This window comes from Atractosteus spatula, chromosome 12, assembly GCF_055471065.1.
Source record: "Atractosteus spatula isolate fAtrSpa1 chromosome 12, fAtrSpa1.hap1, whole genome shotgun sequence".
Lineage (NCBI taxonomy): Eukaryota > Metazoa > Chordata > Actinopteri > Semionotiformes > Lepisosteidae > Atractosteus > Atractosteus spatula.
The window spans coordinates 4,907,058-4,975,570 of NC_142717.1; the positions used below are offsets into that span (position 1 = coordinate 4,907,058).

At 36.4% G+C, this 68,513-nt stretch overlaps 1 protein-coding gene across 1 annotated transcript; it reads right to left on the minus strand.

Moving 5' to 3' along the window:
- Positions 1-16,010: 16,010 nt before the first annotated feature.
- On the minus strand, positions 16,011-59,064 carry emc2 (ER membrane protein complex subunit 2). Its single transcript, XM_088929211.1, has 11 exons — positions 59,000-59,064; positions 56,647-56,760; positions 50,265-50,329; positions 45,880-45,965; positions 44,616-44,673; positions 32,386-32,471; positions 32,174-32,233; positions 29,426-29,507; positions 29,031-29,141; positions 25,647-25,751; positions 16,011-16,427 (listed from the first exon to the last, which is right to left on the minus strand). Exons 1-11 carry the CDS (start codon positions 59,037-59,039, stop codon positions 16,341-16,343), a joined length of 894 nt encoding a protein of 297 aa, XP_088785337.1. The 5' UTR covers positions 59,040-59,064; the 3' UTR covers positions 16,011-16,340.
- Positions 59,065-68,513: the final 9,449 nt, after the last annotated feature.

Consider the following 68,513-nt stretch of genomic DNA (forward strand, 5'->3'; position numbering starts at 1 on the left):
TCCTCATATATGAAGCTTATGTTATTTCATTCTTTTGGATATTCTGTTCTGTTGTGTGGCTGCCATCTTGTCCAAAGGTCTTGACTTAGTATGAGTGGAATTTTGACAGGAGTGTAAATTCAACAGTGCTGCTGATCTTGTGGGATTCCTCATTTCTAATGCGTGTGATCTCTGCAAAAGGGTATCTCTGACTTTACTTTAACAATCTGACAAGGGTTGTGGGATCAGAATATTAGCTGGTTTTAGCAATAAAAAGAAGTTTACAAAAATCTGACATTAACACAACTGGGCTTTGAATTAAAAAAACAATTAGCCTGATGGAAGTGCCTGGGAATTGCCTCATTTTTAAAATGATTTAATTATATCACCAGTTGTTTGCACTGCACTCAGTCAATGTCTAAAAAATAAAGATCCAAAGCTTCTCTCTAGTTGGTGTTGCAGCATGCCAAAAAGTGACATAGTAGCGTACATTCTGTATGTTAATTGAACTAATGGGATTCCAGTTCCCAGACCTCAAGAACACATATACCTACATTAAATTAATGTAATGCCCAAAGCAGACTGGTGGAATAGTTAGTCACACTGGTTTTCTTCTGATTTAAACGTCCGGTTATGAAAGTGTGCCAATGCACGCCGAAGGGAAACTATTGTTATGTTATTGGATACTGTTCTGAGGTTCAGGGACTGCAATAAAAGAGGGTAGTCAGTGTTGTGGTTGTGGAGGAAACAGGAACTTAGTACAAGTCATGAGAGTAAAACATGGGCTGGGTGAGGCAGCGTACAAGCAAATAAACAGCCTCTATGGTCAGAAAACACAGTGGTTAGCATTGATGTCTCTCAGCGATGAGGCATTGAGTACAATTCTGGACCTGGGGTGTTACTGTGTAGAGTTTGTTTGTTCTCTCTTTGTACACAAGGGGTTTCTCTAAGTGCTCCGGCTTCCTCCATTCTTTTTCTAACGGCTTTATCCAATACATAGTCTGCAGGGGAGCCAGAGCCTATCCCACGAGCCACAGGCACAAGGCAGGATACACCCTGGATGGGACGCCTGTTCATCACGGGGCACACACACACAGACTGACACACACAGTACACACATTCTCACCAGGGCCAGATTTCCCCGAAGCCAATTAACCAACCAGCATGTCGTTGTTGATTTTAAAAAGTATTTTGCTGAAGTATGTCGATTTAATATGTTGGTTTTCCTAGATTCTCAAATGCTGCTCATTTAATCTTTTATTGGACTGTTTTAGTTTTACTGGGAACTTTCCAACACATCAACGTGACCGTGTAATAGACTTAATCAGTTCTTGAGGTGCTGACATTACCTCCTCCAGTCATGACAACTATTGAATTTTGCTGTTTTATTCAATGTACTGCTGTTCATCCTGCCTGTGCAAAGTAGCAGAGTTAGTTCCAAAATTGAAACCTACTACCTATTACTATATTAGGAGCATTCGGAGCCCTATTCCTATGCCCCTAGTAAAAGCTAGCTTCCAGCTAAATCCCTAACACTAAATCCCTAGATCTCTAAAGCCCTCTGTACCTCACTAACACTCACAATGGATTGCTAAAGATGTCCATTTTCCAGAACCAAATCAACATGCAACAGGGAGATGTACTGTGGGAATGGATATCCTTAAGACTCAGTGTTTCCAAGAGGATTCTTAAAATAATGCTTATAAAAACAGATTTGCAGACAACAGTTCATAAAGTTACTGTAAATGATAATCACTGGGAGTTCCTTTTTTTCTACTGTTCCCCACGGTTGGTTCACTTTAGGTAAAAGTACAACAAAGCAGATGTTGTAATTAAACTAGACTAGACATAATTATATTTTTTTTCTTTCCTGTTTTAAAAATAAACCCATTTCGTTTTAGCCACTGATGAGTATGGACAATTCCATGGAAAAAAAGTTCATTGATGTTATTTTTCATTTGAGGCTGTGGAACTGTGCTATTTATGCATTTCTCGGTTTGATCACTGTCAATCTTAATGGAAATATTCAAGTTTAGTGAAAGAAAGTGGGGTAGAGGCAGTACCAATATCCAACCAATATTGAACAACACTGGCATTGCAGCGATGACTGTTATCTTTAGGTTTATCACATTCTTTTGTCTTTAATTCTTTAAGGCTTTTATACATTTTAATTAAAACTGAACTATAGAAGCGTCAAAAAAAGCGTCAAAACAAAGCAAACTGGGAAAGCTTTCTGTGATTCTGTTTAGCGACGGGCATTTAAGTCCAGGTTCTTAACCGTCTTACATATTGAATTTTTCACTTTCTGGCGCCAAGCAGAATTGCACGTAACAAATGTGAACGCATTGCCTCAACAAGCAGTACCAATTACTGCTCGCATTGCAAGAACAATACTTCACTGTCACATGAAACATAGACATCTTCACATTCTCCTTCAAAGTGTGTCCTCTGATAACAGTTGCCCCTTTTTTCCTCTACACATTGTTTCTTTGTTACCTTGTTAGTGGGGGGTTTCCAACAGGCCCAATTAACTTTGTCGCACACAGACTTTACCTTACTTATTTACCTTTTGTATTCATTTTCAAATACATAAAATATGTGTGATTCTTTGTCTTCCAGTATAATGTTGCTTTGTGCTGAAAGCTGTCCTTGATCTGGAAGGCTTCCATGTGTTATGTCTTGCAGACATGAAAAAAACAAGAATCTGAATGTTACAGAAAGGTGGTTCAAATGCGCATAAGTTAAAAGAAGTTTATAATTGAATGTACAGTATATTGGTGCTTTGATTGGGTTCAGCATCTCTTCTTGTTTTTTGTTTTTCAGAATGAAAATTACAGAGATCCAAGAAACTCTAATGACATTTCCTTGCTTCTTAACTCACAAAAGAAATACCATTTATTTCCATGAAAAAGTAGTACTATCATATATTGTACCCTTTGCCCATAACATTAATAAGTTTGGATATTCTAGAGTTTCCTCACATACATGCAGTATATGGTAAAAATACATATATTTGATCAAATACATAAAAATATACAGTACAATCACACCAGCCTGTAAAATCTAAGAATAAAATAGTGTGATTTTGTTGCTCGTAAGATGAGTGACAATAGGAGGCATAGAATTCAGTCATTAAAAAGGAAACTTGTTGAAAATTAGACCTGTTGTACTGTACATAGCTGCAATATATACGGACCAATTACAGATTTGAAAAAATGTATGTGTGGGTCCTGAGCACAGATAATGACATTATCAGCTAAACCCCAAGTTAGAAAAAAAAGGATTAAACACAAAGAAATGCCACTGAAACAGAGGATGTTGTTGCTGGCTGAATAACTGACATTTCTTTGTCTTTTTAACAGAATGACAACATTGTTACTATAAGAAAAAAAAAAGGGTCTCCAGAGTGGAATGCGATCACTATCGCGGGGTTTGAAAAAGTAAACACACGGGGAAAAACAAACAAAACGGCAGAAAAGATGGCTCTTGGCATGTAAAAGCTTGAATGCCATTCATAAAGTTTCAGAGTCGAGTGGGAGGTTACCAAAGTCCTTGTCCAAAATCCTGACGGAACCAGCCTGGGTATAAAATATCCTTTGTGGTTGCCAATAATGCTCACCCAGGAAGCTCAATCAGTAGCCATTCCCTGCTTTTTGTAATTAGCTTTCAGGCCTTGTGTGGGGTAAGCCACATGCCTCCTGGCTGCGAAGATGATCTGCAAAGGGATTTGTGGTTTCTGAAAGTAGGGTAGAAAAACAACCATCTATTGAAGTTGGTAACTTGCTTTTCATCCCAGCTTGCTCCCCCCCTATAATTTGACACACGCCATATTACAAGTGAAGAGGCAGACAGGATGCTGCTTCACTGAGAGACTTGTTGCCACAGTCAAACGCCAAAGCACAGCAATCCTCACTCAGTCTTGCACTTGGACCCGAAAGCTGCTTGATTCAAGGGCTGATGAAGCCAAACACATTTTGCCTAATTGCCCGGACTAAGGCCCCGTTCGAAGTAATTGACCATTTCCTGGTTGGTACGCTTGGAGCTGTCAGTGTTTGCTCACGTCCTGGGTCAGCACTTCTGTGCAGGAAGCCGCGTCGTGTGACCTTCCAAAACGGCTTTGTTCACTATTACGTGTGTTTGGTAACCTTGCTGTGCCACATTTTAATCTACCAGCCCTTCCACAAAAACGGAATTCACAACTAAACCTCACAAATGACTTGGGAACGATGTAAGTGCTGCGGTGTTTTAAAGCTCCATTATATTTTTACAGCTCTCCCTTGAGTGAAAAAGCATAAACAAAACAAATATTTTGCTTCCCGATACCTCTCTAGGTTTCATGTTGTTTTTTCCCAGTAAAAATATAGTTCTTAACTACGCTTTACACTGCTTTGTCACGATTTGATCATGGTTTTGTGAGGTATAAAAAGGGGAAAATAAGAATGCAGTTAAGTTTATACAGTACAGGTTTGAAAGCAAGATTGTAAACGATGAAAAATGCCAGAGAACCAGTGACCCAGAGCTTGCTTCTATACTACAGACAGGACTAAGAGAAGCTGGGTATCCTTCACGCCCAACAAGCTCCCCTTGGATGAACTTAAAAAGTAAGGGAATGAAAAACAGCTGTTGGAATACCTTAACAGTTTGTGGAACTCCTTTATAGTACCTTGAGAATAGTAGTTCTGGACTTTAAAATATGGACCACAATTGTTGAAGCCGAAGGGAGTTTTACCATGAAAGCGTTAGACTGACCTTTTGAAAGTATAATAAAGTTAGATGGCTTTTCTATGTTATTAGTCATTTAAAATTCATGTTGAACGAGCCACATCCACCTGCTGTACTGCTATTGAAAACACATAATTTACTGTAATTGATGATTTACAGTTTTTCAGACTTTCACACTTGAACCATGTTTTATATTGAGGTTGAGAATTCAAACAGAATTATTTTTACATAAAGAAGCTGAAATATTATCATTATTCATATTCCAAGTAGCCTCCCTTCTTTAGGTGATACAGTATATAAGGTTCTTCTTAGTTTTTTACGCAGATTTTAATTCAGGAAAGTCCAAGCAAAATCTGAATCCTACATACTTTTTTTTCCTTTTCAAGTGATGTTCAGTGCAAGAGATACATGTCTAGACCATTTGTGCCTTCGTGATAGTACTACATTCCCATTCAAACTTCTCCTTCAAGTTCAAAATTCTCTAGCTTCAGCGGAGAGGCACCAAAAGAACTGACTCAGATATTTCAGTACCGAATGTCCTCAGCAATAGGTATAATTCATTCCTCCATCACTATGACCTGAGGGTCTAGATTCAGTTTGCTCTTCAACACACCGTCACAACTATGGAATCAGTGCTAACCAATAAGCAGCAAGGGATTTTGCAGTCTCAGATGATTTCCAGGTCATTTTTACTTCCTTTCTCAGGGATCACCACCATTCAGGTCTGCTAGACATTAATGAGTTACTTTAAGGGCAAATTGAAGCAGTGCAATAATGTAGGGAAAGTATATAAGGGCAGAATATGTTTCAACACCGTATTAATTTCTCATTTCACTACTTTGTTTTTTTTTTAATCAAATGAGTACTCTGTGCTAAGGTATTTTTCGGCCTGTGGTGTCTGTTTTTCTCCGATTCCAATGTTTTGTTAATTTTGCTTTGAACCTAATCATGCCCAGACCCAGACTAAAATAATCCTTCATCAAGGAGCTTTACAATTTACAATTTATCTTTACTTTCCAATAACAGCAGTAACTGAGGTGTCCGTTTTTCGCCACTTCCATTCAAAACAACATACAGTATAGCGATTAATTCATTGGGATCAATCACAGTCCAGCAGCTTATACAGGTTTCTTCAAATTACCAATAGCTTACGACTGAGGTCATGATAAATTATGATTGATCTATACCTTCTCCAAAGTGTAGAAGTGTTCATAAGACAACAGTGCCTTATAGTAGAAAAAACAGATTATTGCTGGACCAGACATTTCAGAAAGAAGAAGAGATGTTACACTGAGGTCCTGACTACTTTTTTTTTTTTTTGAAAATCAAAATAATTTACTCTGATTTGTCCGGTTTAAAGGTAGAAGCAGGGGAAGAGGCATTAGGTCATAATATTAGCTCATACCAGACTTTCTTCATCTTGTTTTTGTGTTGAACATAAATCTTTTAACATGTATTTTCTTCATATGCTAAATTTGCACAAAGTCATGTTTTCTATGAGTAACAGGAGTCTGAGGACAACCATCTGCTGTGGAACTTTTAATTGTTTTATTTTAATATGGTGTATTTTTAGAGCTTGTAAAAGGTGCTGGACAAATATCACAGGAGTAACAAACATCATCTGCCTTTTTTCTAGCTAATTCGCTTTATGTTCCATGTTCTAATGTGTTTTAGAGGTTCTCTGGTTTTATTTTTTTTTACTTTTCATGTGAAGCTTCTCAGACTATCACTTTCTCTTCTAGAAAATCCTTCTGAACAATTCTTGCTTTTCAAGAGTTTTATTGTTATGAAAACTAATAAATTGTCCAGGGATTCACAGATTTATTTTGTTAAAAAGGGAAACATAATCTTTTAAAACTGTGATGGCAGAGTGTGCAGATAATGTGATTCATAACAACATTTTTCATTTTTATGTAACTGCTGAGTATTACAAGATATATAAAAAATCATGCATCTTTCTCTCACCTTTAGTTCATCTGTGTATGTATGGGTTCATATTTCTTGAACCACTGAGCCATATTAGAACTGCGAACTACATTAGGTCAGCTTGTATGATTAGTTGTATTTGTGACTATCTATCTTTTCTTGGATGAAAGAACTGAACCATTTTAGTCTTGAAAAGAAACGTCTAGAAAGGGATGTGATCAAAATATTCAAAATTTGGAAAGGCATTGACAAAGTCAACCCACTGTATTTCTTCAGAATGATCAGCAAAGCACAAACTTGAGGCATTTAATCATAATCCCACAGACAGTAGCTTCACACCATTGGCTCCTCAGCTGAGCACAAACACCAAATGTATGAACTTGAGGTTCCTCTCGTACTGATCGCGATGGCGATACTACTTTCAAGAAACAGCCAGATTAGATTGAATATTGTATTAATTAACGTCTAGCTTCCAAAGAGGCTTATTAGGCTGAATCGCCTCTTCTGCTTCATATCCTTTTTTTGTTGGAATACTTAAGGGAAATTCTGATTTTTTAAATCACATTTCTCACAAATATGCAAAATGACCATATCAGAGAATGGATACTTTTGCATTCACTGTGTACAGCCAGCATCATTATTTTGTTTAACCATTTACTACTTGAAGGTTAAAATTCTGAAATTTAACTGACCGGTATCCTAGATTTCCCTCAACCTCTTACCTTTGGTGCACAATTTGAACTGTTGCCTAAAACCGTCCTAAAAACTTTTTTTTTCTGTGAAAAGACCAGCATTCCACTGCTAGGTGTCAGGTGTGGTTTGAGTAATCCGTTATCATTCTCAGTGTCCCATTCCAAGAAAAGAGTGAGGTTGCTTTGGTCATAATACAAACACTGCCCAATCACTTCATCATGTAATGAAGTCTTGACTCAGCGGATACATTCGAACACTTCAGACGTATTTATCATTCAGGTTTGCCTTACACTACTGGGTGTGTATCATTTTTTAAACAAGCATGGAGAGATTTCACTTCATCTGGGCACTCTCTCTGCCTAAGAATTGAAAATATATTTGCACAGGAGGCATCAAGAGTTGACCCATGAGCCCCTTTCGTCCAGAGAATCACATAGTTTCTTCATTCTTTCATTTAGTATATTTTTCAGGACTAAACTAGAGTTAGAATAGTGCTATTTTCATGAACCATTCATTTTTGCTTAATCATTTTCTGCTTACCCCCTTAATCTGCAGTATTTTACTAAATGTATTTTACTATCATTTAGTATTTTCGGTGTTATGCTGGTGAGAATTAAAAGGTGCAGGAATGTACTGTCATCGAGGAAATCAAATGTTAGTGCTCCAGTAATTCCTCCTAGAACAAGAGCAGAAATTAAAACTTCCAGTAAAACTCAAAGAGACTTGCTACAATGGCCTGTTCCTTTTCAGAAGCTTTCTTTGATCTTTTCCAGAAGCATTCTGGTGATCATGTGGTAGTTACTATATTTACAATGGTAAATTTATAGCAAAGCCAATGAGAATGCAATTATGAATAGCTGTGATATTTAAAGCGTTCAGGATATTAATATGTCACATTATTAGGAAATAGATAAATTTGATATTAGTGGTGAATCAGACATGAGCAATGGCTTAGACTGTTAAACAATGAACATATACTAGGTTCATTTCTGCAAGCATTTCTTTTTCCATGTTTTTATTCATAAATATGGGTGGGTGAAATGTTTATGATGTGGATAGGATGTTACAAAACACAAATATTTTTTTTTTATTTTGCACATTTCTTTCTCATGTTTCATTGGTTTGGTGTTTTCTGTCACAGTTAACTTACTCCCCCAAACCCAAATGCTGTTTCAACTGCATTTTCCCTGAGAACACTGCATACCAAGGTTTGTCTAATTTTTAGTTTGTTTTTATCCGTGTAAAACCCAGCTGTGTGAAACAGTTTTTAGCATATTAGGTTCTTTCACGCTTCCTGTTTTTATGCTGCCACTCTTTTCCTGACTCTTCTAAGTCTGTATTCCAAAGGAGCTGTATTCCAAAGTTAGGGCAGCACGCTGGTCAGGTTTTTAGTGGTTGTTGCCTCACAACACTGGGGCCCTGGGTTCAATTCCAAACCTGGGGTGCTATCAGCTTGGGTGTGTGTGTTGTCCCTGTGTTTGTGTGGGTTTCCTCTGGGTTCTCTTGTTTCCTCCCACAGGCCAAAGACATAGTGGTAGTATAATTGGCTTCTGGAAAAAATTGTCCCTAGGGTGTGAGTGTTTGTGTGTGTGTTCACTGCAATGGACTAGTGCGTTGTCCAGAGTGTACCCTGTCTCGGGCTCCAGCTCCCCCATGACCCTGAATTGGAAGACGTAGTTAGAAAATGGATGGGTGCAGTCCAAAGTTCCTCTACAGAATATTGTATGTATTTAGACAAGAAAAGTAGTTTGTTGGACACGACGGCTAGAGAGTTTCACTTCACAGGAGGCCTGCTGAATCACATGGACAATTTTAAGTTTTCCACAGAATTACTCACATTAGCAAACATGACCTCTTTTTGGTCTAGTGGATCATTTCCTGATGTAAAGACCTTTGTATGGTTCTCTTTGAAACAAATGTTTTTTTTTTAACAAAAGGGAAAAAAACTTATAACCTTTTCAGTTCGGGAACAATTTCACAATTATCACTATTTCCTGAAATAAATCTGCTTTGAAAGATCCTTATGTGCATTTCCTTGTAGAAGTGGTTGGGCAGATTTTTAAGATGCTTAATTGGTTTCCTGAAAACTGAAGCAAAAGTTATATTTTATATTTATATAAATTTATATTTTAGTTTTCCAAAACTCCATCCTGAGATATTTTAATTTCATGGGTTCTTTTTGTTTCCTAAAAATACATGTCTGTTTAGTTTTACAATGCTTAGTTCTTTGGAAGGAACACATCTACATTATTTGCCACCATTTGAAAATCTACACCTTTACAATCGGTAGAAAGAAGAAATTCACTTAATTTAGCTCATAATGAAATTATAATGATAACGTCAATGTTAAACAGTGATAATGATCCAGATAATGAATCCATGAAGAAAAAACATTTAATATGTATATTTGATGGGGGTTTTTTAATGATGAAGAATTCTGGTTACTCTACTAATATGAATATAGACACTTTTTCTTTATGGTCAGATAAAGAGTATGTGACAGAATATTGTTTTTGAAGCAAAAAGACAGTGGAAAGTGACACCTCAGGGTGTCATCTTTGGGACAGTTAGCTCCTAGCTCCTAAATGAGCCAAAGAGCTTCATATCTTTTGGCAACTTTTTTACACTTATGGAATGAACAATTACTTTAACATATTCTAAATTAAGTAAATGGATGCATTAAATATTTTTGAACAAGCAACTTTAGTAGGTCAGTAAAAATTTTAAAAAACAGGAACGCCCCCTTACAAAAGTCTCATTATTCATTTAATTGAGAAATAAACTCAAAGGATAATTTCTTCCTCTTACTGTTTTTTTTTATTTAAATGACCAAAATGCAAAACAGGAGATGAATGGTAATCTTATTAACTTGTTTATAAGTGCCAATTGTATTTGTTACACACATTAAATTTGGAATGACTAATTGGGTGTTTTTCATGTTTTGCAACTATGTGCCCAGTGAGTACACATGGAGGAGAGTGGGGGGGGTGTAGGCACACTCCTATAACCCACCCACTATCAAACCTCTTGTGTGTAAACACATCACTGACGAGACAGCCTCGTACAGAAGGTTCAACACCAACTGCACCAAGTCAGCCGGTTGGGAGCCTCCTTAAATCCACTTTTAAACAGTGCTGGACCACTAAGTCAGAGAGGAAGCGATGATTTAGTGTAGGATGCAGAACCACAGAGGTAGGCCTCTTCTTGGGCTGTACAGGGGCGGTGCGGTGGCTCTGTGGCTGGAAGGTTGCCAGTTCGTATCCCGCAGCTGGCAGAGGAATCCTACTCCGTTGGGCCCCTTAGCAAGGCCCTTAACCCCAACTGGGGTGAAAGATGAAAACCCATTTTATAAATATTGTGGCATTATGTAATTAGAGAAAATCATATCTGTGCAAAACATTGACACTTATAAGCCCATCTAAGGCAGTGACATGCAAAATTCAGCGCTACAAGTTGTTTTTTTGTATTTTTGGATTTGAAAAATATATACATTAAAATGTTTTCAAATGTGAATGGCCATCTTATTTAGAGCCCAGCTATCACTTCAAAGCTCTTTTGTAATTGTTGCCCAGTACAGTTCCTGGCTTACATTAGATGCTAATTCTCAAAGAAGGCTGACTTCAGTAAAAACTCTTTGGGTAGGAGGGATTACAGGCTGGACTAATAACTAATCCACCACACTTTGTGTTGAACTTTTTTCTGTTCTTCTTTTTCCAGCTCAGAGGTTTGTGGAAACTTCTGCCAGTTGTGTTTGGAATTTGATTCTATTATCTTAAACTAAATTTTATTTTAATCTTCAAAAAGATTAACACTTTTGACGAATAGGGATTAAAAGCAAAGAGGAAGAAACAGATGTACACACAGAATGGTGTCACAAAAGCTAAGCATGGTTGATTTGGCCTGTCTTGCTGATTGTGTTGCTAGTAGTTCATTGAGGATCTTATCCTTCAATTTCTTGAAGAACAGCTGGAAATGAACTTTAACATCTTGACTGGACAGTAACGTTTTGAAGGTGACTTGAATATACATATACTGTATTGCAAAATTATTCAGACCCTTACTTATCGTACCTCCTTCTGTAAAATTACAAAATAATGCATACACATTATTTTAAGCTTAATATTTTAATTTAAATCCTGGATGATTAAACTCAAGACCTCTAGACTTCTTCTGGGGTAAAAACATCACAGTAAATGTCAGAATCTTCAAAAAATTCAAAAACTGGAAGTCTTCAGACCTGTGCAACTCAATATTTTGAAAGCAGAAACTTTGGCAGCAATAACAGCTGCAAGTGTCTTTTGGTATGTGGTAAATCTCTAACAGCTTTGCCCACTGTCTTCGTGCACAAGACTTCTCAATTTGATTCCAGTCAGGATTCTTCCTAGACCATTCAAGGACTTTCATGTTCTTATTCGTAAACCACTCCAGTGTAGCTTTGATCTTATACTTTGGATGATTGTCCTGCTGAAAAGTGAAATTGTGTCCCAGGTTTTCCTCTAAGATCTGCCAGTGCTTTGAACCTTCCATGTTACCATCAGCTCTGATAAGCTTCCTGGTCTCTGTTAGTGAGAAACAAAACTCTATCATAATATTTCCTCTACCGTGTTTGAGAATAGGGACACTGGACTGTTCACTGAGTTATACACTATGTTGGGATTGCATAAAATGCAAAGCTTCCAGATCAAAAAGTTCCAATTGTGTTTTATTTGACTACAAAACACTTTGCCACATTTTCACTTAGGAGCTTTGTTCAAAGCCCATGTGGGATTTGAGTTTTATTTGGTACAGACATTTTCTCCCATCTCAGCCACTGAACTCTGTATCTCTTTGAAAATTGCCGTTGGCCTCACCGTTGCATCCCTAACCAGTTTCCTAATTGCCTGACTGCTCTGTTTGGAGAGACAGCCTGATCTAGGCAGTGTCTGGGTGTCGTCCAGCTCTTAACGATGGATCTCACCATGCTAAGGTTTTAAGGGTCTTTGAAATTTCACACAGGGTTTTTATACCCTGTGTGTACAGTGCATTAATACAACTTCTCCATAGTTAAACCTTTGCTTAAAAGTCACCACCTTATTCCAGGACCCTTCAGAAATAGGTGTATTTATTTGAGCCGCTATTATTACACAAAGATTCAATTCAGCTACTAGTGTCGTTCGTTAAGGTAACTTTGTCCACCTAAAGAACTGTAGGTTTGCCACCACAAACTGTTTGAACATTTATGCCATTGCAATTTTAAACTTTTCTTTCGTATTCTATTTACTGCTACCTTTGTGTTTTTTGCTTTGAGTATAAGGAGTAGGTTGTATATATAATAAACATTAATTCCTGCTTTAAAGTGTTGTGACTAATATAACTAAAATATGAAAAATGTCAAGCATTTGAAAATTTTTGCAAGGCAAGACAGTTGAATTGGTTTCTGTTACTAATCCCACAATATTAAGTAGCTTTTGAGCCGTTTTGAGCCAGAAGATGTGCAAGAAATTGTGGTTATTTGATTCCAGAAAGAGTTTAAATCCACCTGTTGAAAGGTCTACTTACAAGTAGTAAACTTTCAGAATACAGATATTTTTGAGATTTGCAGTCCTGTCGTATTTATGACTCATCATTGCTACTAGATCAAGCCACATCAACTAAAAATAATGATACAGAAAAGCGAAAGAAGTGATAAATCAAATTAAAGATACTATACAAACTACTTCAGCTTTCAAGTTTGATAGGGATTTAATATCTAGCTGCTTTTGACGAGAAAACATATTTGGCTCCACAGATTGTGAGGTATTCTTGACTTTTCTTGACTTGAGAAGCATCAGCATTCTTCTTAACATTTCATTTTTTGTTATTGTTATTTTTGGAAATCTCAAAACTCTAACTTACATCACACTACATCTTTTTAATGTTATTAATCTGCAATTAATGACAGGATGGGCTGAAACAGAAAAAGTGGTGAGCATTCTGGCGCACTATGGCTGCCGTCGCATCATCCAGGTGGGGCTGCACATTGGTGGTGGTGGAGGGGAGACCCCATTACCTGTAAAGCGCTTTGAGTAGAGTGTCCAGAAAAGCTCTATATAAGTGTAAGCAATTATTATATTATAAAAAGAAAGGACTTAACTGTAATTGCACGGTTTATAAACTTAAACTTAAACTTACTAGCTGCTAAAGCTGATTAAATTTGTTCTCCAGTTCTCCACCTGACGAACAGTATATCATTCTTTATGGTTCTGAGCCGATTTTTTGTTTGAAAGTGCATTGTATTGCCTAAACATATTTATATTATTTAGTTTGCACTGCGCAGGTTTTGCAAACGAACCTCATCTAATTTATCACTTAAACAGTAATGTTGGCATACAAATATTCCCATGAAACAGAGCTGATTGCTGAAACATAGGTGATGCATTGGGTTTTGTCTTCACTGTCTGTCTAATAAAGAATAGTGAAGTAAAAATAATTGACCGCTTGATGAAAGGCCAAGAAGTGTGTTGCTTTTTATATAGACCGCACTACAAATGAAGTGGAGTGCAGAACTCCCAAATTAGACAGCAAGAGCTTGCAAAAAACACGGCAATGAACCTTAATGAAGAACAGCCATCTTTGGTTTTTCATGTCAGCTTTTCTTTTGGGTATATTTAGTCCTGCAAAATTAAAACATGAGAACTGACTGTTTCTCACTTCCAACCGCAAAGCGCAGATGCTGTCAAACAATGCTTTAAATGTGTGGCCTAACTCCAGCTTTGAAGTCTGACGTTTTTGTCCAATGGTCTATTTTAATCGAAAAGTTACAATTGTTTTTTTCCCCCCATGTATGATTCTTATGGACACACCTTGCAGCTTGGAATGACGAAGAGGAGTTTGAATAAGCAAAAGTGCTACCTATGAACTACAGATGGCACTATTGTATCAGGTTGAAACAGCGATTAAAAACATGAGTGAGAGGCAGGCTGTTGTAACACAGCATCTGCAAGCAAGTAATAATCTTTACAAACTGCGCACTTTGATTTGTTTGACTGAGGGGCCACAAATTACCTCTCAAATCAAACCTCTTTCAATCTCCAAAGATTTGGTTTGGTGGCTCCTATTCACATTACGCAAGCTGTCAGTCGCTAAGCAAAACACGTTGGTTCATACCAGCACCTCCGTGAAAAACAGATGCCTGCAAACCATTTCATTACAAGCAGCAATTAAATTGGTTTTCCCTTATTTAAAACAAATCACATTTTTTCCCCAAAATCCATATGTTCAGCCATCATAATTTCTCACTGAAGTGTAACAGCAGTAAAAAAAAAAATTAACCAACATGACTGGACCCAATAAACAAACCCAATGGATCTAACAGCTCTTGTGAGAGTGCAAATGATATAGGATGTTAATTAGACATACTAATTATACAATGAGATATAATACAGTAAGAAACCAGACATTTCTTTTGGTTACCATTTTTTGCTTCTAATGAGTGGCAATATGCTATTCATTACTAACTAAACTTAAATTACAGACCTTTCCTCATTTATGTAAAATGTATTTGATACAACTTTTTTTTTAATTGAAGGGTGTGACTTAAAGCTGGAAACTGTGTGAAGAGGACTTTTATATGCTGGCTGGATATCTGTGTTTTAATGAGATTTTTTTTTCTTCCGAATTATTTAAGCAGATTCTGTTTCTGCCCATTTAGAGTAGCTGAGTGGCAGTTACATTGGTTCATATGTGGAACAAACTGAAGAGAAATTTCCAACTTGCTTATGGAAGAATAAAATGACTGGAAATCTACCCAGAGCTCAGTGATCAGAACCTTCTTCCCTTTGAAAACACACAGGCCTTCTATATAACTATACTTTATATATAAACTCCAAGTGGGTGCTCTCCTGAAGCACAGGTCGAGACCCATATCCTTGATTTCTCTCGTTATATTGCAAGTCTGTATTGCCTAGCTGTTTATTGGAACTACAAATGCATTTCTCAAGTGTTCACTAGATTTTAGAGTACCTGATATTTCTGAAAAAGGCTTTCACACAGTCCTGAAGATATTTAGTTTCCTTAGTGCTGGGGTTTCCAAAATCCAGCACGTTTTCTACATCTTTAAATAAACAACTTAAAGCTGAGAAGGAATAAACTGGTCTAATTAAAACTTAAGTGGATTAATTTAACTTGAGTTCCCAGTGAAAAGACTTACAGACTTCCAGGATTTGCATTGGGAACCCACTGTGTGTCCTTACATTAGTGCCTGATACGTCATGCCCAGCAGGTTAACAAAAAAAGACTAAGGTCTTTATAAAACGCAAATTAAAATAAGGTTCCACAGAAGACAGAACTCACAACTGTGATGGGTAAACCTGGGATAGGTGGCTGCCCTGTATTTTTCATATAAAAAAGGGCATGTGCTTCCGCGGCTGGGTTTGCCGAAATCGACATACCTTTCCCCAGCTGACGCCACAACACTGACTGTGTGGATCTACTCAGTGTGTTGGTTTACAGTGATGCCAGGAAAATGCTCGCTTGTCCTTCAATCTTTGGTAACGTTCCCATAAAACCCTGGGGTTATACAGCATGCCATAAAGCAAACGGCTCTGAAGAGCAATATTGGAAGCAATAGGGATATAGGGGTTGGTATAGTATGTTACATGTACGTATGTGTAGATGTGTTTATCAAATTGCTTATTCCAACTGCATTGAAAATAGAAGGCTGAAGGACTCCCTTTGGACGTTAACAATGTGTTCATTTATTGTGACATCTGCAACAAAACATAAATTAATTCACAAATATACTCAATGTCAAGTCTAGAAGCAGCTCCCAGAGGACAACACTGAGTAGAGAACGGACTAAACGGAGATACAGTCTACATGCTGTTCACACAAATGCATTCTTACCTATGGTATTTTTTCCATTTAATTTTCATTATTAAAAAAAAATTAGAAACATTACGACGACAACAATGAGCCGACGTAGCTCCGAAAAGAAAAGACATTGTGTACGATCCTGAAGCTGGAGGTCAGCTCTTCACGTTTGTGAAGAGTCTGATGGGGCTTTAGGATTGTGTTATCTGCATGGTTTCCAGCATCTCCTCCACCGCCTTCAGAGAACACTTGGTCTCCTTCGTTCCTCGTCCCGCCAACTAAAAAGAGGAAAAAAAAAATTTTAACAGGGCTAAGATCGTCATAAACATCTCTTGGTAGTGGATTTCTGTTTTGACACGTTCATTCCTAAGGGAAAACGAGATGACACTGTCGTATGGTCAGAACGTGAGAACAATCGAGTATTCTTGCTGGACCTTCACCGGGAATCCTGTTTGAATTTTAAGACAAACTGATAAACCAAGATCAATTTCAGTTTTCTTTTGAATGTTCCAAAAATGTACATGCTGTGGAAATGCTCATTTCAATAGTATTTCAATAGCGTTTTTCAATAACATTTTCAATAGAACTGCCTTACATAAGATGTGATACATTAAAGAGCATTGTAGGAAATATTAAACACCCCTTTATTTTCATTTATAAGTGCTCCCACTGTAGTACTGAGTTTAACAGACAGCATTCAAAAATGTCTTTCAGAAGCAGTCTTCAAATAAACTTCCAGCCTGTTCCAGTCTTTCATCTATGGTAATTATACTTGATAAAATTAAACAACATGAACATAATACATGCCAATTTGCATAGTGTGTGAGGATATTTAAACGTACAACACAAAATGTTTTTATAAGGAAACACAAACTTCTAAAACTGGTTTAAAATAATGGCATACTTATACTAGAAATTCACAATTTGTACAATCAATATCTTTTCCCTTTATAAAGCCTTAAAGAGTCATTTTAACTGGAATATCATGGAAGATGTTATCCAGGGTTAAGGACCTGTTGCCCACACCTTTCTGGTAGCTTAGAGTTTATTCCATTCATGCACACCAGTGAAAAAAAACAAACACTACACTCCTGGATATAAATGTTTCCATATTTTAATCTTGTTTTAATTATTTCTTTAAACAAGCTTTTTCACGACGTGCATGGAAGCTTCACGAAGCTCGGAATAATAGAGTGGGAGGAATGGGAGGTCAGTGCAGTCTCTGTAGCCCAGAACAGAACTCAAATCAAATACGAAGAGAAGGGAAGCTATTCTGCACATCAGAAGAAATAAGTTTTAGGCAACACAAAGATGGTAAGAAAGAACCTGATTATGCATCGGCTAATTAAATGCGGTACAATAATCTTTGTAAAAGAGCCTAGTCCAAATGAGTCACCGCATAAAGTCCTGGCCTTCCACCACATGCTCTGGGCTCAGTCCCAGCTCCCTTGCTTTCCATCTCAGTAGCTCGCTTTCCGCCTCTGTCCAGATAGAGGGTGTGACGCACTTTGACTATGCCTTCAAGACAGGGCTCAATTAAAGCACCCATTTACAATGAAATCCAATCCCCTCAGTCCCTCGATCTCTACCAGAACTACTGTGAACCGAGTAAACTGCAGATCAACAGAAGATATCTGAACAAATGATTGGCTAGAACTTGGCTAGAACTTTTTCTCCCCTGAAAGGGAACCTGACATTAGCCTGGAAAATATGTCATGCAAATGGCAGTCAAGTCGGTTGTGATTACCGTTTCACCACGACAGCTTTTGGGTAGGTGGAGTGTTTAATTCCGTCAGATTGAAGGATGGCCAATTGCAACATGTGTGCATCAAAAGAGGCATCTGCACTTAAGTAAAAGAAAGCACTTTGTATCTTGAAATTGATTTTAGAATAATACATTAATACACAGAGAAAAGGGAATTAGATCCTGAAACTACAAAACCAAAAATCACGTAGTGAACTACGGGTTTCTGGCACTCCGAAGGGGAAATTTATGAACATTCGTCCACATAAAAGTCCTTTAAACCCTTTGGTTTCCATAAATGAACTGCCATCTGCCAAGAGATCCCATGTGGGCTCCTTCTCAGCTCATAGCTGTTGCACTGCACCATAACCATTGAAACCAGCAGGTCTGGGGGGACGGGACGTGCAGGACAGCGCAAATGGGGAAAACTCAGTGACTGGTGACACAGAAACACTACAGAATGTCTCCCAGTTGGTTTATGGAAGATGTAGTTCGCACAGGTAGTGAAACGTCTCAGAGTCAACTAAACCTATACCAGCCAGTTTTCTGAACCCAGCTCTCTGAAATGTATGTAAATCTGTGCGCCCAGGCAGGCAGTGTATAGGAACAACTTTTGCCTGCTAAGTGAGAATCACTAGGAAAGAGTTACACCAGAAGATCAGACATTTTTAACATGACATCGCTTTGTGATGTCTTGACTACTTTGTCTCGTTTGCTTACTACACCAGTATCTAGGACATTGATAAAAGTTAAGCAGAACAGTAGTTGAAATACAGATCCCTGTGGTACATCACCGATTACAAAGCCCCAATCTGAACATTCATACTTATTTCTACCCATTAACTAGTTTCCATCTTTTATGTGGACTGGAGCTTTATAAAAAGCATTTGAAAATTCAAAATATATCATATGCTCTGTATGTATTCATTATTGATGTTGGTTATTCAAATAATTTTAGCGAAAAAAAAAACATGCTGACTATCCACTATGATCCCATAGCTACACAGTGCTCTAGTTCTAATTAATATTTCCATAAGCTTACATGTAGTATAATTACAGGTCTTTTTAACTACCTGGCTCAGTTCTGTCACCCTTTTTATAGATGAGTGCTCTTAGTAATTTTCCAGTTAATGGGCATTACCCCTGTCCTGACTGACTGTTGGAAAAGTTTTGTTAACAGTCTACAAAGAGCATCTCGTTCCCTTAAGTACAACTGACAGAAGTCAGACCCTTGAGATTTATCTTAAGTGCTTTCAAGACCTGTAACACTTCTTCTTCTATGCTAATACTATTTAATACAGAAGTCTGATTTTGCTAAGCCCAAATCACATTATCATCTGCTTTGGTAAACACCCAAGTAAAATCTTAATGTATTAATCTTTTCCCCTTCGATGTCTGTTTCCCAATTACATCTGAGATCCTTCTTCATCCTTTACTGATCTGCTGTTAATAGTGATTCTTTTTACCTTCATTGCAATGTTATTCTCTCTCTCTCTTTTAAATTTCTTACCTATAATTGCAATTTATGCTACTCTATTTTTAAAGTTGCTCAAGAATGCCAACAATTTTACAAGACGTTTTAGGCTACTTCTTTTGTAGTCTTTGATGTCCAGAATGCTGTAGTTTGCATGTCAACTAAAAGTACTTTACATCTGCACATAACTCCAATTCTCTATAGCACCTCTACATTACAAAACATCCAAGTGAAATTTAGAGATAACTTCATGGAGATCTTAAAAACACCTGCACATTTTTAAGACATGGCTGAGCACCAGATAACTTTAAGGATTTACTGCATGAATACAGCCCAACACTTAACCTAAGATTTCCTGATTTAGACCTTCATACTATGTAATAAAAATGTATTATTTATACTGGAGATTAATCTGTTCTGTGCTTCAAGCAGAATTTCTTAAAACTTCTACCAATCATTCTCTACCGATTTATCACATTTATGCCACTATCCTCTTAAAAATTCACAATTTTAGGAAGAGTACAGATATGCAAGACAAACTGCACAATTTCAAACCACACCGTAAAATGATCCCCATTCCCTAATAACTCTCTCATGTTTCTTTTCCTCATTCATTCTTGATTGTCAGAAAATGACGATCAATACAAGCTTTGCCTTTATTAAGGTTATCTGACGAGCTGAATAAGGTACTTAATGTAAGCCAGGTCTATCATTTCAGGTTCAGCTGCGGACACCCCTGAAAGCTTTCCTCAATCCATAGAAGGCAAATGAAATTGTCCCACAACTATCAATTCTTTCTTCATGCACAAATTCCTGATTTTGTTCTATAAGACTTATTATTGATTACTGAATTCGATGGTCTGTAGCATAAACTACGCAGGCTGAATTCCACTGTGGAATTTTCTGGCCTTCCAAAAATTCTTAATGTGGGTTCCCTCCTCTATATTGAATGCTTTATAATTTTTTTGATAAAATGTACCTTATGCATGCAAGGGATTACTAATCATTATGATCAGCAATCAGTCGAATCAAGCAGTTCTTAGCTTCTTTAAATAGTTTGTTCCACCAACACAACATGCAATATGACACACTGAACATTTTTATTCATTTTACTGTCCAAAATGATTCTGCAACAATTTGGTAATTTTGTACTTGCATTTTATGAATAGATGAAGAAGTATCTATTCATAAAACCCAGGATCTAATCAGGAAGCACTGAAGTTTAATTTTCCATCCTCTCTTCCTTACTTGCTTAGAAAAAGGAAAGTTCTGGGTCTGTGACTGATCCCTACAATGCTGCACCATCCATTGCTTTAGTATAATTTTAAATGAAAGATGTATACGCACATATGTGAACATGCTATATATTTTCATCTTGTTGCTATGGCTATAACTGTGTACGGTTGTTTTTAATAAGGAATTTCCTACAGCCTTAGTGAAAGTAAATGGCTGGCAGCATAATTATAGTATGTGATTCATCCACACCATTAAAGGATGATAGGCACTGTATTTCTGACTCCTGCTGTAAGCACATTTTTATGTAATTATTTAATCTGCCCTAGGTAGGCATGACCGAGTTATTTTAAACTTGTGTAATATATCAATTGGACTGTCTCAAAATCACTAAATGGTTGAGAAAGGCATTGATAAATTCAAGAACATTTAAAAATGTTCTAATGTACAAACAGATTCTATTGAGAATCAAACTTGAGACAGTTATAATTCAGATTTTTTCAAAAACTGTCAATTTTTATTTTGGAAAATATAAAAATGTTTAATTGGTAAGTTTCCTGGCTAGATTCTACATGGCTGTTGTGCTATAGTTTCTCTTCAGAAACGAGCCAAAAATAAATCAAAATTATTATTCAGATTCATATTAAGTCAAGTATACAGCTACTAAATGAGGAAGTTGTACCAGTCAATGGTGACTGTGCTGAGGCATGAAAAAAGACACGATCAAGAATTAATAGTCCATTCTTATGGTGGGGAGGAACAAAAGGACTGAAGCTAGAAAAGCAAAAGTATGCAACCATTTCAACATTAGATAACATTCTTTTCTGATGTCCACCTAGGGTCTTTCAACGACAAGGTTACGCAAGGCTTGAATGACAAGACATGCCACAACAAATAACTTTTCATACCTGTTTGAAATCCAGGCACAGTAGTGCCAAAGATCCTCGCTTTCACAGCTCTGTTAAGAGAGCAAACAACTCCTTCTATTATAGTGCTGATCTGCATTTTTACCCTGAATGGCAATGTCTTTTAAGCAATGCAGCACACAATGTCATACCTCAAAATACATTAGCATATGTATTAATGTAAATAATTACACACAACAGAAATGATACCACTTTTTTCAAGCAAGGCCTTCTATGGCTGTTTGGTATTCAGTGGTATATAAGTTAGATGTAGTGTAATGAACCCCAGGACTTAAGATACAAGCGTCATACAATCCCTCAAGAATTTAAGTATCTCATCAGAAGGAAACCACTAAAAGACAGATAAATGAGACCAAATAACACAGACCTGTATGCCTCAAGCCTGTGGTCATCTTGACAAGTTTGTATTAAAGACTTTCCCAAGCAGCTATAACCTCTGCCTGACCTCTGTGCGCAGACCTATCCACTCCTGCTTAGCGTAGTTTTTCTCACATTAAGGTATGATAACCACCAGGTACTGCAATGCAATAAAGTTAAGTACTGGGAAACTGCTACCTTTAATGTTAAACATCAATCAGTAAAATATCCCAAAGCAACAAGTTGTCCTGAGCACAAAATGTGTACAATGGTACTTGCTTAAAGCCTAGAGGCACCAAGATCATACCCTTTAATTTAAAAAAAAATTTAACCAGAAGGTATAATCTATCTACCTTTTCAGGCACACAGTAGGTTCCCATAACTGCTTGGTGTGATTAACAAAAAAAAAGGTAAAACAAACAAAAAAGCTCAACATCTTTTAAGCAGGAGCAGAGACTACTTATTACTTCCTTTCCCCAGCTGATAAAGAAAGTTATGCCTGTGACTTGAAGGGAACAGAAGGTCTTTTCTTTTATGGTCCTTATTCCCAGGCACACAGAAATGGTCCTAATCAGATGTTTAGGGAGTTCCAATTCCTCAAGAATGAGCTTTGATGCAGGGGGAGCTTAAATTCCATTATGGTTCTTGGGAACCTCAAGATAAAAATCACTGAAGCTTGAAAACACAGAGGTCAAACGTCCTTGCCTTAACAGTTAAAAGTGAGAACTTACTACTTAAAAAATTAAGGCTTACCTTGTGAAATATTAGCTAGGTGAGAGATAATGCATGAAAAACAAAACAGCAAACCAAACTCTACCCAGACTACCCTGGAACATGCTGACTGATTCTCATTATTCACTGTATTTTTCTTTCCTTACATCACAATAACATACTGTATTGTAACTGCTGTGAATATTATTATACAATTGTCTACTCTCTTGCCACAGAAATTAATTAAAGATTTCCATTTTTTTGTTTCTATTATTTTAGAATGGATTAAAAAAAAAACATCTGGATCAGGTGCTGGGCTTGTTTGTCGTGGCATTCCCAATCTTCAGACCTAGGACTCCCGTCTGAGCAAGAAAAAGCTGTGTTAAAAAGATGAGCTTTTTATGTGACATATTTTTTCGAACACCTTTTTCAACTTTTCAGGAAGGAAACGGCAAGCAAACCGTGAATCCAACAAATATGGAAAATACAAGTCAGCACGAACATTTTCCATAGATCCTCCAAAGACTGACAGAATTCTTAACTGAATGTGCCCTCTCATTAAAATTTTAAAACCGGTCTTAAAATAATTAAACCCGAGATCAAGCTCTTCCTATACACAGACCGAGTGGTGTATACTCAGTGAAGACCGAGTAATGGAAACTTATCAGTTCCACATTTTGTTTGGCTTAAGCGCGAATTGGTGTGCTTATACACAAAGCCAGAAGTGTTCAGTGTGTGGCAAATCTCATCTGTTAAATGTTCTGATGGTTTGGTACAACTTTAAGAGCGCACTTGCTGAGTAAGGAACCACTTATTACATATTTAACTCTAAATGCCTAAATAAGCAATGTATATTCAATACTAGTAGTTAAGATTTCTATTAAATACTAATTTATGCCCAGCATGCCATAGCAACACTGTAAACTACTTTAGTGATACCATCTGAATATTGTTTCATTTTTTCCTCTTACTACCACATAGCAGTGGTAGATCTAAATAGTTTCCCCTTGGGATTTAATGAAACTTTTTTTCAAGTACATGAATCATGAACTGATATAACTGATAGAATTACATTAACATATAAACCATCTGTGTGAAATGCAACCTTTTCAACAAAAAAAATGGCTTTGTGGAACTGAAATTCTACACTATTTTCCTAATAAATTAGTGCATTACCAATTAAGTGCAATGTTTTATCATTCCAAAATGTATTTATAGATCAAGCTATGTTAAAATTTGCATTTGAACCTTTAAAAAGGTTCAAAGAGCAAGAAGGCTGCATTTTAACTTTTTTATCTCACGAGCTCATGAGTAGTGGGTTAAAGTCATTTCTTAGTTTTAAAAATTTAAATTAAATTAATCCAATCTAATCTAGAATATTTCTTCATAATATCTAAGAGCATAGCAGCAAATGAAATAGCACTGAAATTGAAGCATGGCTCACACCAGGCCCTACTCCAGAGCCTTAAATGTATAAAGCATTTATACAAAAAGGGTACACATAAAAGCTACTGAGTGTATTGAAAAAAGTTTTTCAGTTTTTCAGTTGACATGTTTGTCAAATTGAGTGAGTTTTTTTTTATCATCATGTTTAAGATATTGTTCTAGAAACCAGCAATCAATCTATTCACTGGGTGTGGTTTTTTTAAACAAAATTAGTCTTCTAAGTTAAATGTAAATTATTCCCAATCATTAAGAATTTTAATTTCATGAAAAATAAAAGGGAATGACGCAAAGCAGAATTTCACTGTTCACTTTTATGAAGTGAAATATAATTTTAAAACTCAAGGGTAAGGAATTCATTCAAGTAGACAAACTGATTTAAATCAGCAATACGGCCAATATAGTTCTTTGTAACTTTTTTTGTCTAGCTATTACTGGTTAATTACTAGCAATTTTAATATTGGTTATAATAAACAGACATTTCAGAGAACAGTATAGTTTGTTTTAAGCAAGTGTTCAATACATGTACTTCAGCCTCACTTGTATCTCTACGGCAATGAAGTAAAATCACATCCATCAACGTGAATATATTGCTAAGATTAAAAACAGAGCGCTTGAAACAGATTTTTAATACAATAATGGAAGAGCACTAAAATTCAACCCAGATGAAGACATGTTGCGATGATCATAATACACAGTAATTTAGTATTTTTGCAAAATACGTGGAAGCGCATATAAAACTAAGATCAGGAGGCACTTTTTTTATACAAGGGGTTGTGGAAGTATGGAACAAGCTACCCAGCCACGCTGTTGAAGCCAAAACCCTGGCTTCTTTCAAGAAACAGCTGAAAGAAATTCCCCAAGCAATTAGCTACTAAGAACCGAACAGGCTAGATGGGCCAAATAGCCAGCTCTTCTTTTGCAACCTGTTATGCTCTTATAAATTACAATCTAGTGAAAAACTAATCATGACTTTCGTAAACACTTCAGGCACTGTGTAGAGCTGTGCATGTACGAGTTCACTGGCTCTTTTTCAAAAGAGCTTGATACTGGCTCTGGTGTGTTGGAGAAAAAAAATGTTTAAGCATGGACTGAATATTCCAGCTAATTCTGTCAGAATCTGTTCCCAAACATGTTCTTATTTTGCCCCTCCTGCTTGCTCCTGATCAAAACTGAAATGTACAACGTGACCAGAAATATATAAGAAAGTAAAGAATCGCACCATTCGTTTTAACTACACCTTTTAAAGGGTGTTGTAAGGAAAGGTGAACTCCCACTTCAGAACTATTATTTGGCACTTGGCCTAACGGCACAACAACAGCAAGGCTGCTTGCAGAGGTTATTGATATTGGAGAGACTACTGGCATTTATTATGTACACACTGTAACCATTATTTCAAAAAATCATTGCTGGTTTCACTTGAATCACTGAAGGCCCAAGTGGAAAAATGTGCACAAAATATTTTCCCAGTTTAAGAAGATCTTGCAACAGCAATAGACTGTAAGTGCAATAAACGTCTTAAGACAGGCCAACCACAAAGATACCCAGGCAATGAAGCAGAAAGGTTTGCAAGAAAACATGGGGATGGGTTAGGGTCCTCAATACTAACCTGGTAGGCTCTGTTGATCTGGCTAGCAGCCCAGGCAGCATACTTCACATTGTCCTTTTTCACTTTCGCACTCACTTTAGGGTTAGCAGCAATATGGCTTGCAGACTGTAGAAAGAGATGGCACAGAGGTTGAAACCAGTTTTTGAAAGCCAAATCAAGTTTATGCACACTAGGTTTACAAACGCGCGGATTGTCACTCCGGACAATTGGTTATGTAATGCAAACTGATGAACCGAAGAATGTTACGACTCACATGAACTTTTCAGATTATCACATCTTGAGTAAAAAATGATAAAAGGTACAAACGCATGGCACATGGGAGTCGACTTATCTGGTTCAATGACACTGCAGTGAAAAATAGGAAACATTTAGCTTAAACATCAGAAAATGAGGACATTAGGAAATTCAGTTTCTGTCTTCCAAAATAAATAGGCACTACTAATGAAGCCAACAGACAGGACCAGACCCTGTCAACCACATGAAAAGATTCAGAAAGGACCGTCTGAGGAACATTTTGACACCGAAACAACTTGCACCTAACTGCAGTTAACGAAATTAAGAGTCATGCAAGACACACAAACCCGATTTTCAATCAGAACATTCAGAAGTGCCCGTATCAAATAGAGACGCCCTTACGATATTAATCCCATGACTCAACATCGCCTGGCCGCACTACTGCACGTTGTGCAACAACACAGAGAACTCCTCCCAAGATGTTGGCAAAGATGGTGCATCCTGATGAATTCTGGTTCTGTCTCCCATTCGCCAGTGGTAAAGCCCACGTATACAGCAGAGGTAGGCAGAAGCTTTAATGGAACATTTTGGTAGTGGCAGTAAAATGGCGTGCCAGTTCAGCAAAGAAAAACTCCAGTGTTCTACATTGCAATTTTACTGCATAAAAGGTAGGTTAACAATGTGTGGCTGTTTTTCTAAACTGTTTCCTCACATTGGTCAGGCAGACTGGGTAGTCAGGGCTGGTAAAGGACTACTACGTTTGCCTCCCTAAATAGCTCTGAAATATTTTTGAGTCCTTTTTTATTTGTAAACTTTTTAAATGACATCTGGAATATTTATCTTGTTGTAAAATTATATTCTTCTCAGCCATTTGATTTCCAGAGAAAAATGCATCGTATAATACTAGGTGCTTATCCTCTTCCTTAATTGAAGAAACATCCTAAGAATAACCCTTCATTTCAGATTTGGCTGAATTGTTATAGTATTAAACAACTCTTTAGACAACTGTTCTAATGTCCATTGTGACAATTTTTTATACCGTATAAACTATTTTCTTTAGGATAGTAATAAAAGTTTCCTTATTTGTTGATTTACATTGCATTGGACAATTACTTATGGTCTCAAAATGCAAGCCTATTCTTGGGGATGTGTCTTGAAATTTCATATTGAGTATCTGCGTTCTAAGAAATCCATCGTTTTTTAAATGTTTCATCATGCTCATGTGAAGTTTTCTCATCTGGAACTGAGTTTAATAACGGTTAACACAGAATACCAGTGGTTTTAAACAAAAACATTTCTGTTATTTTCAGTGGAATTTTCAGTGGTTAAAGATTTTTTAATTTGATCACTAATTTTTGTGGAGTATTTAAAATACAAGATTAATATCATACAGGGAACACAAGATATATCAATATTTTCTTGAATTAATAAGATTTTTTCCGAAGTAGAACTGATTTATGATAATGGCAGTAAAGAGCAATATTAATTCTAACAATCTGACTAGAAATAGGACCTGACTTAATTTGCTATATGCTGAAAATTAAGGACTGTGCAATGTTTGGCTGCTTTTGCTAGTTCCAGCAGTGCATGGAGACGACACTGCTAAACACAGAACCACAGCGAGTCATTTCCTTCTTTGCATGTTCCCGAACGTAAGGACATGAGGTTTTCTTCACGGCATGTACTTCAGCCGCTGGGTGTTGTGGTGCAGACTGTTTATTTTTCCTGACTTCCCTCCGAAACAGCAGCAGTCAGATCTGCACATGTAACTCCCACCTACTAGTATATCCAGCCTTTAGTTTGTGTTGCTTTTATGAGACATTCTGCTCTGGATAAATCTGGACTGCAGGGGGACAAAGGATTTCAGAAGAGCGTACCAACACAAGCTGTGTTGCTGTGCTAGAAAATTCTCTCAGAGATGGTATTAAGCGCAGAAAAACTACTGGGGAAACATAACAACTGATTCTAGTATGGAGTGTAGGCTGAAAAAAAATGCCTAAAACAGGTGATCTTCTTAGAACTTTGGTTTGATTTGCAGGACTGCGTAGTAATAGTAAAATAAATCAGGATATGCAAAATATGCATACGGTGCTTTTATCACTTCAGCTCATAATCATATACTGTAAGCAGAGCTCCAATTTATTAGTAGTTTTGCCATGACTTAGTTGAGGCCCTAACTACAAAGGAACATACCCTCAATGGTTTGTAACGGTACAGTCAGATCATAATACTTGTAATTATTAGCAACAACATTGCATGATCTCATAATGTACTGGCTATACAGCTGCTTTGAAAAGTTTTTGTTGTACAGGAGAAGGCATATCACCACTTGATGTGCTTTAATTTACAAAACACTACAGATACCAACTGCTGACAAGCTTGACAATTCCTAAAAAACGTGTGGTGAAAGGAGAAAAATGTGAATCATACTCTTCAGCCACAGAACAGCTACACTCATAACCACAAATCCTATGTCTTTTATATGTTATTGCCATCATCTCTAAGACACAAACCCCAGAAAACTGAAATGGGCAGAACATTAAAGATTTTTCTATGTATCTGCTGAAATATTAAATACAGTAGCATGGCTTTTCCTTTTCTTGCTTTTGGATTTTAGAATAAAAGTTATTTTTTCTATTCTCTCACTCTGATGAAATTTTGCTGAATAGGGATTCTCATTAGATATCAGGAAATAAAAATACAATAGGTGTTAACAAAGCTGGCACACTACAGCAGCACACATTCACTTAAAAAAAAGACAAATATTAAATAAAATCAAACAATTACAATTGAACTTTCTAGCACAACAACATACGCGTTTAAATTCTGGTTCTTTGACCTATTATTTGCACTACATGTGTTCTATAGTTATGACTTACAACTTAAAAATTTTTATATAGAGAAATTTGCATTTTAATTATATAAAAAAAGTAATAAATTACTTTGTCAATATTATGGAGTTCTAATTAAGCATATGCGATAAAACTATGTATTTATAAGATGTCCAACGTCTCTTCTTCACTTTTACCTCCATTCCTAAATGGATTGAAAATATCTTCACACGCAATAGCCAGCAGATTGGAATAAAACTGTTCATTTGATCAAAACTAATGTTTCAGAGAAGACACTGTGACTTATATTTGAACTCACCATATAAAGGCCAAACAAAGCTCTCATATTTCTATTGTTTAGCTTCAGCGCCTGGGCAAAATATTTCCGAGATAGTTCCAAATTTTCAATTCCACCTTGAGTGTACTTAACCTAGAAAACAAACAGTGAAGAGTTACAATCCATGTTCCCTTAAAAACATACTCTAATACTTTCATATGCAAATTATTGAATATTCAACAAAAAAACCCTGCTACTTTTTATATTCCCTCAGAAAAGGTCCGCTATCACAATGCGTCATTTTTTGGAACTTCTGTGTGGCATAAACTTAGCACTCAGTTAAAGGTTAACAAAAACATAAATGATATCCTGCAGGGTTTTTTTTCAATCTTAAATAACATTTCAGAAGTAAAGGACTTTTTTGGTGAAATACGCACCTCTGCATACTGTTCACAGTATAAGTGATTGTGGGGATTTGTCATCATCAGCTCCTCCAAGCAAAATGCAGCTTTCGCATAGCTTGAGCACACAAAAAAACATGTTAATGTTACTATTTTTTCCATTTAGAAACTATCCTACTTTTTTACCATGCAGTGAGAAAGCACAACTAACAGCACAATAACAGTGACACTGATTTTCAAAAATGTTTCAATAAAACATCCATCCATTTTATTACCAGCAACCCGTACAGTTTTTATATGGATATTTTGTTTTCCCAAATTGCTCCTAAAGGTCTTTCTAGTACAGATCTCTAAGGAAACTATAATCTGAAGTGCAGAATTTCAGTTGAGGCTATTTAGAGGTGCCAGGAAAGTCAGTGTTAGTTGACAAGTATAGATGTAGGAAGGAGAAGCCCATTGTGTTTTCTTATTCACATGCCATTCCACTGAATGCACTGAATCAGTAATATTATAGAACTTTAGTCCATATTTGAATTATTATAGCCCACAACTGTAGAACATAACAGCATTGTAACTATCAATTATTGTAGTGTTAAAATTCAAGCAAGTATTCTTAGGCATTTGCACTTAAATAATTCAAAAACATAAATCATTCAAATATCACGAAATGTGAATAACTACTGTAATTTAACACAGAACATGATGTTAACACCAAGAAACTACTGCAGCTTTAGAAGAAGATGAAAAGGACAAAACTGGTATGTCAAATTGTACTTCATAAACCCTCTCTTAACCACAATCATTGTGCAAGTATTTAAGTACTTTGTACAAGGTGCATGCAATTCAAATTTTACACAGATAGAGTGCCTGCATACTGCCAGTTCTTATGTGACCTCACATACATGTGAATTTCTAAAACTAAAATGGGACTCAAATATGCAAAGCTAATCCCTGTGTAATCTTATCACCGGGCAGCGAAAATTTCAATCCAATGCCCAAGCACTTCAGCAGAACATGAATGTAGACATTATGCTACATGAAATACAGTGGCTATTAGTCCACTTAATGTCTATTTAACAGACTTCAAAGTTAAGATTGGTTCAAGGGAGCTGATCAGCTCTGACGACTCTGAAGGTCGCAGCCTGCTTACAATTATGGCTTCCTTTTCATAAATACTTTCATATGTTCTCCTGCAGCAGTCTCAGTTGCTTAAAGCTGCTTATCTGTGAAACACCACAGCCAGTGCTGTGCATATTGTCAGGACACTGTACAAATAAAACTTGATATACTAACAGCTTTGTATACTCCAAACTGGTACGTACTAAAGGTAACTCTTTTAACTTGAAGTAAAGCTCACACCAAATTTGATGCCACTTAAATACAGTAAAAAGATCATGTATGGTGTTCCAAGTTTCAACAAACTCTTTCAAGTTAATTTGCAGGCAATCAAATACTAGAGGAAATAAAATGTCTATGTGATATAAAAGTGAACAGTATAAACCTTTCATTTAAACTATGTTTAAAACATTCCAATACATTCAGTCCCTCGCACTATTTTACATCATAGCAACATTGTACAATCTTACCATAACTGTTCCTTCACAGCATTTAAAGACATATTTTATGGTAAATTTAACAGGAGTACAAACAAATCATTTTAATTTATTTTCCTTGCTTCCTATAAAACAACTTTTAAATCCTGTTTAACGGTTCAATTATAGCAGACTATAAATAGGGACAAGTTTATATTTAGCATCCTGTGATCTTTTTGCAAGAGTTGACTATTTGTTTCTGTTCTTTCCTTCTCAGCCAGTTTTTTTTTCTGGTTTGGAAAGGGCCTCCACCTTCTCTTGGGAATCTTGCCTGGGCTATTCTCTCCATGGAAAAGGGAGGCAATAATGTGATACAATCTAGAGCAGGAAAGTAAAGATTGCGACACACAAAAAAAAATTGACACGCCTTTAGATAGGAGCTGGAATTAATACTGTGATATTAGAAAACCTGAACTAAGCTCTGAGCTAATCCTCTCACACTGGGATTTCCTCCTGCCACTACAGCAATAAAAACCTCTGACAAAAACATTAAATATCCAATAATCAGCTCCTTACTGCAGTCAACATTCCTGGAGTTGTCACTTCCCTACCCGGGTGACAGACTAGGCAGTGCTGAAGGCCTTAAATACTAATTCTTAGCTCTAAACAATTATAAGGGATAAAAAGTGACACATACGAAATGATTTTCTTACCATGCTTGTCTCACAGACAATTCCCCTAGCAACTCAGTTATCAGCAGGACTACAGGAAGTTCTTTCTTACCCTACAAGTATGAGGGGCTTAAACTGAAATCCTATTAAACTCTGATTCCACGAAACAAACACGGACAATCCTCAATATGACTCCAGCAGAGCTTGGCATTTCATGGCCTATTGTGATGTCTAACAACCCGCTTGGATCAAGCTGTTGACCACTGTAGTGGAGTTCAGAAAACAACATGTAAAAGAAAACTAAGCAAGTTTTATGGCTACTTACCTTAAAGTAGGTCTTGCACTACGCTAATCAAAACCCATATTGGTATCGGAGACATAAGAAAACAAAGACAACTAAAATAAATGAGAATTTTATACAAATGTTCTCGGTATTATCATGTTACAAAATAAAATGAAGTGGGGGCAGGACCGGTTTGTTATTTTATATTTGTGAAATAGTGTAATGTCACAAAAACACCATCTAAAATTTTCACTGCAAGCCCAACATATGAATCATATGGGAAAAAAAAAATAAGTACTCGTGTTCATTGATGTAAAGTTCTGCAAGTTCGTGCCAAGCCTCCTGGTCTCCAACAAACCTGCAAGAGAGAAAAAAATATGTCATACATAAACGAAGGGAGGAGGTGTGTGTGTGTGGGGGGGGGGGGATTATAAATAAAATGCAAATTTCATTTTAATTAAAAAAGGTTTATCAGAAATGCACAGCTCAATCCTCTTGTAAAACACTCACTGCTCCAGATACTCATTCAACTCCCGGATGGCTTCTGTGCTTCTCCCTTGTGCTTTCAGAATGGCAATCTTGCGTTTTCTAGCAGCCTGTGGATTGACATTAGTCGAGGATTAAGGTCTCAATTCCTCAAGTGTTTGTTAAAGAGGGGTAAAAAGAAGGTAATTTGACTGAGCAAATTATTATCTCAATGTTAGTGGAATTCCACGGCTTGGGCTTAGAAGCATTTCCCCATGACATCCCTCAGAGTCAGAAAATCTCCCTTCTGCAATCATGTTACATGTGCTATGCCTTCGATGCAAACGTTGCATGCATCACTTCATCCTCATAAATGATCTCTCAGATTCCAATAATTAGAAAGCAGCAGGGGGGCCTAATCTTTATCCATCCCCAATGTCTTTCAGTCACTCACAAGGCCTGCATCTCTGGGACAGTGCCCAGGGATTAAAAGAATTCACTCTTTCTTGCGGCACAAATTAAAACTCTTTTTGCACTTCGAAGTCAATCTTCACAAATCTGACTTGTATCCAAAATAGGTTCTCCTAATAAGAATTAAAATAAGTCTTTTTCCTATTTGCAACTACTGTTGAAACATTTTAAATCATCAATTAATATAGTTAAATTTAATTTGGTTTAATAATCTAATTTAAAAGAAAGAAAAATGTTGACTTCTGACAGAAGAGAGGTGTTTTACTTTGAATTGCAATAGTAAGAAGCTTAAACGTGTACACATTTCATTAACAGCAATAAATGGGTAAAAATAAATATTATATTTAAAATAACAACTATACAATATCCTTTTCAGTATAGTTGGAAGTAAACCAACAGACTCCTACCCCCCCCCCCAAAAAAAACAGTACAATATATTTTTATGATGAAGGAAAAATTGCATTATAAACATTTAAATCGCAAAACATAAAAAACTGAAGACCTGGCATATATTGCAATCTTCTAAACTGTCATTTTCTAAAGAGACATGATAAATAAAAAGTCAAAAGTTTTGTGACAAATACAAATTCATTAAATAAGTATGGCCATATATTGCACACAATCAAGAGAAATAATTCCAAATGACAAATTACATTTACTGTGTTAAAGCTCTAGCCTGATCTTGGAATGGTCTGGTTCCAGGTTCAGTCTCTTTTGCACGTTTTTCTTGAGTACATAGTAAATACACATGAATTAATAGTGATAATTACTGCATACTAATTAACAAGTAATTATACAGAGACTTGAACTTGAACAGTATATTCCTGATGTATTCACAAGTAGTCAGTAGCTAAAGCTGTGTGAAATAAAGACCAAATCTCTTTCAGCTTCCTACAGATTCATTGTTTCCTTTCCCAACCCATCAATGAGAATCTTTACAGGTTGCTAGGGAACCTAGTTAAACATAAACAGCATGGGAAACGAACCCAATGACTTCGTGGTGGGAAAAAAACGTAAAGCTTAAAGTTTAAATTGTAAAGTTAACATGATACACTCCAGAAAACTGAACTTAACACCTCAAAATTAATACAAATACTTGGTTTCAACGGGCCAAATAAATGCATGTGTAGTTAAAAAAAACAGCAGTACTAATGGCAATAAACCATTGTAAAAAAACATCAGCCGACAGAATTTTCAACCTTAATTTTTCCAACCATTAGTGCATTTCAAAGCTGACTGACGTATAAGATGTGTATGCGCAATTGATTAGGATGTAACAGGCTCAAATTTCAGTGCAAATGACATCAGAAACATATAGATAATGGAACAGTACTGAAACATTCCACAGAGAATTTGGAAAAGGCCATGACAGGTGAAAGGCAAAGACTACTTCTTTGTATACCTACAGGACAGTTTTCTCCATGGACTTTGGAGACCGTGCAGTCAGACCAGAATCCATGCTTAAACGTAATATTTAGGCTGTTTATAAAACTATGCCTAACTTGCTCTCTTTCTAGGTAATAATTCAGAACATATTACATATTTTGAATTAAAACACATACAAAGCATTGTTAGATCAAAAAAGTGTCAATGTCAGAAGCTGATTATTTAAAAGACAATGCAACAGAACTGTTACTAGAAGATTAAAGCAGACTACCTCCCAAAATCTGGGAAAACAGTGAAGTAATAGTAAGCAGGTTACCAAGTGTAATTTAAAGCAGTTCAGGAGTTGGTATTTTATTGGATTTAAAATTCCAACTTTTTTTTTTCAAATGCATTTCCATCAGCATCTGCTAATTTAAACCACACAAACATTCAGGTGCTAAAGCCAAGCTGCTCATTTTCTTGGATGACATCACAGAAACCATTTTCCACTGTTACTTCCACCTCCTCGGCATCTCTTCAGACTTTTAAGTCTTTTTTTTTTTTTTTTCACTGGTCTGCAGGACAATTTTAAGACTTAGTGTGAAGGTTAAAAGACCAGAGAACAGCTGTTTGATTTTCTTTTAGAGCCGGCCAAGCAAGTTACATTCAAGAGGGGTTTTCACCAGGAATGATTTATGAGATATATATATATATGATGTTAGTTATATAGGAGCTTGTGTCTCCTCCAATTAACATTTATATGCTTTAATTAGGGTCCTCTGTGCAGAGGGGATGTTATGTATAAGACTGCTGAACTTCCTAATGAGAAAGTCACATTGAGGGTAAAAAAAAACTTATGAACATCAATATATATTCTGCTTTTTATTTTTATTACAGCCCAATGCAAGACATTTTTAGGATTATAGCTTCCTTTATCATAAACATATTGAAAGCTGTTGAGATTTGCCCTTTAAACAGCTTCCAATCAAAGTTAAGAAAATCAATCAAGCATATACAGCTAAATGCAAATGATTCTACCTCTATCTCAGAAAGCGAAAAGTAGTATCAAGACTACTTCATACTAGTAGTATCAAGACAAGAACCTTTAAAATCAAGATCAATTTCCAAAACATAAAAAACACAGATTTTCATTCTAAACATTACCTACAGCACAAAACGTTCATTTTTTCTAACAACTCATCTTACATTACTACTTTATTCCATGGGGATTTGAAACTGTGAGAGCCACTGTGAATTAATAATCACTTCACTTCAAATTCTGAACATGTGGATATCCTTGCCTGCACTACAAAAACGTTACAAGACATATTTCAAATGCACATCTTCCTCTTGGGTTTTAAGAATCACTTGGGTCTTTCACAAACATATGGAAGTAGGTAGTTCAGAATGTCACACAGTACTTTATTAAATACTGAACCCTTCCAAACCACTTCTTTTTAAACTTATGATCCAAAGCCTGGCAGACAGACTAATATGCCGGTTGTCATGATTCTTTTTTAATTAGCATTCAGGGAGCTTATTGTGAAAATCTGAATGCTTGCATCACTCCTGGTTCTCATTAGAAAGACATGGCAGCAATGTCCTTGGATTATCCCAATACCTCTCATTCACATCTACACAATGAAACATCACGTTTGCAATCAACACAGCCATGCAACTGAGATTCGGAGGCCACTCAGTTAAAACTCAGCTGCACAAATCACTGGCTGACATCCACTCACATTTCCGTATTCATTTCTTTCCGGATTATAAAAACAGACGATGAACGATGTCAAATCAATTGTCATCAACTTTCTTTGTACAATGCTATGTGTTGGGATCCCTGACATTTAAGAACATAGCAAAGGTTAAAAAATAAGAGGATCACACCTAGCCTGATCTTTAAATAAGTCAGGGCATCAGCGTCAACAACATGGTGGGGTATGCTTTTCAATTTTCCCCACCAGCACACGTTGGAGTAAGGAGGTGCCTTCACAGACAGCCAGTTCTACTTGTGTGCTCCGGCTTGTGTTTCAGTCTTCATTCTGAAGAAACACACTGGGTTGACTTATTCAAATACCTCAAAGATGTGGACAATTTGTTTCAGGTCCCCTCATCAATTACTCTGTCAAGACTAAAAAGGCTTAAGCCCAATACCGATTCTGGTTGCTCATCTCTGGACTGATTCCTGATCAGCAATATTTTTCAAAAGCGTACATAACATTCTAAGTGAGGTCTTAATAGTGCATTATACGATTTTAAGGTATCGTCCCTTGATTAAAAATCTATGCTTTCCAACGTTTTCTGGGCCTTTTAAATGCTTCCCCACATTGTTTGGAGATGTAAATGATGTGTCAACAGCCTCTTCAATTTAGCAGTTTCCCCATTTGGTATTAATAGTTTATGTTTGTCACCTGTAAGCCAATCCCTGCACTTGTCTACATTAAATGTCATCTGCTAGATGTATGCCCAGTCTTGAATTTTATCTATATATTTTCAACTTCACTGGCTACTTCTGCAGTGTTTCCTAACCCTCTTAATTTATCATCTGGAGACTTACTAGAATCCAGATCATTGCTATAAATTTACAAGGAACAGTGGTCCTAGTACAGATCACTATGATCTTCCACTAATTGGATCACACCAATTCTAGTGTTCCACCCTTCCTCTTTTGAGAATATGCAACTCAAGGCCCTATTATTTCAGGGAGTAATTACTCTTCACATTATTCTATAGAATAGACTCTATTCCAGGACGTCAATGTCTGAAACAATGTTTTTCAACAAATTAGTAATGTTATCTGTATCGGTGTGCTTTGGAAATCCTTCGAGACCATAACAAAACACGCCTGCACATTGGTGGGTTCCATTAGCAGAAAAAGTCAAGGTGGTTCTCTGACCCTTGAAATGCAGGGGAAAGGTAAAAATGTTTGAATGGTGTGGGCATTCCCATGTTCAGGTAGTGTGTTGAGGGAACCACACACACGAAATTGGCTGAAAACACACTGTACACAGACTAATGCCTCAAATTTCTACACTGGTGCCTGTTTTATTTTAATTCACAAAAGCTCTACTGCTGTGGCATGCTGAGGCTTTAACCAGTCTGTCTAGGAGTTGAAGATCAACTCTATACAACCAATGACCTACACTGCATTATTAATTAGTTTGAAAAGGCATAGCTCCCCTAGACATGTCTGCATGTGCTTAAATCATTAATATCTGATTTTGGCCTTTCTAGTGCCTTTTAAGCTGATTTGCCAGATATCCCCCACCCAGCTGCACTACATGGGAAGAAGCAATGCATGCTGGAAAGGGTGTGAAAATTACCATACGCCTGTTCTGACCTGTGTTCAACCTCAAATATATATGGCTGGAGACCCAAAAAGCACAACATTATTCTGGCATTCACCTTCTTGTTCGAGTGCAGCCAAGTGATGCATGGTCTACAACCAAAGTCTGTGCCCATGGGTAATAGCATAAAACCTCAGCAGCCTATGTTCCAGCCAAGCTTTCTCGTTTAACCATCAGGCAATTTTTCATCTATGGCACCAACAGTCTACCAAGAATAAAGATACAGTCAGCTTCACCAGTTCCAAGAGGATGGCCCCAATCCAAACTCAGAAGCATTGGTCTGCAGAAAGAATCGCTTCAAAGGAAACGTTGGAGGCCAGACACACAGCAGTCTTTAACACAGAAGACCAATGGATTGTGTTGAGGCCAACTTTCTGTAAGTCTCAGAAGGAACAGGTGGTAGCAGTCTAGTAGCTGCAGGTTAGTGTGGGGGCTAGGGCAGTTTTTTTCCTTGGCAGACGTGATTAATGTAATTTGCCAGTCGCCTTCCGTATGGTCAAGAGTGGGGAGACACTTGACTGTGCCAGGATGGTCAATGAGTTCATCTACCCACTGGCTACACACCCCTGTGAGGCACTGAAAATAGCTGCAATATCAGGACTAGCCCTGCGAGATTAGACTACTGCTTAAAATCTTTCCTCACGTACTCGTAGCACGCACTAATTGTATTTCCACACTGCGTGTTTCTTGCCGAGATCGCTTCAGGGTGTTTAAAGGCATAATCTACGGTAACCAAGATATGTTCATGTGCCCTAGGCATCCTGGACAAGACTCCTCCCAGACCCATGGAAATATGCTCAAAAAGAAGGTCAATTATTGGTAGAGCGGATATACAGGACAAGGCATGAAATATTTAGTTATCTCTGCTATTGTGCCAAACCACAAATTAGGCCATACTACACTTTCTATGGTTTTCCGTTGCCAAGATGCCCCCAAGCAGATGGGAATGTGCCAGCAGTATCGTGGTGCCCTATCATGTTCGTGGAATTTGTTACTGCGCTCCTTCTCTCCCGTACGCGGTTCACCCCAGTACAGGAGATCACCACTGACTATAAAACAGGTTCCAGATACTTGAAATAGTCTCTTAGCAGACTATTTCTTTTCGTCTTCTAGAATTAAGCCCATATTACCTCACAAACTATATTCTTCTTCAACCTCTCCTCCTCCTTTCCTCTGTACTTGCCATTACGTAAGGCTGCAAGAAACAAAAACAATAATGTATGTTTCTATGATTTAGGCTAGAAAGACCCCTTTCACTTTCTCCCCGAAGACTTTTCCTCATTCTTTGTGAAGACTGCTAGTACAGAGAGCACTGCAATGATATATGAATGCAGACAATAGTACAGCTACTACTGAGAATAGCGCTGGCACTTATAAACTCCCTCACAGTAAACACACAAACTGAAACAAATAAATTATAATACTTGGTACATTTAAAAGTATTGTTTACTTATTAGTTACTTCACACAAAGATACAGTCGTGGTAACACAATACACAAGTGTACTGTATTATCATTAGCTCCCTGTACATCCCCATACTAAAAAGATATACCCTTGTCAATATCAAACAGGAAAACCAAACTGTGCAATGCTGGCTGAACTTATCAATAACGATAATTAACCAGTTGTTGCATACTATAACATCCTACCATACCTGTAAAAATAAATATTTTACTTTCTTTTTTCCATTCAATATGCAATCCCCATTTGATGTGAATTTGAATTCTCATTTGAGTCTTTATTACATACATATGACAGAGTACAGAGTACAACTGTAGCCTGTACACTTTTCTAAATTCACGTTTCAATCAGTAATTTCCGAACATTGCTCACACCTGCAGAGCTGGAGAATACAAGTTTCTAAAAGGATAAACGGTGTTTTAAAAAAAACATTTGACATGGAGTCAAATAGAAATTTACTCTGGGTACTCCACTGGTGGATTTGATGAAAAGGACATGTGAACGTTCCAAATTACTCGTGACCCGTTCGTTTGTCTCATCACCATTTCCAAGTGGTTTGCTGTTCAGACTGTCAAAGGAATGGATTCAAAATGACTGAGGGGCTGATTCCTATGATGCACCACTGGTTATTCAAAACGAATCACCGATGAGCTGCTCTTCAGCAATCTATGGTGAACTTTCAAAGAATCCCAGAGAGATTCAGATCTGGCAAACCCCCGGAGACTAAAAAATACTACGACAGACTTATCTGAGTATCTGCAGCTAAGCACTACCCATAATCGTCCCACTGTGGTGTACCACTTTTCATATATACAGCAGCCATTTCACACTGGGGCTACATTGGCACGGCTGATAAAACCTCCATGTTTTCAATATTCCCAAGACAACACAATCCAACAGGTTCATCAAAATGGAGTCGGGAAGAAGCTGAACAAGGAAGAAAATGTCATGGTGTTAACAGTTAGGTAATAATATGAAAAATTAGTAGAAATGAATATTAACAGCTTGCCCAAGACGCAGAAAAGAGGGGCACCAAGTTCGCTATCCTCTGGTTCATGAAAGACGTAGCCATCTTCACCGCGGAACACCCCAAAATTTGCTGTATCTCTTGGGCTTGTACTGACCCTTTTCAGCGGCTTTTTGATGCATAGTTTCTAATAAAATGCACACACTATTTTCTCAAATTTTAGGGTTCACCTTTTTATTAAGTGAAAAATGTACTGCGTTCTTTGTTGGAAAGAATTGTTATACACAAGTTGACCACAAAATAGGCAGATCATTGCTGTAGGTACTGGAACTCAACAGCAGCTGGAAAGCGAAGAGTTTGAACATTTCTGGACACCACCGTGGCAAAAACCTTGAATATTTTTTGTTGATTCAACAATTTTGGTTAATGGGTACCACATATATTCTTCAGGCTATAATTACAACAGCTCAATTTCGAATCTCAACCAGGAATTCTGGGATGCCTCACCAGTCTTTCCTGTGGTCAACAACTTTCCAAGTTTTTATTTTCAATATAAAATCATATTAAATGAAGATAAGTGTCACTTAATTTCTGGGTAAAGACAGGTGGCCCAAATGATGTAATTCCAAACTGATGAAGGTGGTAAAAAGGGGGAAAGAGGACATTTCATTCACACACTGCTGCGGTATAGTTTGTTCCATTAATCTTTGGTCATGAAACCCAGCCAAGGTCTCAAGGATGGCTATCCCTGTGGAAATCAGGAAACAGTAATCTCATCTGGTTACAGCAGAGACATGGGTAGTCCACACAGAACACCTCCTGTTTTCTTTACCTTTAAAGTAATCATTCAAGTGAACTGCCTCTGAGATTTAATTTACTGCTCTCGATACAGCGATACAGCTTTGTTGTGTACTTCAATTTTAACTGTAAAACTGAAACCGTGAAAGAAAAGTCACACTACTATTTAATATTTTTGCTCCAGGATAGAATTGTTTTATATTTGGAGAACTCTTAATGGCATTCACATTCAGTTACAATACACTTGGTTTATGTATCCTCCTTTTAAAAAACTTTAAAATGTTTTATAGTGGGCAGTTTTCATGAAAACAAACCATTACTGATTTTTTTATTATTTTAGATTCAAGAAAAGAGAGATGTACCCTTAAAGATCATGAATTTTATGATACACAAGTTTTCGAAATACTATTTTTTATAATCAACTAGATCGCAATCTTGTTTGTATCCTTACCTATACAAATGAGACAAGTAACACTAAGTCAGATTTAGTTCTATTTAGATTTTACAATTTAATACACACATATACGTGTTTAAATTAAGATGGAATTAAATTGCAAGTTGGATTATATATACTGTATTTGCATACATGTATCTCAGATAAAGTGAACAGCAGGACAAGGTAATTTTTAAAAGAACAATAATTCAGATCATTTGACAGCATTACTAACTTATTTACTGACACTTAGGTTCTTGTACACACCGCAATATGCTAGTAATTGAGTAACTTGGGACAGAAAAATTAAAAGTTCTCATATGAAGTTCACTGCAAGCAAACAAACGATACACTTTTCCATCCCGTCAAAACTCAGAAAAATGTTTTCATCCAATAGAAACAACAACTCAACTAAATTATAACTATGCGAGTAAAATGTAAGGGTAAGTGAACTACACAATGCCACAGCTGAATGTAATTCATAAGGAAGTTAATTTATCGCACTGGACAAGAAAGGAGGTGACTGTATTAGTGTGAACAAGAGTTTATTGACTTTGTCAGTAAGGTTCTATTTGTCTGAATCAGACAGCCAGTGCGATACGGAATTCTCACACGGGTTGCAAGAACAAACCTCTATGCCTCATTTATAGCACTTGCCAGCCTAGCTAAAATGTTTAATATTTTTAAGCAACTCCATGTGTCAGCGCAATAGAAGAAACTGTTGAATGTCTCCAGGAGTGCCAAAACAAATAAGGTCATGGTTTCTTTTTGAAACTCTTTAAACATTTATTTTTTTGCATGGCCACATGTCCTTATGGAAACAATTAGCAGCAGGTACCATATATTCGGGAGAAAACAAATACTTAAAGCACTGAATAAATTTGGAAATCACAAACATTTTGACTGGAATATGATACAGGTCAGGAACAGATCAGGAAAAAAGCAGCACAGCCAACTGAAGGAGTGTATCATTCTATAAAGAATATTACAAATAAACATTAACAGACTGCAGCCAAGTGGTTGTAACGTTGTGTAATTATAATTACCAACACTGACAAGTAGTTCATTGTAAAAACAACTACCAGCTGTTGTAAACAGTCCCTGTAACTGAAGTAAACAATATATATTGAAACATTCCCAGCAAGAAACACATTTTAACATGTAATTATTACATGTTAATGATTAGTGACCAACCCAATTTGAGTATTATATTATGAGAGACTTGTTTAGACCATGTCAAAAAAATATCAGAAGTGTTTTGTGCTCATTACCTATTGAGAATGGTACAGTGGCTATCAAAAGTATTCAGTATTCACCTTCCTTGGACTTGATTTACATTTTATTACAATACAACATAGAGTGTTGATAGGGGGTTTATTACGACACAAAGCACTTCATAATCTCAAAATGAAAACAAAATTCTGCGGATCATCCCATATTTATTGCTAATATAAAACAGATCTCTTGTGTCGATCAATAGCAAAAAATTCCAACTAAAATACATTATGATTCCATTACTCTAACACAATAAAATGTGAAAAAGTCCAAAGGGGTTACAGCCACTGTAAGTGTATGTATTTGCGAGTCTGCATGTTCCATGGTTATATTATAATATTATTATTATTATTATTAATTGCTTACACTTAAATAGCGCTTTTCTGGAAACTCCAGAGTGCTAAGTGCTTTACAGGTGCAAAGTGCTTTACAGGTAATGGGGATCCCCTCCACCACCACCAGTGTGCAGTCCCACCTGGATGATGCGGCGGTAGCCATAGTGCGCCAGAATGCACAACACACATCAGCTATCAGCGAGGAGGAGAGCAGAGTTATGAGGCCAAATTTATTGATGGGGATTATTAGGAGGCCATGATTGGTAAGGGCCAATGGAAAATTTGGCAAGGACACCGGGGTAACACCCTTACTCTTTTCGAGAAACGCCCTGGGATTTTTAATGACCACAGAGAATCAGGACCTTGGTTTTACGTCTCATCCAAAGGACGGCGCCTGTTTACAGTACAGTGTCCCCGTCACTATACTGGGGCATTAGGACCCACATGGACTGCAGGGTGAGCGCCCCCTGCTGGCCCCACTAACACCTCTTCCAGCAGCAACCTTAGTTTTTCCCAGGAGGTCTCCCATCCAGGTACTGACCAGGCTCACACCTGCTTAGGTGGTTAGCCATGGTTAGGCATGGATAAGCAAAATGCACAGTTTTCTTGTTTTAATTTCACTGCAGTGATGCCACGACTCAGTGAAAGGAAGTGGGAACGGGCAATCTCAATGTAACGTTTCATTGTGAAGTCACTGGAACATACGGGGTCCACCGACCCACCTACTCCCAATCCAGCAGCACAACCAAAACTGTCAGGAAGCACCAGTGATCAACTTAGACCAGGTCCAACAGTCTGTAGCAGCCCAAAACCATAACTTTCATTTCACACGTAAACAACTATTGCTTCCAACACAACTGGGGGTCTTACAAAAGGCGTTTCCGATCCTGGTCTTGGAGACCCACCTAACTGCTGGTTTTTGCAACACCTAATCTCTCAGTAACTTCACTGACATCTTAAAAATGGCCTAATAATCTGATTAACCTGAGCTCTCCAATTGTTTTCAAAATTTCAATAAGAAAACTGAGTAATTCAACTGAGGATTCCATTAAGTAAAGAGCTCCTGTGGAATCAAAATCAGGAGTGAGAACCCACCTCTCCAAAGATCAATGAGTCTGCTTACAGTCATTAGCCACCCCTACAATTGTAACATTGTGATTTAATATGATATGGCTGCAGTCTGTGGAACAAAATGGACAAGAATACACTACCTCTGAAATGTCTGTACCTGGAGGGCTGGTATCTGCAGATTTCCCTTCCAACTCGGTTCTTAATGATCTACATCAGTTCATTATTGGCTTAATTGGACCAATTTATCATTTCTTCCTCGGTCTTAAGGTGCTAGTGCTAAAAAATCTAGCAATATACCAGCCCTCTAGGACGAAGGACGAAGACCCCTGCACATATTCACAAACATGACTTTTTAAGACCTGTGTACCACTCAGTATTACAGAACAATTAGCTTTTATTTTTCAATAGACTTCTCTCTTTCAATGTGACATGAAATATACCGTATGATATTTATATAATATATTTATATATATGTATAAATATCATATATTTATATAATGATATGTACATGTTTTTCCATAAACTGAATCATAATAGTCTCATTGTCATTAGGCAAACGCTGCAGTACTTGTGATACACAATTAACAAAACATTAGCAAAATCCAATATCCGTTATCAGATATCCATTTAATCCAGATAGGGGTCATTGCACAATTCCTGACGCACAGAGCACAAGAGGGAGAACTACACCCGAGATGGACTGCAGACAATTGAATAAATATTTTTTCAATAAAATAAGGATTTCTTACTGTATTTGTTGGATCATCTTGTAATATTGTGTCATATACTTTGCAGGCTTCATCATACCTGGGTAAAGAATTTAAATAATTACATGAAAACATGTCAAATACACAGACGTACAATGCTATAAGTGTGGGACAACACACAAAAATTAAATGAGAAGTGCTATGTGTGCATATCTTAACCAACACCCTGTTATTATGAATAACTATGAAACGCATTTCACTTTAGAGCAGATTTTCAGGGTTTGAAACTTGACAGTATGTAAGAGCACTGTACCAAACATTTAGTTATGCTTTCAATTATGTCCTTCAATTTGATTAATTCGATTTCCTTGACACCACTGTACACAGGTAAAAACTGTATACTTAAAACATCACCTGTATTTATCATTATCTAAAGACAATTTCTTACTTTGCTCATTTATGTCTCAAGACTGCTTCCTACCTTGTCTTAAAAGAGGCTGAAATCTGTACAGACTTATACATCTCTACTTGTTTTAAAACTTGTCTATATATAATCTCATATAACATCTACTACGAAAAGGATAGATTGTCTAATTTGATTTGAAAACTATTTGGATCTGCGTCAATAATTCAGATCCAAACTTGTGGAAATGTACTGTTACGGCCCTGAAGTAGTACAGCATTTGTCAGTAAGACGGGAAAAGTTATAAACTTTGAAAATCATGTTCCTAATTGTGAGCAAAACAAACGTGCTACTTGTTACATTAAATACACAAGTCAGGATGAATTCTAACTTGTTTTTATTGAAAGCAATCTGCAGCGCTTATGGTTTTACAGCCAAACAGTCCATGATCAAAAACTGTTCCGCCCGCAACCCACACAGAAGCACTCTGGTTCCCATTAACACTAAACACTAATGCTTACTATTACATTCCTCTTTCAAATTCATTTTATTACTTGACTACACATTTTGGATTTCTAATAGCAACAGGCACAAACATAGGAAGGGGATTTGATTTTCGTCATTTAGGGCCAGGAGGCAATCTCGTGTCCAGCCATTCAGTCATTCATACGATCAGTCATGGAGCTGCCATTATGTATACGCTACAGCACACAATGGCGAATAACTGTATAGTTTCTACAAGACAGGTGTAAGTCTAAGGGCCTTACGCTCAAAGGTAGTGTATCATTAACATTTTATGTATCATGCTGCCAATGTCAAAGCTCTTCCACAGACTGTTTTTATGTCAGATCTTTCTGAAGTTCCATTAGGAAATGGACTAGACAGTATGATAATGCCAGTTACCTTTCCAAAGCCTCAAGCCTCATGCCTGCTAATCGTTTCACTCTGTGGCTACCTGGAAACTGCTTCCGCAATTCATGTAGACAGCTCTGCAAGAAAGAAATCAAGTATTAAACCTGGCATTAGAGCATAATTCCCTGTATAGCAAATTTGCTAGCTTCCTTCCCTGCTTCTTTTCAGGGAAAATCATTTTTATATACACTGCTAGATTCCTGATCCTTCACATCTCCATGTAACGAAACGAGAGGCCCTCTCATGCAATTACTTAAAATGAAAAATAATCAGTGACATTCAAAGTTTGGGCTAGCCAAAAAAAGTCAAATATTAGTCAGCCACCCACCAATTAGAGAAAAGTGTAATGTTACTGTAACATAAACCAGTAGGGGAAAAACTCCTCACTAAGGAATGCAGTCTGCCTGAGCTACAGCACAAGCCCAATAATAGTGAGGCATGCTCTTAATTATGGAGCTAAAATGTTCATGTGGGATTTTCATTCATTCTTTTCTTATGGCAGTTCTGGAATGATTTCAGGTGACTTGCTCTTGATGCAACACTTCAAACAAGAATATTCCCCCCATACTGAACAGGTTAATTCAGGTAACTATACAGGCTCATCTAATCTGTACTCGCCAGAGAAATTTTCAACAACCTAGGATTTCACCTTTATCTTTAATTGAAACATGGATTAACAGATGCCAAGAACACATTTGATTAATACAGCTTTCTTGTCTGTGAGTTACATTGGTGAGGTAAGTGCGGAGTGCCTTTTGCAGACTACAGCTTTAAAATGGTGATGATCAAATGATCTATATATACACCATATGTAAATATCAAGAATCACTCTACAGACTAGGCTATAATTCACTGGTCTGGACGACAAAGCTCCACTGCTCGATGACATAAGCTGCAAGGTCAGCAGGTAACTCTTTCCACTGCCTCTAATAGTCTGGCTGCAAAAAGACACAATAACACACTGACTGGCACAGAGCCTTGCATAGCTCATTCCTGATTACCTATATAGAAACAGATCTTTCAGTGAATTCTATGTTTGTCCATTACAATACCCTTCAGACGCTACCTGGAGATTTTGCCTTGATGAAAGAGCATATATCATACATCTGCCACTGTGTTGTAGTGTACACAACATTGTCCTTTAAACCCTGTACGCACACCTGTTGTTCATGAATATAGGCTACACACAAGACATTAAAGCTTAAATCATAAATTAAATTAGAATTAAGTGAACTTATGTATTTTCAGATTCTTTAAGTCAGTACTGCAGTTAGATTTTAAATCTCTCTCTTAAAAAGATAGGACATTTTCATCTAATGTTAAACTGTAATGAAAAGGCTACATAAATATCCCAATTTTGTGTAAACGTGTTTACATCTGTTCCAGTGAGTTCTGAGCTAAACGTCATTTCCAAGAAAAGCAAGCAGAAGTTCACTATTAAGCATCACACCACCTGCTATAAACAGATTATATCCCATCCATCATTCTGAGCTAATGGTTAACATAAAAATAGCAGTTGCATTATACATGACAAAAATGAGACTTTCCATTGCTGTTGCGTGGCCATCCTCTATTCTACATTCTTGACTGTTAAAAGCACAGACAGGATGCTTCTTCAGAATTTTCCATTTTATTGTCTTAACAGTGAGCCCTAGGTTTTATTTTTCACAAATTTCTAATGGAACTATAATCATGTCAAATGCTTAATTCATCAAATTAAAATGAACACATTGCTGAAAATGGTAGAGGTTTAAAAAACTTAAAAAATGACAAAAGACAAAGAGGTATCACTCTATGTGCAGACAAACGATTGTATACGTTTGCATGCAATTCATTATCTGACACTCTTGGCTCAGTATTTGCATTTCAATGAAGATAAAGTCATATGCTCTGCACAAGCACAGAAGGAACTTTCATTTTCTGCAAAACTATAGAGACCATGCCCTCTTTTGTGCCATTAATTTATATGTATATTAAATTTAAAGCATAAAAACCGTATCTACTGTATGTAGCTTGAGCAAAAATACCAAGAAAAGGGGGCAAATGCTCCTTCCACCAAATATTGAGTTCAAAGGTCTGAATACTTAAGCAATCGATTTATTTCAGTATTGTGTGGAATTTACTGTACCTTATCTTACCCTTAGCCTTCAATTTAAGCATTCAGATTTTTAATAAAATATAATAGGTAAAATAAATGTGTATGCATCAGTTTCTAATCTCTCAAAATTGGACATCAACTGAAGGAATACAGAAAATGTGTCCAAGTTCTACTGGGAGAGAAATACTGACGACATTTTAAGCTAGGCTAGGACACCTAGATAAACATGAGTAATATTTTAATTCACTTACATTCTACAATGAATCACAACCAAGCAACTATTACTTATTTGGATCTTTTAGCCAACAAACAAGAGCATCACTTGGTTCATAAATTAAACTGAAATTTCACTAACAAAAACATCCTTTTACATGCTGCTAGTTTCCAACTGAGATCTCTTGATGAGAACCTGTCTCACGTTTTAGGATATGCAGAATTTGTCCCACCTTACAAAATCTAAAGAAGTAAAGGTATTAATACACAAAGAAAAAGGATGTGAAAACAGAGTGCAAAACAGGTCTTCACATTGCCTGTAAATGAAAAGCCAGAATAGGAAAAATTAGTTTGCAACAAGAAATACAGTAAATGGTGTAGTAAAATGAAAATAGGTATTTTGAGGTACTGTAATGTTTTGTCTATACAAGATTTTTTCTCTTTCTCTCATTACAGAAAGATCAAGGACCTGCCCTGTTGAGGAGTCTAGCCTGAAATTATGCATTTCTTTCTCAAAAAAGGCCATTACCCAAGTAGGAGATACACAGTTTGCTAATGTTTAAAGTGAAATATTATTCAATTAGGCAACCATGCCGTTGGGATTCCACATATTGTATATATACATATATATATTCCACATATTGTTGCTGTGGCAAAAAATTCAAACAGTTTAAAAAACATAGCTTTCCAGTGTCATTCGATCTATGTTGGGAAAACTTGAAGACATGCAAGATCTACAGTAGGTACTGTAGATGACCACAGAGATAACATCTTGTACTCATTTCATGTCAACAAGGCCATATGATTAATGGTCTTAAACACAGTTTAAAGCATAGTTAAACCATCTCCATAGGGAAATGACTCTGACAGTTGTCCAATTCTCCCTGACAAAAGGGATTCATAAACTTAATATAGCTACAATCTGGCTTCACACACCAACCTTGATCTCTATGTCCACTGAATTGTGGCTCACAGCAGCTACCCGATTCCTACTATGAGTTCTGCTTGTTTTCTTTTGATATACAGTATGTCTAGCCATTATTGCATCTTTTTTAATTCCTTCTTATATTTGTAGGCTTATTAAAGCTGAACAGAAATTTATATAAAATCATACCTTCCTTTGAATGATTTTAATTAAGATTCTTCTGTGTGAGTTTATGGCAATTTAGAATATTAACAGAGGTGTTTGTTATTTTTTATTTGTTTTTAACTGTTCTTGACAACAGAACAGTTCCCCTGGTAAAAGCTGCATTGAAAGCACTTTACATCTGAGCAACGCAAGGATCTGTGTGGAACATTTTAAGGATGAAACAGTGCTGTAGCATTAAAAGCTTAATCAAGTCTCTTGTACATGATAAAAGTAGATGTTGAAAACTTTAGACTGACAGCAGTTAGAAGCTTGAAAAAATCATTTATGACCAAAAAATACCTAAAACAAACCGCATTTTTTTATATTTTTGAGCATTTTATATCGTGTGGCAGTCCAAAGGCAATGAAAAAGAAAACAAAATTGTAAGAGAAAAATTGTTAGGTAAAGCAGAAAGCTTAATCCTATAATAAAAAGCCTAAAGCTAGGAATAGCAAAATGTAAAACAGGAAAAAAACTGTGGTCCTTTAACTCTGATAAAAATCAACATCAGGAAGTTTCCAGCATTTAAAGTTCTAAGAAAGTGTTGTGTTGCAAAATGTCCTGTGTCATGCTTTGTACGAACATGACTACAAAATAAAAGAGTACACCGCAAACATACAGAAAACAACTGAAAGAAAGCATAATTTTCAGATAGGACAATTAGATAAAACAGAGAAATTAGAGTTGTTTTTCATTTGGAAAAATCTACGAACCTGCACATAAGTTCATAAATACAAAGAGGGATTAAATCAAATCTCTTAAGACTGCTTTGCCAGCATAAGGTTTTCCACAACTCAGATAAAGTGATATTTTTGGCAGGGTGCTTTGGACCAAAAATCAATCATGTGTCTCTTCTGGCAAATAATACAACAAAGTAGCAAGGGCCATAAAAGGGTTGTGGGGTTGGTGAGGGGTGGAATCGGTTGTAAAACTTACCAGGGCCAAGTCATCCCGACTGCAATCCAAAGCAGCTATCATCACCTGCTCATAAATTATCCAAACTGGGCAACACACAAAAAAAGAGACGGTTTCAATATGTGTTCCATTTTAAATTCAAGCTCAGTATCAAACATGATGAATTTATACAGTGCCTTTTTCTTCCCTGTAAGTAAACTATTAGACAAAGTGAGTTTTGTTTTAAGATCATATGGAAAAAATAAATGGTGCATTGAATAGGCTTAATCACTTAAAAGTATTATAAATTACCTCTCTTAAAATGAAGAGGTAGACAAGCATGCCAGGCTTACTAGTAGTAACTGTAATAGTACTGACACTTTGATAAATAAATCCACAGATGTCGTTTTCCTGTTAAAACCACAATGTAGGTCTATTCATAATTTATTTCTGTTCTATGCACTGACAGTCAAAATTGAGATGATCACCATGAATATGAAAGTCAGAGAAAACATACATGAAGACTAAGCTGAACAAAATGCAGACCTGGGTTATTAACATATACATTATGACATGAACAGCTGTAAATAAATAAAACAGATACCCTTATTAGATTTTTAATTGTTTAATTAAACCATCATCCTTTCTGGCAGATTCAAACAAATTTATACCATTCACATTTCTTTGTGTTTAAACGTCTTGAATTCAGATCACTGCTAATCTTATTAAACAAATCTCATTACAGCAAAATACCATTCAAAATTCCCTTTTCAGTCCTTCAAGATTAACGGGTTCTTTGCCCCAACATTTACTGTTGTCACAGTAGTTGGGAATTGACATTTTGCTTTCATTACTTGGAATTTACTATGCTTACTTTAAAAATCATCCAACAGCAGGGTCAAGTAAACACAAGCAAATAAAACAGGCCTTGTCTACTTCAAGATACATGTGGGTTACTGCAAAGACTAAACCAAATTAAGAATCCACTGATGAAGACAAGTCAATATATTAATTCTTCTTGCCTAGATTATCAGATAAATTTGAAGCATTCCTGAGCAGATAACCCACGTCTTTAAAAATAATTTGTCATTTAGCCATTTTTCTTGAGTGTTAATACTACAAATGAGAGGTGACCAGTCAGATCAGCTTGCTCATTTGCTTCTTAGTAGCCTATTCTTCCATGAGTCTTGTCCAGTCATTCATTAAAGAAACAGAAACACTATATTTCCACTTGAGGCTGACTAGTTTGTCCCAGAAATCCACAACTGTGCAAAGTAGTACTTCCTGGTTTCAATCCTAAATAAACTTCCTATAACTTTAAGTTCCTAGATCCTTATTTCATTGCTTATGATCTTTAGGCGGCCCACTGCCTACTGCATTATTCATTTGTATAATTTATAATGTATTATGTATTTGAGCTTTTACTTCCTTGCCTCAATTTTTTACATTTATGTGTAGTTTCAAAATTTCAGCTGCTTCTCCACATGTTTAGAGAAGGGGAAAGAGGAAAAAGCAGTTTGTGTCCGGTGCCTTCCACCTTATTGTAATATTTTATTGAAATCTCAGCCTTTTTTCCTAAAAAAGCTTTATAAAGTAGTAAAGCACCACATATTTTTCTATATATTCTAATTTAAGACACCATATATTTATGTTACAAGTTTTTCTTGTAACATCCGAAAGTTCACTTCTTCCTTTACAAAAGAGTGCATAATATATTCACAATTAATGAGAAAGGGCCTCATAGGTGTAATAGCTGCTACATATGTACTGCTTTTACAAGACTAGCTACAGGGTGCAACTGGAAAGGGTGTACATGCTGCATCATATACCATGTGTGAGTACTAGAACATTAAATATAGTCACGTAACATTAAACAGCTATGACATTCTTTGAGTAAATTCAATTCAGATTTGCCACTGATTTCTGGAGCTGCAAATATGTGCACAGGTCATAAAGTGGCCATGAGACAGACCCACTTCAAGACAGGATGCCTACTCTTTTTTACCTGTGGAGTTTTGTCAATGGTTTAAGACAAACCTGGTGAAATAAGCTCTGATCGTGTTTATTGATCATTCAAAAACATTAACTGAAAGCTTTGATAGGTAATTTAGACAACTTAATGATGCGTTCAAGAAAGCCATTAAGAGGTTAGGAGGAAATAACCAAAAGAATGGTACTTATGGCACTCCAGGTTCTGTTGGCGTTAGAACGTAATCTGGCATTTAAGAAAATCAAACAAATGAGACCCAAGAAAATTCAAACTCACTTAGAAGCATACATAGTTTAGTAGTTCTTTTTTTTTAACCAGACACAGGCAGAGGAGTACTCTAATTGAAATCAGACAATGATTGTAAAGTCCTTGGGAATAGGGAAATGAGGAGCCGGAAATAAGAAGCAAAAATGAAAGCAAAACCAAATTAAACCCCACCATTTAGGGATTATGACAGAGCAGGAGAGGAATCCAAATTGAGCGCAGAGCTTAATTTGACAGAAATCCAGAGCACAATTGTTCCGATTTAATCACTCAGTTAAATCAGTCCAATATATTTGGATTACAACAACAGTAGACTTTGAGGAGGCCACCCAGATTCTCAGTCCCTGCTTTCACAAGTCACCTACTAGAACAGTCCTTTCCTTCAAATCTTCTGAAAGTCTTCTGAAATAATAATAAAATAATAATGAGCTAACTGCTCACTGTAATCTGTTAACCTAATGAATAGTCTGCCATCCCTACATTGATCTGTTTTTTGTACCACATAAATATATACGTCATTTGACACACATCCAAGAACTTTTCATTTGAACCTAAAATGTGTGCACTGCTAAATAGCTTAATTAATTGTGTAGTTGTAAATGCCTCAGAAACTATTTTAATAATCCTCTGGCTTGGCTTAATAACTGTTAAGTGTTAATTGAAAAATGACTGTAAAATCCCACTGAACATATCTAATTTGCCAAAACAAACAGGCTAATGGCTTATGTTTTTCATCCACAGTTTTATGATTCCAGTTCTGCTCTGGTAATTGCCCGCTTGCTTCACAGCCAGTTCAAAAGCTGGTTTAATAAAATCAGGCTGTACAATGCTCTAGGTTTTAGAAGTCTAATTGTTATTCATATCATTATGAATGGATAGGAAAAAAAACCATAGATGCTTAAAAGAGAGCTCCAAACCCTAAAAAAAACTAGTCCACTGTCCACCTCATAAAGGAGAACACACCAGCTTACAGGTAAGCATGAATACCAGTGCTGTTCTTCATATTGAAAGATGTCAGCTCCACAGATAGGCAAAACTGCCCGATGAGGGAACCTCAAATTTAAGAATCCCATTGGCTCACTCTGCCCCATAAACAATCTCGGAAAGTGTAGGCCTATAGGGAAGGCATAAGCAAACAAAAAATAGATCTTTCATGCATGCAGTTAATCATTATCCACCTGGCGTATTTCATTCTGACATTAAAAAAAGAAACAAAAAACAGGCTGACAACAGAACTCTAAGTGTAAGACACAATCTATTTGTGTCTAGTTGCTGTGTTGCAGTAGTGGTGTCTTATAAAACAGTGTTAGTGGGGCCAGCAGGGGGCGCTCACCCTGCGGTCCATGTGGGTCCTAATGCCCCAGTATAGTGATGGGGACACTATACTGTAAAAACAAGCGCCGTCCTTCGGATGAGACGTAAAACCGAGGTCCTGACTCTCTGTGGTCATTAAAAATCCCAGGGCATTTCTCGAAAAGAGTAGGGGTGTAACCCCGGCGTCCTGGCCAAATTTCCCATTGGTCTTTACCAATCATGGCCTCCTAATAATCCCCATCTATGAACTGGCTTCATTACTCTGCTCTCCTCCCCACTGATAGCTGATGTGTGGTGAGTGTTCTGGCGCACTATGGCTGCCGTCGCATCATCCAGGTGGATGCTGCACATTGGTGGTGGTGGAGGGGAGTCCCCATTACCTGTAAAGCGCTTTGAGTGGCATGTCCAGAAGAGCGCTATATAAGTGTAAACAATTAATTAATGAATTAATTATACCTTTCAATGCGCTGTGACACAGCTCTATTGATAAAGATATATATATGATTTTTTTTAGATTCTGCCATTTTTTGCAAATGTTGATTGGCTGTAGTATCTCGAGAGTTGTGCAGGTTTGGGGGTCTAAAACCACCCACCAATCGGAAATCTGTTACTTAGACAGATCTGAGTCACGGAAAACAAGATAGCAGTTTTTAGGAACATGAGAAGAGAAAACTGGAACAGAAGCTCCTTGGTCAGATATATTGAACCCATTGCCCTCTGACACGTGAAAGATGGTCCAATGTGGAAAATTGCCAGATAAGAGGTGAATGGCTGGCTCACAAAGACCAAGAAAAAACATCAAGCTTCACTCATTCTCCCATCCTCAGGAACTGAAGAAGCAAGCCACTGCAGGTTAGCTACAACTTTACACGAACCAAAACTTGAGCAATTCAGGTCTGATCTTGAACGACTGAGGCCTAATGAGTATTTCTGCGCTCCGAGCAAACCACAAGTAAATTTTGGGTCAAAGGACAGTTTGTTAGATTTGAGTTCGGATTTCCTTTTAGTACCCACCAGACAGAGCATAAATCTCTGGAACACATTATCTGGTTTGCAGAAACGTCTCTCCCTGTTTTGCATCACTGTTTTTGAGAGCACACTGTCCTTTGAAGGGTCTTTTGTTGTACACATACCAGCTTTACTGTCATAACCTGAGGTTTCGTGGTTATTTTTCACTAAGGTTCTTCCATATTTGAAGGGTTGAGTTCAAGTAGTTTTGGGCTGCAGAAGGCTTGGTCTTGGGGACTCATGTTCTTAGAAACAGTAGCTTCCATTTTATACATTCAGTACTGTTCTTATTTTCATGTAAAATAATATTTAAATGTTGCTATGAAGATTCATGTTGTCTGTGCTCTTTGGAGTTGTGGCTTGCTACTTTTGCAAACATTGTGAAAGAGAACTTTTACTTTTTCAGTGATGCAAAACACTCCACAATTTGGCACACTAAAACAATTGTACATTCAATGATGTTCTGAGACAATTTATTGTGCCGTCAATATAATTTCCAAATGCCTGGAGTATAAAGAATCACTGTTGCCACAACTAAAGCTTCAAATTTGGTTCAGTCATCAGGTGTGAGATCATGCTGATTGAATTTGTGATAAACTTTTAGCCCTTAAAAAGTTTGACATGCTTTTATAACAAATGCAGTCACATATTGGTCAGAGAAAATGTCTATAATAAAAGGAATATCTGAAAAATGTGGTTACAACATGTCTCTTAATTACTTCAAGACCACCTAAATTACATTGCCAATGGAAACTGATTCATTAACTGCTTAATTCACTCACAGTAAATTACAGAAAACCTTTTTATATTTCTTGTGCCAGTTCTAAATGTCAGTTTTCTATTGTTTTAGTTGCCAAGTTATTGTAATAAATAAAGATTACAATATGCTAGACTAATCACTTTCTATTATAAAATTGGCAGCAATAGTCTATAGTAATTGATTTGGAATGCAATAGGAGACTTGAGTAAGATAGGCGTTTTAAAATTTCATTTAAAATTATAAAAAGTGGTAGGGTTTTAAAACTATTCAGCATTAAACTTAGTATTACAATACAAATACGTATAGATAAACTGTTAGTCTTTTTAAGCTGTGCTCACATGCCTTTTAAAATTATACATTGACTTTCAATAATATAACTACCAGATCATTTTGGAACCTAATGACTTTTTAGCAAACTAGAACTTTTTTTAGAACTCAACTGCAACTGAAACAAAATACAGAATTGTGTTACAGAATCAGGTGGCAGAATATCGCTTACATCCAGAAACAGATACTGTGCGCTGATGATGCAAGTTATTTTTTTCTCAAACTCTATGTCTTTGATTTACAATAATCAAAATATAAATATTAGTTGCAACTGACGATTACTGTAATGGTCTGCTCATAGATCTTATTCCTCCTGATACCTGAGCAGTGTTGACAAGACTATTGATTGATGTGAGGCCAAAGAAAATGAAGCTTCAAAGTTAGAAAGATCTTCCTTAGATAAAATATGGAAGTCAGGAGAACATAAAAACATTTGCAAAAGAGAGGAGGCCATTGAGTCCATCCAGCTTAATGGGGTTTTAGTTATACAAGTTATACGAGTAAAAGAATAATATTAATACATTTCATCGGACATATTTCTCCAGGGCAGCTTATCCGAAAATTCAACATGGTAAAGGAGTGTGAAACATTAACTGTCCAAAACTATATAGGCAGATGGGAAACTAGTGCATTGTCTACAAATCTTTCCCCAACACCATAATCTTTTATCTTTTTTTTTCTGGTATGTATACAGGAAATACTAATCAGATACATACAGAAATACATTGGACTCTGCTGTACTTTATAGGTTGGATACTTACTGTCATCGCCCAGCTTGGACATGTGCTCATGAATTAATTCTTCACCAACTTCCACTATTTGTTCACTGTTACGGTAATTTTCCTCTCTCCATTTCCTAAGCTTGTCCCGCATGTCTGTCAGAAAATAAAGAGTTAAAAGTTACAACATCTGAGATAAAACTAACAACCCTAGCTGATGAAGAACAGCAGAACTAGAGGCTTGGTGAATACATTTCAATTTAGCCTCTTTTTCACAGCCTCCAGCCTCCACATACTAACCACAATCATGTACTTATAACTAGATTACCTTTGTCTACTAGTTTTACTCAAAAAACTTGTTTAAACACTACTTAACAAATTAACCAGACTTATGCTGGATACTGTGGTATATCATGTTATAAAATGGCAATAGAGACAAATCTGAGCAGGATTTACCTAAAATACCAAAGTTGTCCGTTTAACACTGCAATGATTAATGAATACTACTTAATATTAAACAACTGGCCTTTTATATAGCAGAGGCATACCTCATGAAGTATTTTATCCAAAACTACAACATCAGTAAAAACCGTCAGGAATATTTTGGCCACATAAAATGATAAAAGGCAGCCTAAACACAGCTAAATGAAATCACACAGAATTTGAATGATCATGAATTCCGTGAAAAGAGAAATGTTTGAGAACCATTCATAAAATCCCAAAATCATACTACAAACGCATCGATAGACAAGTAGGTGGCACTCTCTCCTGTGGACAAGAGTTTCCAGACCAGTGCCCCATCATGGTTACTGGTTATACTGTGCCATCATTCAAATGAGATGTTAAACAGAGCTGAGGTCCCATGGCACGACACAGGTGACCTACCCAATCTCTTCTCTGGGCTTAGACAATGTGATCTACCTAAATAGCCCTCCTCATTCAAGAAGTGAAGTTATCTCTTACTTACTGAGCTGCTGCAGGAGCATATCGTGCGAATCACCCAATCTCACCCTACTCGTAGGTAGCGAGTGGATCCTACACGTGCAGTACTTCTGAATGAAATGTTATGAGTTATGCAAATGCAAGCTTTGCATACAATAGGTAGCCATATTTTCCAAGGAGGAAAATTTCTAGATGAATCATTGCTGTGTAGGCACCTTCATACTTGAAATACACCTCATTTTGGTGAGATTTTGAAAATCTAATAATTATATTAATACTGGCAGCTGCCTAAGAGTGTTTCTGTAAAGACAGCTAGGCCTCCTGTAGAATTCTTTAAAAATATTACAATGTTAGTATTTCCATATAACTGGAGGACTTAGAAGTGTCGAGTAAAATAGGTAAACAGCAGCAGAACTTTATACAGAAATCCATGTATATTAAATTATGAGCACATCTAGGCAATTTCAAATTACCATATTTTCTACTTTAGATGGAACAACATTTAAAAAGTCATTTTAAATATTGTCAATATCCTTTTAAATCATGTTAAATAAGGCTACAAGTTGTTGAAGTTTTTTCCACACAAACTGTTTGATTTGATGCAGATTGATTGAGCTTTTTTGGAATTAAACTGCAGTTAAGACAGATGAGAGGAGGTATTTGGATTGTCTTACCCTACAAAGTATTCCAAAGAAACACACCCTAAGCCATTTTATTTTTTCTATTTCATTACATAAAAAATGTTTTTATTAAGTTCCAAAGTTTGGAACAGCAGCTCACTATAACATGTGATAAACAACAGCTATTAGGATACACTAACAGAATACCATTTAAAGTCAGTGTCAGAATTCACAGATAAAGACATGAACAGGCACACAACAGGATAACAACCTTACACCATAACAACCTTTTGGTGTTGTGATACAATAGTTCCCAGGGCAAATTTACTAGAAAATTCCAGGGAAAAGTAAAGACAAAAATATTTTGATTAGTACAGAAACATGATGTACAGACAAGCTGCAACATATAAAGGTGGGCGTGAAATGCCATATTCGACTTCAGAAAAATCCAAAAAGACTTGTTAAATATCTTTAACCTGTAAGCATTAAATACAAGCATTAAATACAAACCAAGAATAAAAAAAATCAGTTACTCAATTCACCGAAAAAAAAATGATATACAGTGCTCAACGCACAAATAAGGAAATAAAAAAGAATTTAAGAATACTTTGTCTTGCTTTTGGTCTGCTGCTGTTCTTTAATGAAAATCTAAAGCTCTGCTCCGATTATATCAAGGCATGCAATCAACAAAGGATGCGATTCAACCACAAGTGCAATAACAAGTCTGACAACCAGCATCCCAGATTGAGTATAAGATACCAAAACGCAGTAATTTCTGTTATATTTGTTCAGACTTTCTTTCTTTTCTAACAAACAAACTAATTTATTTTTACCTTCCCAGGTCACATCGTACAACTCTGAAACAGACGCCATGTTTATGCGCACACGTTATGACGTCATCAACGTGCGTATGCCGGGGGTCACGCAATGAGGGAGGTGATAACGTGGTGCTGCTGGGAAAATTCTCTGTCTGCGGAGCAACATGGAACAGCGACGTTTGATTACTTTTGTGTTTGAAAGATATGAAATAAGTCGTTTCTGCTAAAATATATGGTTACCAATAGATACATTTCGAACTAGAGCTCCAAACACACATCGCAAGGCTATATCACATCGCATTTCCATTTATAAAACGTGATAGCATTATCGAAGCAGGAATTCAACAATTACCTTGTAGTGTATTTACTCCTGCAATGATTATCTTTTTTTATCTTACTCATATTAGTTTCTTCTTATTTTATTCCAAATACAGTATACAGGTATATCATTCTACACTGCTTTTACCTATTTGTAATTTCTGCTCCATTTTTGTATTTCAGGGTTCAGATTTCACTTCGAAATGTGAATGTAAAGCAGCATGCATCAGTTGAAAATTTTCCTTTAAGAAACAAAGTATTTTTCCATTTTAGAATTATACTTCACGCTCTAAAAGCTCCCCAACCCATTTTGTGTTTATTTTATTATAGACGTGATTAGCAGTTTATGATATTAATGGACACAAATACACTTAATTGATTTATTATACTAATCGATACAAATACACTTAATTGTTTTTCATAAACAATGAACATGTTTTAAGTTGCCAGATTTTTAATGACTTATCTGCTTTTGATAGACTTTGCCTGGGCAGGACTTTGCTGATTTTTTTTTAAAAAATGTCTAATTTGGGAATAAAAGCCTCAATCAGAATACAGGGTGTGCCCTGGAGCCTTGTTGCCAGAGGTCATGTCACAACGCCACTGGCCAACTTCAGTCATGAGCTCCAAGGGGGCAGTGAAACATTATCAAAATGCCTCCTGAGTTCAAGGGTAAATTGCAAACTCTATATTCATGGAATACCCATCATGCAAAGATGTTAAGCAGTGATGACTATGTCACTCTCCGTCCTACCTGGAAATGTATTGATGGTTGCTTGGCTAAAAACAAGAGATTAACTTGACAATACAGTGTCAGCACATACAGTCATTCTGGACCTCCATAGTGGGGAAAGCTCTCAGGTACCTAAATATCTCAATTCCACGTTCTCCCATTACATGTATCCTTGGTGATTTCTCAAAGGTAGCTATTCAATATAAAAATACTTTTTTGACTCTGTATTATTACTAAAAAATAATATTGCAAAAACAGGTGGACAATACAGGACCGTCGTATAAAGAAGGGATTAAAGAGGCTGTATCACAAGTTAAATTTGAATAGATTTCATGTAATTTACAGGGGAAACTTAAAGAGTGTTTGGAATGTTTGGGGTCCATTAGAGACATACTTGAATGGCACTGGATGTTAAGAATATTAGTAGGAAGTTTTTGACTAAATATTTTCTTTTTGTGAATGTAAGATTTTTTTTTTTTGTTATTGTCTAATAAGAACAAAAATGAGACAGCGGAAAAAAATAAAAATAAAGAAGTCCTCCGAAGTTGGGGGGTGGAGGTGGGTTAAAAAAAAAACTTGACAATGCAGGAGATTCCAGGGGGATGTACAAATGTTGTCTTAATCTCCCTGAGGCAAGAGCAAGGATTGTAAACTTCATGTACAGATTCTAAATTTTAAAAATGAAAAAAAGATGTGAGATACATTTTTTGGAGAGAGTATCATACATCTGAAAATAATAAGTATGTGCGTAATGCTTCTGTTTCAGTGATGGCTCAGAAATCATTGTGCATTGCTGCAGATTTTGCCTGCACTGCTACTTTGTTACGCACAGTTGAGGTGCAGTCAGCATATTTACGGCAGCAGCATTTTTGGGAGATGATGTCATCCAACTGGATGCATTCAGACGTTTAGTTTAAGTCCTTCAGTACATTCTCAATACACTGCGCATTTGAATTGTTTAAGTAGAATGGATTTTCATACGCAAGTATAACTATGGCCCAAAACAGAATGTGCTTGTCAATGGCCGACTAAAAGTGCACATAAGGATTTGAAAATGTCGTCATCTCTGTTAAGGCACAAAAAATACATTATGTGTGGTTCATCTTAAGTTAAGCTTTAGTGATCCATAAACTTGTAATTTTAAAGTTCGCAGATGGCAGTCAGTCGATATGTGGTCAGTCTTGTTGGAAAACCAAACAGTGTGGGAACCACATAAAAATAAGCAAACGCTGCCCTTTGGGTAATAGGCTTTCTGTAACTGCCAGGGATGATATGAAAGAATTACGCGGCGCAAAACCTGCTCTGCAGATCTGACTGAAAGAATCGAGTTCCTGATGGACATGACCTGGTTTCTGAGATTTCACAAGCTGTCTTTAAACATATTCAGACTGTGAACATATTTGCCCATTGTTTATCTTGGAAGCTCTTTCCAGTGAATCCTGTCATGATAAAAGAGAGTAAAAGCAGCCAAATGAAAACAAAGTATCGCTCTTTGACTGCTGCTTACTTAGGTTTCCAGTCTTGGGAAACCCATGCACAGTACAGCACATTTTTTGTCTCTGTAGATTATTGTGAAAAGTGAAATAGGGCATCCCTTTTAGATTCTGATCGAAATTACTCCCACTTCATGAAAACAATGAGCATTGACTAATGTGTCTCATTTCCTACAAACTAGAGGCAAAACTCTCATTTTCCATGATTTTAGCTTTTCATCTTTTGGTGTGGCCTTTCCTTTGTGTTATTAAAAGTGGAGTGCCATATTGAATAAAAAATATTAAAAATACAAATGAAGTTTATGCTCACTTCTCAGGATCTTCTAGTCTACTGAATGTGACTATTTGCACTTCTGGCGCTGCCTTCATATTTGATCAATGTTTTGCAGTTAATGTCGGTTTGATGAGTTATACAGTATACGAAAAAGTTCAGTCCAAATTCCCCTTAATTCCCTTACGTAGATATTACTGTGGTTAATGGTGGAACGTAACCATTCTGTTTCTACTCTGTATTGTGTAAGAAAGCCAAAAACAATATGGATTCTCAAGGCATTTGTAAACAATGTTCCTCAATTGGGTCACATTTTGGATATATTGCTCCCTGGATATCCTACATAGTGGTCGGATCTTTATTTATTTTTTTTCAGTGTATTGGCAGTAGTACTGCAGTAGGAACAGTTTTTCAATGGTTTGTGTTCTGCCTCATTAAAAACAATTTAAATAAGAAATCTAAGAAGAGCGATATATGCCATATGCATATGCCTAGACCAAAATAGACATGTTCAAGTTAACGCTATCACATAGTGGGCCTCTTGTATTTGACCTTACCTTGATGCTAATGATCCTCAACCCAATCTGGAGAAGATAAGATTACGTCTTCTGTCCACGCAAAAGAACCTTCTGAAACTGTCAGTATATGATAAAACATCATGCACATACAGCATCTAATTAATCAGCCTATACTGAAATCAAATATTAGTTAAAAATGCTGTGCTTCCTTAATCCATAAGCCGGAAATGTATATCTCAGATCAAAGAAACTTGGGAAGTTGCTTTGAGAGCTTACTACATTTCATGCCATCATACCAAAACTCAAATTTAAAGGGATTGGCCATGCAATTTTTTGGCCTGTGTGTTCGTAATGGTTTGCATCTATGAGGGAAGGTCACACAGAGGCCAGAGAAAGTTTATAAAGGGAGCAGATGAATTTATTTTGGTTGGCATGTGTGAACCATGATGACCGTATGAGCCATGTTATGTTATAAATAAGATATGGTCTCTTTTTCATTATTCGACTTTATGCTTCCAATGTAAAACATTTGGCTTCTCCATAACAGACTGAGGCCTGTTTATGAGTCTCCCTGGAGTGTCTTCTCTAACCACCAGTTTTCATCAGGCTTCTACCACTTATATGCTGACTCAGTTAGTCACAAAATGTGGATGGTTCGCAGTCTTAGTGCTCAGGAGTCATGTTGCGTTTCATAATTAATTCCCTAATATGATATATCAATTATTCTAATAGCTGGACTACAGTCAATGAGGACCTTTTTTCAGATTAATACCATAACATTACAAATATTTAAAAAAACAATAACAGTGCATTAATTCAAAAACAAATTAAGCCAAGTATAGAGACAACCTCTGTTCTGTGTGTTGTTGTTCTGTAAAGCACTTTGAGAAGCCACCTTTAAAGGAGCTATTTAAAATAAAGTTTATTATTATATTACTAGTATTAGCTGTCATTTATCTGTATTTCAGAAATGTTTCTTCTTTAATGAATGTTTCTTTCTTCACTATAACATTCATGTTAAGAATTGAATATGACACAAAGCTATGGTTATATCTTTCATTTCTAGAAATCATTGCTTTCCTTTGTTTTTAAAAGTAATTTTTTCCGAACTGACTCTCCCCACGGTGATGTAATTACACAACTGCAATTATTCTAAAAATTAAAAAAATCGTTATGGAAAATTATATCCCCTGATTGGAAGCATTTGCTAAATAGTATGATCTCAAGTTATCAAGTTTCACCTTTCTTTTCCAGTTAGGATTCTCAAGACCACAAAATGGAAATTGTAATGCAAGGCAGTCTATGAAATAACATTTCGGCTCAAAACAGTTGCAGGAAGTGAAGATCTGACTCGATAAAAAAAGAAAAACAATTGTAATTTAAAGAGTATTTTAGAAAAAAAGTTTTAGGGGGTTTACAAGTTCAAATTTCTGAAAAACTTGGATTTCATGTAATGTTTTGTTTAACAGAAAATTAAACAATGTGAATAATGCCCTAGATGCTTTTGGCTATGGTTTTTTAAAATATATTATTTTGGCTGAAGAAGTGGATGAAAGAATTTGAAACATTGGCTTTTATTCATATACAGTAGGTGGTGCCACAAATTTGTTATTGCTGACACATTTCTTTAAAGAAATAAAATTGAATTGGACTTACACACATCAGGGAGAAAGACAGACTTTTCTTCTTGCATGTTGCTCCTCATCTGTATGTCTTTGTCTGTTTCGTGTTGTGGGCTTACTTTTAATAAGCATTTCATTACACCTGTGCCTATGACAAATAAACAGAACTGAACTGGTGGCTCCTGATTGCCCAATGCCCTAATAAAGCACTTTATTTTGCTGTTTCCTTTATTTCGGTAGTTACCTGTGCATTGGTTTATACTGTATATACAAATGCTGCTAATGTCACAGTATCAAAAAGAAAGTTTGAAACTTCCTGTACCTCTATTATTACTATTAGCTAACAAAAATGTGTTGAACCATTTTCAAGTTCATTGGATTGTTCTTTCAGTGTGAAGGAGTACACTAAATAAATTAAATGGATGAATACATGCATGATCCGTGGGCAAAGTTTATTGTCATTTATTAAATCTGTATATTAAATCCATACGAAATATGCACAAGGCCACCCTATTCAAAACACATCCTACAATGTCCCACAAATTATAATGATTTAAATAAAAAGTAACAGTCAGTATTTTCCATGCATGTTTTTTCCCAGTTGAGTTGCACAACTTTTTTGTGCTGATATTGATGTCTCAGTAAGAGCTCTCCATGACATACCTAATGGAAATACACAAAGCCATAAGAAATGGATAAAACATTCACTCTTTATTAAGATAAAAGAAAGACAAAACCTTTTCTTAAAGACTCTGAGGTGAGAGAACACTTTATATGTGATTTCAAACATAATTTATGAACATGTGGTGTACAGATGTTTTAGTAGTTGAGGTCCCCTTTGTATTTCGCATTGTTTGTTGGCTCTGCTTTATTAATATTGCTATGGATTTATTTGACATTTAATATCAGCTGATGTCAGCGATATCCTTAAGTTTACAAGCTTGATATCCAAATGGGTTATGTATGTGAGCAGCAGTCAGATACCGCATACTGAATGCCAATTTTGAAAAAGAATGCAATATCTAAGAGAATAATGTTTACATTCATTATTTTTGCTGACATACTGTAAGTCTGATGAGATTTTGTACCATCTTGTGTAGTTTGCAGCAGACATACAAATGAAGAAGACTTTGACATTGGCTGGTACCCTGGATTTATGCTTAACTTTAAATCAAAAGACCTTCAGTGGTGTGAAAGACAGGCTTTTCATAGAATTTAAGTTTCACTTCCTGCCTGTCAATTAAGTCTTCATTAGTAGGTCTGTTACATTTTATCTAAGAGCCTTTTTCTGCATTTAGTGATTAAGATTTTTTTTTTACCTTCTACACAGGCAATGCTCCTCAAATGCTTTTGCTTGCTCTGAGCAACCTTTATACACCACCTTCAACTCCAATTCATGCTCTGCATTCAGTAAATTACTGTTCTTATCTGCAAAAGGCTTTGTTAACAGCCAACTGGAATAAATGTAATTTCTTACTAGATTCCCCCTGCTCATCCTTGAACAATATAATCCTGGCATCTTAACCAATAAACCTGCTAGGATTGGAAATCTAAAGACAGAGCTTTTTCTTATATTTCCCTAGTTCCAAAGAGCTGATAGGCATACTGTGAGAAACTGATCTATTATGAAATGGCTGTTCATTTACATCAAGGTCCTACTGTACAGTAATGGAATATTTTTATCCAGCATCTGCGGGAAGAATTTGCTATACAAGTTTATGAGCAAAAGATTTTTTTTTATTATAAAGATGGAACACAACTTTATGTCAAATAATATGTGGAATATAAAGCTAATCAGGCCTGTGTTTCTTACAGGGGATTGTAGAATTAGCTCTTAAGATCTTGTTAGGTAGCAATGGGTCCTAGCTCTAGCATGGATTGCATTAGGTAGATGTTAGCAGTAGATTCTCAGTGTGTTGAAGCATAACAGCCACTCATGGTTATTCGTGTGCATTTGAAGTCCTCTAGCTGGTGTTGTCATCTCATCTCTGATGGCTCCTGTGGCCCTACTGCTGTGTTTGTCTTCCTTTCTCTCAGGGCTGTAGAGTAAGACAGTAGCAAGCTGGACTGGAAAAAAAGTGGCATTTCTCAGCACTGGAAGAAATGTGGGAAACACATCCTTACTGTACACATTCTTCATTTACATTTTGATTGAAACTTTCATTTTCCAGTAGCGTAAATTTTAGATATCTAGATTTTTTCTTCCACAGAGGCTCTCTTTTTGAAAGCATGAAGTAAATAACTTTGCAAATGTGTCTGGTTGTGGGTACCAGGGAAGTGTGGTTTTTTTCTATTATGACTAGTAATGCAGTTATTTTTCCTTTTTTTTTTCTTTGGTGGTGCCTGGAATATGTGAAGAAACCATGTGTAAAAGTGTATATTTTGGAATATGAAAATGTTTTTATTATGTCTAAGTGATTAGTTTTGAGCTTTCTTTTTGGCTGGGAGGGAAGGTATACTCTGTGGAGCCATGCAATATTTAAACAAGCAAGCCGAAATAAACTCCATTCTTTCATATGTCCTGTGAATATTAGCCTTCTGCATGAGAGTCTATGTCAGACCCTGCAGGATATATATCAAATAAGGATATTGCTGCAGGCTATTTTAAGTGACTATTGAAGTGTCTTTAAGAATCTGGATACAATGGTCAACACCTGGCTAGGGTAAACATTTGGAGCTCATTTGAGTTATATAAGGAAATAACTATGGTGTATACTTAGTTGTGGTGGGTGTGAGATATATTGATTAAAGAAATCTATGCTTTGCCTTTGTGAATTACGTTCTAGGTAAAGTGTCAATCAACAGCCCAGGAACACAGCATAAAACAGATAAGAAGTCCAGAAGACAGGGGGACAGACTGAGGGTGAGAGTTTCTTGTCCAGATCATCCATAAAGACCAGATCTGAGTTAAGTATTTGAACTTTGGTAAGGAGAGCTTGCCATTCTGTTCTTTTTAGGAAACTTGGATTACCTGTGTAATCACAGGTTAAAAAGGGCCTCTCCTGGTTAGTGAGTGCATTTGTAGAATAGGAAAGCAGGTTTCCATTAATTTCTGTAGCATCTAGGTTTTACACACAGAGAGATTTAACTGCAGGACATATTCTGTTTAGTTTAGAGGGCAGCTTTATCTTATTTTTTTCTGGATGGACAGGACGCAGGTCTCTGGGCCACCTTTTTTGTGTTTGTACATAACGTAACATTTATTGTATTTGTTTAACCCGATGTTCCTGAATTATTGCTCTTTTCACCAAAACTGTCAGAGAACAAAGAACTCAGGTGCCTCTAATTATACCAAAAGTTTGGGTATATTCTTGGCAAAATCTGTCAAATCTGGGGGTTACGATGATTGAATTTACTTTATTAAACCGCTCAGTCATCTTCTGAGATTACACTAGTTTTATAACCCCTCTTGGTAACAAACCGAATCATAATACATCTCAACAGCAGAGAATACCATGTACAGTATATAGAAAACATGAAATGTTAGTTTCACTGCATGCCCCATTTGTTCATTTTATTGTTGGGGTACAAAAACAAGATGTATTATTTCGCAGAAATACAATTTTCTTTTCATGTTTTAGTTTATTTTTGGGATCGCAGGAGACATTTTTTCCAAACAGAAATTCAAGTCTCCATGTACCTACCTAACAGGACATTACTTCAGCTAGGAGTAAGGACATTTTGCCGCTCTGTTTTACTCTTTTACTGAATTTTACTATTACTTACCATTTTAGTTTCTGACAACATGTTAAACTAAGCGGCAACATCTGATACTGAAAAACCTATATAAAATCTTTTCTAGTTATAAAAATATTAAAAACAATATGTAGCACACCTTTGAAATTCTATTTTTATTTTTTTCCCCATTTAATATTTGGCAATTTGAAGAATGCAAGCATCTTACTAAATAATATTTAACTCATGTTGTTCAGAATCTTTTTGATCACAGCCAGCCAGTATATACAGTATAAGCGGTCAATATGAAGCATTGCTGCAGCTAATCCATCACTTACACCAATCAAATCTAACTGAGTCATTATAAGGTACTTCTCATCGTTAAAAAAATTCCTCCCCTTTTTCATCCATAAAGCTAAAGATTACTTTTCATATTGCAAAAGACAGAATTATCACTCTTAACAATCAGTGTAAACATCATCACTACAAGTTCTGTAGAAAATCAGCATAGAATTGTATCTGCATAAAAAAGGATAAATATGTCCTTAATATACTCTGAATACTCCAAATAAGACACCAGGTCTGGTATTACAGACTTGTCCTCCTTCTGCAACAGTTGTGTAAGTCTTTCCTTCAGGATGTGCATCACTGGAACATGGGTGTGTTCATCACTTTTACCTTTCACAGTTTCCCCACAAGTAGAGTAAGCCACAATTAGCCACATTTTCACAGTTCAGATTTTAAAATAAAATGTTTTAGCAGAAATGGATTTGTGGGAAATCCATAATACTTGGAAATTACCATTTCCTTGTATTTTACCTTACCTGCAATGTTACTTAAATTCAAAAAGGCAGAATTATTCTCCTACTATAAAACACGCAGCTACTCTGGATACCAAG

Bases quoted from the DNA above. Each gene is read 5' to 3' on its own strand.
- emc2 (XM_088929211.1), bottom strand. From the start codon at position 59,039: ATGGCGTCTGTTTCAGAGTTGTACGATGTGACCTGGGAAG. The intron at 32,234-32,385 runs GTGAGTGTTTTA...TCTCTCTTGCAG, and splicing joins TTGAATGAGTATCTGGAGCA to GTTTGTTGGAGACCAGGAGG. The intron at 16,428-25,646 runs GTTAGTATTGAG...TCCTCTTTTTAG, and splicing joins AGATCAACAGAGCCTACCAG to TTGGCGGGACGAGGAACGAA.